The sequence below is a fragment of the Bos grunniens genome, chromosome 16, assembly GCF_055505025.1.
Source record: "Bos grunniens cultivar Pamir isolate PY7600 chromosome 16, Bosgru_T2T1.0, whole genome shotgun sequence".
Taxonomy (NCBI): domain Eukaryota; kingdom Metazoa; phylum Chordata; class Mammalia; order Artiodactyla; family Bovidae; genus Bos; species Bos grunniens.
The window spans coordinates 27039093-27095233 of NC_141180.1; the positions used below are offsets into that span (position 1 = coordinate 27039093).

At 43.6% G+C, this 56141-nt stretch overlaps 1 protein-coding gene across 1 annotated transcript; it reads left to right on the plus strand.

Moving 5' to 3' along the window:
• The first annotated feature begins 1921 nt into the window (after positions 1-1921).
• On the plus strand, positions 1922-36970 carry PDPN (podoplanin). Its single transcript, XM_086343787.1, has 6 exons — positions 1922-2193; positions 25630-25748; positions 27374-27542; positions 33684-33722; positions 34266-34374; positions 35150-36970. Exons 1-6 carry the CDS (start codon positions 2127-2129, stop codon positions 35154-35156), a joined length of 510 nt encoding a protein of 169 aa, XP_086199913.1. The 5' UTR covers positions 1922-2126; the 3' UTR covers positions 35157-36970.
• The last annotated feature ends 19171 nt before the right edge of the window (positions 36971-56141 follow it).

Below are 56141 nucleotides of genomic sequence, written 5' to 3' on the forward strand. Positions count from 1 at the left end.
TAGACAGCATATTAAAAAGCAGAGATATTACTTTGCTGACAAAGGTCTATCCAGTCAAAGCTATGGTTTTTCCAGTAGTCATGTATGGATGTGAGAGTTGGACTATAAAGAAAGCTGAGCACTGAAGAATTGATGCTTTTGAACTGTAGTGTTGGAGAAGACGCTTGAGTCCCTTGACTGTAAGGAGATCAAATCAGTCAATCCTAAAGGAAATCAGTCCTGAATATGAATATTAATTGGAAGGACTGATGCTGAAGCTGAAACTCCAATACTTTGGCCACCTGATTCAAAGAGCCAACTCACTGGAAAAGACCCTGATGCTGGGAAAGAGTGAGGGCAGAAGGGGAGGACAGAGGATGAGATGGTTGGATGGCATCACCGACTCGATGGCCATAAGTTTGAGCAAGCTCCGAGAGGTGGTGATGGACAGGGAAGCCTGGAGTGCTGCAGTCCATGGGGTCACAGGGTTGGACACGACTGAGTGACTGAACTGAAATGAATGCAATGACACCAATAAAATGCATGAACGTGATGGGGAAGTAAGTTCAGATTACCCTATCTACAGTTTTCTCTTTATGTTTCCAACCCCTGCACTCTCCAGGGTCTCTTCCTCTCCTTATTTCAGGTGTCAGTGCCTATCTGAGAGCCCCAGGACAAGACTTCACCTGGGAGATTGTTAGAAATTCAGAATTTCCCCAGGAAGCTTTACAACATTCTAAAAGTGATTGACTGGGTCACGGGTGTTTGAGAAGGGCTGCCCGGGGCTCTGTTTACTAAATATTCTTGGGGTTTCTGCCTTAGGAATTCCCTGAGGGTCTGATTACAATCTCCCCATATGATTCTTACGACAAAGTAAATTTGGAATCTAGGGGTTCACCTTCTCCTTAGGATCCGAAAAAAAAAAACCAATTTTCACCCCAGGATGGAGCTTTGGGGCATTCATCTTCTGGCTCTTTTTGTTGAATGGAACTTATGGCATTTGGGAGTGGACCACCTTTCCAACGCCTACCCTTAAGAGAAAAATATTTAATTCCAAGAGTTCGAAAGGAAATAAAACAAATTCTCTTCTTGTTGCTAACATCCAGTACCTGAGATCAGAACCAGTAAAATGGGGATTAGGGGGTCAAGGTCCGGGATTAGAAGGGACGAGCCCCAGCTGAAAGTGCCCACAGGTTGGTGACCTGGTGGGTCCTTTTGACACCCTTGGGCTGTGGCGCCCCACCGACTGAATGCGCGGGTGGGCCCGCGCCCCGCAGCGCTGAAACCGAAGTAGGGAGAGGTTGGATTGAGCGCTCAGCATTTTCCCCCGCAACTGCCGAATCCCACGAGCCTGCCAAGCTCCCAGCCAGCTCTCTAGGGATGCACCCCCGACCCCCTACGCCAGCCAGAGCCCGCCCGCTCCCAGCCCCCAGACAAGGGCGCAATTTACCAGTGGGAACCGCCTCTGGCCCACCGACAGCAGGAGGACGGCCGCATTTTTTTTTTAATGCCATCAAATTCAATATTTACAAGAACAATCCCATGTTTGGTGCTAAAATGACTGGCCACACAGGAAACAGTTTACTTCTTATAAGAAGAAAAACCCAAGCTTGTGCCTTACTCTTAAAAAGAGAGAGAGAGAATAATAAATACAGTTTAAAAATTACCCCCCAAAATCGCTTATTGCATGCGCCCCCTTTCCCTCTTGTCGAGGAACAAATAGAAGCCAACTTTGCCGGGACCCATCGGCGGGTCCTAGCAGCCCCCGCAGCTGTGGCCTTGTAACTTTAAACCTGGCCTGAGGTCATCGTTTTCGCGCTGGCCAAACACAGGCAGGGGGCGGTCCTAGCGAACCCGAGACTGGGACCACCTTAGCGCGCGGACTCACCCCGCCCTCGCCCTCGTCTGAGAGATAAATGCTGACTCCGATCCGAAAGTTCCCAACTGCAAAGTTTGCTTCTCCGGCAGCTGTTGCGAGCTAAGTAACTTGGGGATTCCCTCCCTCGCTGGGACTCCGTTTTCCAGGCCCCACGTCTCGCGCGCTCCATCAAGGGAAGGCCCCTGGCTACGGAGCTTTTTCATCTTTCCCCAGCCCAGAAACTAGCTGCTCGACCCCCCCACCCCAAAGAACAAGTCAGCTAAGAAAAATGTGGAAGGTGCCAGTTCTGTTCTTCATTTTGGGAAGTGCATCGTTCTGGGTCTTGGCAGAAGGAGGTAAGGCCAGCGGGCGGAGCTCCCCGAGCAGCTAACTGGTGGGGACGAGCGAGCCGGGACTTGCGGGTTGCCGGGGCCTGGAATGTGAGGTTGCCCGGGGGAGCAGTGTGCGCGCCGGGGTCTGGAGGCCCCGGGAGAAGGAGAGACGGCGGCTTAGCCGGTGCCAGGTCCCAGGCAAAGAGCTGAGCGGGGTGCCAGGGAAAGACCCCGAGTCCACAGGTAGCAGGTGGGGAGCAGAGGGTCCCTCGGGGGCGACCCACCTCCTGCCAACCCTTCCTGGCTCCCGAGAGACAGAAGGCTAGCAGCCAGGCGCCTTCCACTGGCGGTGATGGGATTTTCTCAGGGCTGTGTATTGGAGACATGCTCATGGCCTCAGAAGTACTGGCCCCTTAAAACTGTGAGGGTTGGGGATGAGGGTGGGATATCCCTGTGCAGCGACGGCCTCCCTCTGGGGGCTGCCAGTCTTTAAGACAGCACTTTGGACACACTCAGGGCCCGGTCAGGGGGGATTCGTTATCCTCTGTGGAGAGGGTAGTGTGTGGGCGTAAGAACTGAACTGGAGGGTCCTGAGTGCATGAGGGAGTGGCCCATTATTAACGCTGATGTTTAAGTTCCTTTGGGGCCACGTGTGGAACTTGGCCAACAGTGTCAATGACCGCGTGTTGGTGACTCCTTAGACCTTCACTTCTCTAGAGCTGAGAATGAGGACACTGCTTGCCCATCACTCTCATTATCTTCTCCTTCTTCCCTCTTCTTACGTCTCCTCCTCTTGCCCCTTGCTGCTGTGTTGGTAGCCTCCAGTCACATTGGTCAGTGTTTTCTTTTTCTTGGGTTTTTATTTTGATCTGTTTCCACTGTAGAATATAAGCTCCTGTGGACACAGCTGTGTCTTCACCTTATCTCCAGGGCCAAACAATATCCGGCCCTTAGTAGTTGCTCACTGAATGTTGGTTGAAGGCATTGTAAGCTAACTAGGGATCTTTGCAGTTGAAGCTTGAGGAAATGAAACTCTTTTACATTTTGCAAATTGAGGATGGAGGTAGCCCCGGAGCCAGAGGAATCCTGCTTGAAGGGAGGGGCTCGAAGGAGGCCTCCACACAAAGACAATAATACCAGCTCCAGCCAGTGAGTGATTCAGGGTGTGTTTCCCTGTGTGCGCTGCTTGGAGACTGAGGTGCTCTCTGTGCTGTGCATGTGTGCTCAGTTGTGTCCAACTGTTCTGTCAGCCCATGGACTGTAGCCCAGCAGGCTCCTCTGTCCGTGGGATTTCCCAGGCAAGAATACTGGAGCAGGTTGCCATTTCCTCCTCAGGGGATCTTCCGGACCCAGGGATTGAACCCGAGTCTCCTGTATCTCCTGCAATGGCAGGCGGGTTCTTTACCCCTGTGCCATCTGGGTGGGAAGCCCTCTTTTTGCTGGGTGGTGAGCTATTCATGGTGGTCCTGTCTTTGGAACTTCTCTCTCCAGAGCAACATACATGGCTCTGCATTTCAGTTACATTTCATTTTTGGCCAGACTGCAAATGACACCATTTTGTGCTCAGCAGGGCAAGATGTGGGAGGCCCCCAAATTGAGCCTCGTCCCAGCTCTGCTCAGGAAAGAGGGCCACTGGGTGGCATCCTCTCCCCTCCCCTAGCCTCCCCACCCCCCGCCGACTCCCCTGCAACCCCCTTGCCCCAGGGAAGAGTTTAGCTGTAATTATCTTTAAGCCAATTCTGAATATCAAAGGTACTCCTAAAAAGAAGTAATAATTTAAAAAAAAATAGTTGTGGCTGAAAAACCAGCCACTTCTGGTAATAGCAACTCAATTGGGAAAGACTGAAGCACCCTGGCCCTGTCCCCGGGGGCTGTGTGTCAATGCAGAGTTACTGGGCTGCTGGCTAAGAGTTGAGGCCCAGGAGGGGTTTTGTCTGAGGATAATGAGCGAGGCAACTTGAATATGGATGAATAACTTCTTTGAGCTGAGCCATTGTGGGCTCTTGTCGGGGAGTTGAGCTAGGGGTAATTATGGTGATGAATTTTATTATCCTTCTCTTAGGAGTCTACTCCCTACTGGGCTTCCCTCTTCTAAAATTATAATCTGGTTCAGTAGTACAATCTGGTCCTCTGGGTTGAGATGTCCTCTGGGTCTCATGAGATATTAGTGGATTTAAAGGAGCTCAGTGGTCCACACATCTGGCATTTTCCTCCACTGTCAGGCCCCACCTTCACTCTGAACTTTCATCCAAGACACGTACACAGGTCGCTCCGTAAGATCGTTTATTTTGTGAAATTCTGCAGGCTGCTGCTTGCTGAAAACTCACATGTGCTTTTTCCCGGACCAGTCCACCCAGGATTAATCATGCGATGAACACATTTCCCTGTGCTTTCCCCAAAACTCTTGCCAGTTTCGGAGGCTTGGAAATCTTCACGAGTTGCTAAGAGTTTTGTTGCACTTAAGGTATCTCAGGTCTGTTAGAGCCTTCTCGAGGGAGGCTCTGATGACACTGGCATGTGAGATCCAAGATAGCATTTAATATATGAAAGCACGTTTCTAAAAAGTATCCTCGCTTGAGAAGGCTAAACTGGGACATGGCAAGAGGGAGGAACCCAGGCTGATCAGAGGTACACAGCGGCCTGCCCCCGCTTCCTCTGGCCTTTGAAGTGAGTAACCAGTGAGTAAGTCTATACTGAGAATTACAAGGACCCCCAACCTTGGCATGAAGGTGGATGGTGTGACCGAGCAGGAGGGACACCACCTCTCTCCAATGCCCATCCCCCACCACATGCCAGGAATGTCATGGTTCCCTCATTAAATCATCATGCATCCTTAAATTATACATTATTATCTTCAGAATATGCCAGATTCCAAAAACAGGCCTAACTCCAAACCTCAAGCTTTTTTTTTTTTAACCTGCATTACACATTGAGGGGGGAAAAAAAGGTTGAACTTGAAATTAAAGGTTAACCTTGCTTTAAACTCCTTAAACATGAAAACAAAAAATTTTCAAGGTATATAAAGTTCTTTACATTTGATACTTACCGTAATATTCCTTCTAGAATGAAAATGTCACGGTACATTAAAATAGGATTTGTTCATGCTTTCCCCAAATAGAAACTCAGCATCTCCTGATATGCTGGATATGAAATTCTAAGCACTTTTGAGGAAGGCACACCTAACGTAAAGCATTGCACTTGAGTCCTTACCAGCAAAACGATGAACGTGTGCTTTAAATTCCACTGGCTTATCTGAATATTTGTCATATTTCTGGCTTCCAAGAACAGGCGTGCCAGGTTACAGCTTGTGGAAATATTATGGGGGAGGATGTTGAGAGAGGAGAGGCTCATATAGCTGGCAGTACCTTTGTGAGACTTGAAGAAGTTAAATCAACTCCTGTAAGGCTCTCTAAGGACCCTCCCACTCCTTGGGTATTCCAAAGAAATACTCAGTGAGAGTGTTTTGTTGGAAGAGAATCAAATGAGTGGGGTCATCGGGTGGGCTACAGAGATAAATCTTGGGATTCCCACAGGGGTGAGCAAAAGAGATAAAACACCTTTAAAAAAAATTAAGTATTTCTTTTTGGCTGCGCTGGGTCCATTGCTGGACCCTAATTGCTGGACTATGCTTTTCTCTAGTTGAGGCAAGCCAAGGGCTACCCTCTAGTCACGGTGCACAGGCTCCTCACTGCAGTGGCTTCTCTTGTTGCGGACACGGGCTGTAAGGTGAGCAGGCTCAGTGTTGCAGTCCCCGTGCTCAACAGTTGTGGTGCACGGGCTTAGTTGCTCTGCGGCATGTGGGACCTTCCCAGATCAGGGATTGAACCCATGTCTTCTGCATTAGCAAGCTGATTCATTACCACTGAGCCACCAGGAAAGCCCTAAAAGCACCTTTTGATTGGAGTTCTGAATCCTTTCCCTACTGATTTCCTAAAACCTTGGGGGAAAGGGAAGTGATGGGGCATTTTATCTGAGGGTTATGAGATGGAGCCAGGTTAGGGAGCAACTGGAATTCTGCCACCTTCATCCAAGGCAGGAAACTGAGGTGACTGTTTTCCTTCCCTCGAGACTCACCCCAGTGCCCACCAGCCCGCCTGCTCCTGGCGGCCAGTCCAGGGCAAGCGTTCCCTGGAGCTTCAATGGGTGGGGACGGATGGGTTTTCCCGATTTTTCACCTGGCCCAGTGCCTTTGCCTCAGGAACTGCTCGGAGGAGATGGGTTTACTCCTCTGAGGGAAATTTGTAGATCTGGCCACTTCATATACCTACTTGTCTGAGGAGCTGCACACTGAAATTGTCAGGGCAACACTAAATTTTATATGGGGGCGGGGAACCCCACAAAACACAAAAACAACAAATTTAGCAATAGGATAATCACCCTTCCGGAAGGTGACCTCTGTCCAGAGGGTCAGTGTTCCAGATAGTAAAGAGAATGTCACTGAGCCCTGGGGGAATGGAAATGATTGTCACTGTTACATTTGTAGCAGATAGGGAAGGGCCTCTAGAAGATGCGTCAACATTACTAATGAGAGTATTTCCGTAATTTATCACGCTGTCTTCATCTGGGTGTTGAAACACGACTTACTTAAGCAAAATTGTGATCCAGTGAATGGTATCCTGCCTGGAGGAGTTTGTCTGCCTAGAATCTAGACAGGGAGGGGAAAGGAGTAAGGACTAGATGATGTGAAACTTGTCCTGCCTGAGGAATGCGTTTAGTTAAATATTGACTGAGTAACTTCTTTGTGAGTCAGGCAAGGTAAACGGTATCCTTGCTAACGGCTACTGTAAGGTGTCCTGTCTGGTGGCTGAAGGGTTCTGGTCTCAGTCCAAGTGCCCCTAGAACTGTTCTGTCACAGTCTGGAGATGTATTCCCCCTACGTGCCCTTAGTCTGTGTGCAACAGACAGCATTTCAGGTATTTCACTCTTGAGAAGGGCATGCCTGGGATAACAAATGTGGGCAGAGACCACTGAAGAACTATTTCCCTTTGTCAATAAGCTATTTGAATTCCTGGACTCATAAGAGCGTGGCTAGGGAGATCAGTCCTGGGTGTTCATTGGAAGGACTGATGCTGAAGTTGAAACTCCAATACTTTGGCCACCTCACGCGAAGAGTTGACTCATTGGAAAAAACCCTGATGCTGGGAGGGATTGGGGGCAGGAGAAGAAGGGGACAACAGAGGATGAGATGGCTGGATGGCATCGCTGACTCAATGGGCATGAGTTTGAGTAAACTTTGGGAGTTGGTGATGGACAGGGAGGCCTGGTGTGCTGTGATTCATGGGGTCGCAAAGAGTCAGACACGACTGAGCAACTGAACTGAACTGAGGGAGAAAGGATTTCATGTGATCTAGATCACCCTATAATAAGATTAAATTTCTGAATCTGTGTAACTAAAGGAACTAGATTCTGGATGTGCAGTGTTCACAGCATTAACTGTATATTAGCATTGGAATGTGAAACTGTTAGTTGCTCAGTCACGTCTGGCTCTTTGTGACCCCATGGACTGGAGCCCACTAAGCTCCTCTGTCCATGGGATATCCCAGGCAAAACTACTGGAATGGGTAGCCATTCCCTTCTCCAGGGGAATCTTTCCAACCCAGAGATCAAACTCAAGAGATCAAACCCTGCATTGCAGGCAGATTCTTTACCATCTGAGCCATCAGGGAAGCCCAGTAAATGGATGTTATTGTTGTTCAGTTGCCCAGTTGTGTCTGACTCTTTGCGACCCCATGGACTGTAGCACACCAGGCCTCCCTGTCCCTCAACATCTCAGGAGTTTGCCCAAGTCCGTATTCATTGCATTGGTGATACTGTCCAGCCATCTCATCCCCTGATAGCCTTTCCTCCTTCTACCCTCGATCTTTCCCAGCATCCAGGGACTTTTCCAATGAGTCAGCTGTTTGCATCAGATGAACAAAATACTGGAGCTTCAGCTTCAGCATCAGTCCTTCCAGTGAGTACTCAGGGTTGATATTCCTTAAGATTGACTGGTTTGATGTCCTTGCTGTCCAAGGGACTATCAGGAGTCTTCTCCAGCACACAGTTCGAAGACATCAGTTCCTTGGTGTTCTGCCTTCTTTACTGACCAGTTCTCAACCCTATGTGACCACTGGGAAGACTATAGCCTGACTATACAGATCTTTGTTGGCAGAGTAGCATCTCTGCTTTTCAACACACCATCTAGGTTGGTCATCGCTTTCCTGCCCAAAAGTAACCGTCTTCTGATTTCATGGCTGCAGTCACCGTCTGCAGTGATTTTGGAGCCCAAGAAGAGGAATCTGTCACTACTTCCCTGCTTCTATTTCGTATGCAATAATGGGGCCAGATGCCATGATCTTAGTTTTGTTTTGTTTTATAATATATTTAGTCTTAAGCCTGCTCTTTCATTCTCCTCCTTCACCCTCATCAAGAAGCTCTTTAGTTCCTCCTCACTTTGTGCCATTAGAGTGGTATTATCTGCATATCTGAGGTTGTTGATGTTCCTCCCTCCTCTCTTAATTCCAGCTTGTAACTCATCCAGCCCAGCATTTCTCATGATGTGTTCAGCGTATAGGTTAAACAAACAGGGTGACAGCAGACAGCCCTACTTCTTTCTCAATCTTGAACCAATCAGTTGTTCCATACAGGGTTCTAACTGTATGGAACTATATAATATATAATATAATGTTATTATAATATAATAACATTGTGTGTGTGTGTGTGTGTGTGTGTGTGTGTGTGTGTGTGTGTGTGTCCTGTGCTCAGTTGTGTCCCACTCTTTGGGACTCCATGGACTATAGTCTGCCAGGCTTCTCTGTTCATGGAATTTTCCAGGCAAGAATATTGGTGTGGGTTGCCATTTCCTCCTCCAGGGGTTCTTCCTGACCCAGGGATCACACCCGCTTCTTTTGAGTCTCATGCTTGCCAGTCAGATTCTTTATCACTGCCTCACCTAGGAAGTGAGTGCTTAGTGTCAAGCACTTTGCAAGCCCTACTTGATTAATCCATCCAACATAACTTGAAGATAGGAACTATTTGTATTTTATAGATAGGTAAAGAGGCTCAGAAAGATTCAGTAACTTACACACAGAGCCAGAGCTAGTAAATGACAGTGGTGAGACTTGACTCCAGGCAGTCCAACCCCAGAACCCATATCACTAAACATTCAGCACAACAGCCAGCTATTCTTAGATTGAGGCTGCCAAGGACTCTCAGAGTTGTCAGCCAGTTGATTTCTTCAAGCAACTTTGACAGCATAACATCACAGTTATTTGCTAGACACATAATTCAGATTGAAGAACTAGACCTATATTGGGGTACCTAGTTAAAGGACATAATCCCTGTCCCCGTAAGAGTTTATAGAGCACATATCTTAATAAGAACTTTAAGAGTTAGAAAGGAGTCATACATGGGATTACGGTTCACACAGGGAAGCAAGGCAGATGTCTGTGGCATATACAGATAAGAACAGAAAAAGTGGTGTAAAATGGCATGTCCTGTGTGACACACAGCATTACCAGATGCAGGTTTGGAGATGAGATTCTTGTGGGCCTTGGGAACTGGAAAAACCCTTCGGGGGAGGATGGGACTTGATCTTGGTGGTGAAAAATGGTGGGGTTGGTTGGACAGGGTGGTAGGGAAGGGCATTCTAGGCAGGAAGGAATGCTCAAGCAAATGCACAGAAATTAGAACAATCTGGAGTTTGTGTGGGAAAAGGTATGGGCGTCCAGGGCAGGGAAAAGCCATGGAGGCTGGCTGGAGTCAAGGGTGTCGAGTTGGGGAATTGCAGGAAATCTGTTGAGAGAAGGCTGAATCCAAGGTGAGTGTGAGCTAAACCTTTTCCTGTAATATAGTCAAATGGGAGCAGAGTGGGCCATGAATAGTGGCTGTCGGGGGGAAATGTAATGATAAGGGCACCACATGGGATTGAATCTAGTTTATGGGGGACTAGTCTGGGGGGAAGGGGAGAATCAGGAGGTAGAGAGACTAAGTGTAATGACAACACACGGGAGAATGAGATCAGATTTGGGGGAATGAGAGCCAGCAAGACTTACAGCACAGTATTTCCAGGCTTCTTTTTTCGTTTGTTTTTTGGGCTTTGCTGGGGCTCCCTTGCTGCACACAGGCTTTCTCTAATTGTGTCGAGCGGGGGCGACTCCTTGTCGCAGTGCACAGGCTTCTCATTGCGGGATCTTCCCGGACCAGGGATCAAACCTATGTCTCCCGCACTGGTAGGCGGATTCTTATTCTCTGCCACCAAGGATCCTCCAGGTTTCTTATTATTCTTTCCTCATTTCCCGATTTCTTATTCACATCTTATAACATTCATCACTATATTAAAATTTTTATTGATATGTAATTCTCATGTTGTAAAATTAACCCCTTTAGAATAGACAGTCCAGTGGGTTTTAGTATATTCAGAGTTGTGCAGCCATCACCACTGTCAGTTTTAGAATATTTTTATCACCCCTTCCTCCAAAACCCCAAACCATTAGCAGTTGTCCCCATATCCCCCCATCTCCCCCAGCAACCACTAATCTGCTTTCTGTCTTTATGAGTTTGCTTATTTTAGATATTTCATATAAATGTCATCATATAGTACACGGTGCTTTGTGTCTGGTTTCTTTTACTTAGCATGGTGTTTTCAAGGTTCATGCATTTGTAGCATGAGTCTGAATTTCATTCCTTTTTGTAGCTGAATAATACTCCATGGTGTGGCTAATACTGCATTTTTCTTATCTGTTCATCCATGGATGGACATTTGGGTTGTTTCCACTTTGGGGTTATTATGAATAATGCTGCTATAAACATTCATGTACAAGTCTTTGTGTGGACATGTGTTTTCATTTCTCTCAAGGATACATCTAGGAATAGAATTGCTGGGTCATATGGTAGCTCAGGGACTTCCCTGGTAGTTCAGATGGCTGATAGCTCAACTGGTAAAGAATCCACCTGCAATGCCGGAGACCCCGGTTTGATTCCTGGGTCAGAAAGATTCCCTGGAGAACAGATAGGCTACCCACTCCAGTATTCTTGGCTGGAGAATTCCATGGACAGAGCAGCCTGACTGGCTACAGTCCATGGGGACACAAAGAGTAGGACATGACTGAGCGACTTTCACTTTTACATGGTAGCTCTAGGCTTTCCAGGTGGCTCAGTGGTAAAAGAATCCTGCAATTCGGGAAACATGGGTTCGGTCCCTGGATCTGGAAGATCCCCTGGAGGAGGAAATGGCAGCTCTAGTATTCTTGCCTGGAAAATCCCATGGACAGAGGAGCCTGACAGGCTACAGTCCAAATGGTTGCAAAGAGCCAGACACGACTGAGTGACTATGCACACACACACACGCTCTGTAGCTCTTTGTTTAACTTTTTGTTGTTGTTCAGTCGCTCAATCACGTCCGACTCTTTGCAACCCCATGAACTGCAGCACCCCAGGCTTCTCTGTCCTACACCGTCTCCCGGAACTTGCTCAAACTCGTGTCCATTGAATCGGTGATGCCATCCAACCATCTCATCCTCTGTTGTCCTCTTCTGCCTTCAATCTTTCCCAGCGTCATCTCTTCTAATGAGTCGGCTCTTCACATCAGGTGGCCAAAATATTGGAGCTTCAGCTTCAGTTTCAGTCCTTCCAATGAATATTCAGACCTGATTTCCTTTAGAATTGACTGGTTTGATCTCCTTGCTGCCAAGGGACTCCCAAGAGTCTTCTTCAGCACCACAGTTCTAAGGCATCAATTCTTCACTTATCAATTAACTTTTTGAGGAACTGCCAAACTGTTTTCTAAAGTGGTTCCATTTTACATTCCTACCAACAGTGCAAAAGTTCCAATTTCTCTATATCCTTGCCAAATCTTGTTATTTCCCATTTGGTTGAGTGGTTGGTTTGTTTTTTTAAAATTGTAGATATCCTAATGGGTATGAAGTGGTATCTAATTATAATTTTGATTTGCATGGCCCTAATGTCCAGTGACATTGTACAGCTTTTCATGTGCTTAAAGACCATTTATATATCTTCTTTGAAGAAGTATCTAATCTTGTTTTCTCATTTTAAAATTGAATAGTTATTTTTTATTGTTTAATTCTGTATGTATTAATATTTTGGGTACTAGACCTTTATCAGACTTAGGAATTGTCAGCATTCCTCCCACTCTGTGAGTTGGCTTTTCAATCTCTTGATAGCATTCACTGAAGCACAAATTTTAAAAACTGATGAAGTCCAATTTATCTATTTTTTCTTTTGTTGCCTCTACTGTTGGTGTTTTATCTAGGAAGCCATTGCCTAATCCAAGGTCACAAAGATTTACTCTTATATATTCTTCCAACAGTTGTATGGTTTTAGCTCTTACATTGAGGTCTATGATTCATTTGAAATTAATTTTAATGAAGTAATCGTGGTGTGAAATAGAGGTCCAACTCCATTCTTTTGCATGAAGAAGACTAGTTGTCCCAATACCATTTGGTTGAAAAGATGATTCTTTCCACTGAATTATCCTGATACCTTTGTCAGAATGATTGCCCATGACACATGTACCCCAATGTTCATTGCAGAACTATTTACAATAGCCAGGACATGGAAGCAACCTAGATGTCCATCGACAGATGAATGGATAAAGAAGTTGTAGTGTATATATATATATATGATGGAATATTACTCAGACAAAAAAGGAATGAATTTGAGTCAGTTCTGGTGAGGTGGATAACCCTAAATCATATTATTCAGAGTGAAATAAGTCAGAGAAAAACAAATATCATGTATTAATGCATATGCATGAGATCTAGAAAAATGATACTGATGAACCTATTTGCAGGGCAGGGATGGAGACGCAGACATAGAGAATAGACTTGTAGACACAATAGGAGAAAGAGAGGATGGGACAGATTGAGAGAGTAGCAGTGAAACGTGTAATTGCTGTATGTAAAATAGGTAGCTAGTGGGAAGTAGCTGTATAACATGGGGGCTTAACCCAATGCTCTTTGACAACCCAGAGGGTTGGGATGGGGGGTTGGTGGGGGGGAAGATCAAGAAGGTTGGGACGTAATCTATACTTATGACTGATTCACATTGTCCTATGGCAGAGGCCAACACAACATTATAAAGCAATTATCCTCCAATTAAAAATAAATTTAAACAGTCACTTTCCCAGAAATGTGTGGGTTTATTTCTGGACTCTCAATTCTATTCTATTGGCTTATACATCTATCTTTATGCCAGTACCACATGGTCCTGACTACTGTAGTAGTACTTACTCTTTGTAGTAAGTTTTGAAATTGAGAAGTGTTAGTCCTCCTCTTTATTCTTTTTCAAATCGCTCTGGCTGTTCTTATCACTGTACTTTAACTGTCTGATATATATCTCTCACTCCTTAGAGATGAGAGGAGGACCCATCTTATTCAGCACTTAAAAGAACATATGGTTGGTAAAAACATTTGGCACGAGGAAGAGGGGAAGAAACCCAGCCTTTTGGCAGGAATGACAAGAAGGCAGGTGATAGAAATCAGATTGGAGGGATGAGAGATAAGGAACCAATTTGATGAGAAAGAACAGTAAGTTATGCACTCTCTTATAGACACAGTGAGTTTGGGGTAATAGTAAGACATCTAGTCTGATGTAACTGATGGGTTCCTGGGGAGAAACTCAGCTAAAACAGCACAGAAATAATAAGCCCTACTTTGCTGCCTGAATTCCCCATTCATCGGAACAAGGGGAGAAAGATGGCAAAGAGGGTCAGAAGAGTATTGTTTTTAAAAAATTTTACCGAAGCACACTTCAAACTCCCAAACCAGGCTTCAGACCAAGGCCAAGAGCAGTCAGTGGAAACACAGCTACATCCTGTACATTCCTGGAGGGCCTCATCCTCCTGGGCTCACAGCTGAGCTGTGTGCAAGCTGTATGCGTGGATGGTGAGGTCAGAGCCAAAGGGGCTTCTCTTTTCACTCTTGCGAAATCAGGGCCTGCTCAGCTGACAGCCCTGCATGAATCAGAAGCTCGGTTTCCGAGCAGATGGTGAGGGTTTCCCAACACAGTTGAGATGCTGTGTTCCAGGCCAGCACTTCTAAAGCCTGCCTTAGTCATTTGATTATTCAAGTATTAATAACTAAATAGTTCTCCCTAAGAGGTGGCCTCCTGGCCAGGTTCCGGAAAAGTTATACAAGAGCGTTCATTCCAGTCTTCAGCACTATGGACTCATTTCCTCCTTTACTGAGAACATTCTGCTTTTGGTTAAGAGAGAGACCTTCCCTCAGGTTGAGTAATCTTGATTGAGGTTGTAACCAACAACCTCTAGTTTTAACATTTGAAGAGGGGTCCTGAGCCCTGTTTGCAGTTGGAGTGGGTGGATAAGCTGATTCATTCTCCTCAGTCCTATAAAGTGTAAATACTCATCCATTCATTCAGCTATCAGAGACTGCTAGCAGGAAGAAAGTCTTGAATGCAGAGTTATCAAGACCCTGGTGCTAAGAAAGACTGAAGGCAAAAGGAGAAGAGGGCAGCAGAGGATGAGATGGTTGGATGGCATCACCAACTCAATGGACGTGTTTGAGCAAACTCCGGGAGATGGTGAAGGACAAAGGAGCCTGGCGTGCTGCAGTCTGGATAAAATAAAAATAGCTAGTGGGAAGTTGCTGTATAACACAGGGCGCTAGTGAATTGAGTGTACATGAATTAAGCTTGCAGAGTTAGACATGACTTTTAGCGACTGAGCAATAGCAACACCAGTTTAGAGGAGGGTACTTCCTCCTGACACCTTGGTGGGGGGTGTTGGGGAGGAACGAGCGGTCTCTGAAGAAAGAGATGTTTTACCTGGAGCATAGGTAGGGTCTGGATGGGCAGTGATGGAGTTGAGTTGGGGAGGAAAATGAGTGGGAGCTGTGGAAAAGTGACCAATACGCATGAGGGCTGTGTTGCACAGTGGTTAGAGCCGGGGATTTCTCTGGAGTCTGACAGATCCTGATGTGTAACCCCTGCATCACCCCTTGCTGACTACGTGGGCAGCTTACTCTCAGCCCCACCATCCTCATTTACAAAATAGGGATGATGTTAGTTTTCAAGGCTTTTTTGAAGATCAAAAGAGAGTGCTTGGCATAAATGTTTGGTCACCATTATTAAAATATGTGGGGCTTCCCTGGTGGCTCAGTGGTAAAGGATCCACCTGCCCAGGCAGGTGAATGGAATGGCAACCCACTCCAGTATTCTTGCCTGGGAAACCCCGTGGACAGAGGAGCCTGGTGGTCTACAAAGAGTCGGACACAACTGAGCAACTAAACAACAAAAATTAAACTAATTTCCTCATGGGAATTAACTGGGAAGATCGGTAAAGTTTACGCAGTAGGTCTCAATTCCTTTCCCTCCATCGAAGGGGAAAGAATGGATGTAGTTGGAGACATATCTTATGGGCTGTGAGCCTGCACCTTCCACCTGCCAATGACTTGGCGTGAGTCCTTCCTTCTGAAATGAAACAGGAGTCCCCAGCCATCGGCAGCCCCTCCCCTTTCTTTATTGCTGTGCTCAGCTGCAGAGACTTTCAGAACACTGCCTTCAACTTTGGGAGGTGACCCAGAGGGGTGACCCCACCCACAGCCCAAAGAAAACTGCTCCCCCCTGAAAGGCATCCTTGGGGCATTGAGCACAACAGCCCCTTCTCTGAAGTCAGGGGATGGTCGCTACTCCAAATATTAATGTGTAGCGTTTCTTCTGATTTCTCTAGAGGAACTAGTGACACTTGTCTGATCTCTGCAGCCTTGACATGTTTCTCTTGATTTTTATGGGAGAGGAACACATTGCCGATGCCAGCAGTGAGCAGTCTCAGCCCTGTGTTGGAGGGACTGACAGGACCGGACACAGTTAGTGGGCAGGCTGCTGCTCATTAAAAATCAAAGAGCAGAGCAGCAGAGTTCATCCTTATAGGAAAAGTATCCTATTTTCAGCCCTGCTGTCTCTTTCATCAGGAGAAGGCGTTTGACAACTCATGGGTGAAGCACAGGGGACAATGGCAGGAATGTTATAAGGGATAACTCAAAGGAAATCTCCTGTTTGGTTAGAAGTGTACTCGTTCAGTCAGTCACTCAACAAACCCCTACTAAATACTTAACCTATGGTGCCAGGCATGGGGAAAAGGGGATGGTATGTGCTGTGAGTAGTACTGTACTGCCTGGAGGAAAATTAAGAGTGCGTTCATCCCTGTGGAATGCTGAGTGGTGGGGCCAAGCCCTCTTGGAGTTGCCTAGATTTTCCTTGTCCAAACTTTGATCCACTAAGCAATTTACCAGGATCCTTGGAAGGGGTGGAGGTGGGTGGGAAACCCATTGACCATATCAGTGATTGTACTGACCACAACCCTGGGTCTGCCAGGAGTTGACGATCAGATGTAGGGCCCTGGATTAGCAAATGGCTTTCAATATTCCCAAGAAAGGCTGGCTGTACAAGGTCTGGATGTGGGCCAGCCTGTGAGACCAGAGGGGTCACTCAAGATGTGATAAATAAAAGCGAAGTCCAAATACCTTTTATTCCGGTTGCAGAAACCCAATTCATGGTAATTTAAGGGAGCACTATCAAACAGCTATTTGGGACGCTCTGAATGAAGATGACAGATAGTATAAAGATCTGAGTTATCTTGGAGATCACGGTGGGTGGTCTGCAGAAAGTTGGAAAACATTGGAGATTGGCACCTCCCTGCAGTTTGGGGTGTGTTTGTTTTCAGGCTTCTGAGCACAGTTTCGAAACATGATAGAAAAATAATACGTAAAAGCCTGTGCCTGGGCAAAAGATGAGAAGCAGACTTTTTGGTTTTGTTTTCTGCATAGATGTTTTGACCTCCCTCTAAAAACATTACGTTCTCCCAAACTTCATTGGAATTATTTGTTTGTAAGCTATCTTACAGTTTTTCCTACAGGGAAAATCCAGAACTTCCTAGGATGTTGCAAGAAAAGAAAAAGAGCATTCTACTTCTCTATGGCCACAAAAGTCATTCCAAGGCCATGCCATCATCCATCTTCAAAGGGTTGTTTGTGCATTTACATGCTGGAGCAGCTCAAGATGCTAGAAAATCTAGACAGCATGAAAGATGTCTTAATCTACCAGTTTTCTTTGAAAGCCTGAGGGTAACTCAGCTTGACTTCTTTTAAAATCAACTTTCCCACTTTATTCTCCAGCTGCTCAATTCTGAAGCTTCAGGTCAACAGAAAGGACCACAGGGAACTTCTCCCTCACATGGAGATGGAAAGTGGGCAGACGCTCTTTGCCAAAACTTAAGGAAGGAGACTTGGGAGGCTGTCCTCATAAGACACAGTGGAATCCCAGACTTAGAGAATGAGCTTGTGGTTGCCGGAGGGAAAGATGGCAGGAAGGGATAATTAGGGAATTGGGGATGGACAGGTACACACTGCTCTATTTAAAATGGATAATCAACATGGACCTACTGGGTAGCACAAGGAAATTTGCTCAAAGTTACATGGCAGCCTGGATAGGAAGGAAGTTTGGAGGAGAGTGAAGACACATTTATGTATAGCTGAATTGCTTTGGTGTTCACCCAAAACTATCACAACATTGTTAATTGGTTATTGTTGTTCAGTTGCTGAGTCATGCCCAACTCTTTGCGACCCCATGGGCTGCAGCATGCTAGGTTTCCTTGTCCTTCGCCATCTCCCAGCGTTTGCTCGAATTCACATCCATTGAGTCGGTGATACTATCCAACCATCTTATCCTCTGTCATCCCCTTCTCACTCTGCCTTCAATCTTTCCCAGCATCAGGGTCTTTTTCAATGAGTCAGCTCCTTGCATTGTGGCCAAAGTATTGGAGTTTCAGCTTCAGCATTAGTCCTGATGAATACTTAGGGTTGATTTCCTTTAGGATTGAGTTCTTACCGCCCTCCAAAAAAAGCACGAGGTAAAATCTAGTAAAGGACTCAGCACCGTATGGGAACAGCCTGCTTTACTCAGTTCATCCATTCATATTCTAAATGTTGTTATCCACAGAATGGCAACAGACGGTAAAAGTCTCGCCTCTGAGGTTTCATGCTTATTTCCGTTTGTTGGGATAGTGACTTTAGATGCTTTCCAGTTAATACCTGTCCAGTTCTTTCCCTTCCTGCTGCTCTGCCCTGGTGTAAGCACTGCCCACTTCTGCCTGGACAACAGTCTAAGTGATGCTCAGCTTCAGTCTGACGCTGGCACCTTCCCCAACACCTGCATCTATTCTGTGGCACTAGAGTGGCTCCTGGGGCTGGAGTTAGGTCCTTCCCACACTCAGAGCATCTTCTGGCTATAAAATTAAGTTCAAATCAAAAGCCCTTCATACAGAATTCCACCAGTCTGGCCCTCTACCCCTCCCCGGTCTTGTCTCTCACTGTCCAGCCACATTGATCAGCCTGCTTCTCAAGTGTGTGGTGCTGCATTCTGGGCTTCAGGGTTAGTGAGACCAGCTTTTCACTTAACTGGAGATCACTCAGTCATTCGACAAATACTCACTGAGTGCCTACTCTGTGCCAGTATCGTAGACAATGGGGACATCAAGATGAAACAGCGTTTACTGAGCTTGTGTTCTAGAGGGATAGTCAGTTAGTGAATATACTAATTCACTAAATAGTATGTTATGATTTCAGTGGGTGGTCAAGAAGCCTCCTGAGAAAATGCCCTTTAAGCAGAGATCTGAAGTGGGTGCAGGAGCACCAGCTTGAAATTTTCCTTGTCTGCCTGTTGAGAGTCCCTCCTCCTATCCCACCCCAACAGTACCCAAATGCATGAGAATGGAGACCTCACCTGGTTCACTTTTCTGTTTCCAGTGCCGAGAATGGGGCCCAACATGCAGGTATCATTGTTTAGTCACTCAGTCAAGTCCAACTCTTTTTGCAACGCTGTGGACTATAGCCCACCAGGCTCCTCCATCCATGGGATTTCCCAGAAAAGAATATTGGAGTAGGTTGTCATTTCCTCCTCCAGATTCCAGGGGATCTTTCTGACCCAGTGATTGAACTCACCTCTCCTACACTGGCAGGCAGATTCTTTACCACTGAGCTATCAGGGAAGCCCCCAGCATGTAGTAGGTGTACAATAAGTATTCTGGGAAATAGAGGTGAACTCAGAAAGGCTCCAATCTCCACCCCATCATTGCTGCTGCCTTTTTTTGTAGAACCAAGAGTACCTCGGCTCTGAGAAGTACAGCCTTTGTAAGGCAGACCACGCCTGTCTTCTAATCTGCCACTTCTGAAACCTCAGTCCTAGCAAGGGAACTCATTTGAGGAAATAGAAATTGTGGTCACTACATAATTAGACTGAGGGATTCTAACAGATGGTGTCTCATAAGGGGAGGTGAGATGCTCAAGAAAGCAACTGCTTTCTATAACCAGGATTATAATTTAAGGGAGAGTGAGGATGGGGGTGAAAAGGAAGGATGTCAGAACCCAGGGAAGGGCATTTTCCAGGCAACAGCTACCCCAGAGGCACAAAAAAGGGTTTGAGGGGCCAATGAGCAGTCTAAAACACTTGGCTTTGCATCTGCTTACTGACCAGGCCAACTCAGAAAATCGTTAAACTTCTGACCTTGTAAAGAAAGTTATTCTGGCACTTGTTCAAACAGTTGGGAGATTTTATTCAAGACTATTGCCTCAGGGAAGAGAGATGGGGTTCAACTCTGAGTACAACGGGGACAGCTGAGGATTCATAGCCAAGAAGCAGAGAGAGGGGCAGTGGATGGAAAATTGTGAAGAAGAGACCTCAAAGGTAGGGGGATTCTTGCTAAACTAGCCTAACAGGATTCTTGCTAAAGGCAGGCCAGGGATTTAGAAATCAAAGGTGGGAGATGGAGAACTTGATTAGAGAGAATCAAGTGATTCTCTATAAACTGACTTAGCAGGGTTCTTGCTGAAACTAGACTCTGTAATGATGAACACTGAAGCCTGAGGACATGGCCTCACTGAGAAGAGGGCTCAGGAGTTTCAACAAAGGTTGGTCAAGGAAGGTCTCTGTCAGCCTCACTTTGCTCATCTGGTAAGTGGGGACAAACACACCAGCTTAATTTTTGGATGAAAATCTAATTTATATTCCCATTTTACATCATGCTTCAAGATAAACACAGGACAAATAGATTCAGTGTAAAAACAAAAACTTACAGAAAATGTAGATGAATATTTACATAATCTTGAGAAAGAGTTTGTAAGTATGATATTCAGAGAGACAAAACAAGCTTAATCAGTTTGACTAATGGCAGACCTTGCCACTTATAAGGTATATGCAAATGCCAGTTAATTAAAAAAATTATTGCAGCATCTATTCCAAAGAATATATATTTTTCTCAATTTTATCACTCTATTCTACCCCAGAAAACTTAAAGAAATAAGCTTTATTTCCTGATTTTGTTAAATAAAATGGGACTTGAGCTTATGTTGCATTTGTTCATTTCCTTCTTCCTATTGATATTTCAGTTCTCTGGATTAATTAATTTATTTTTATGTACTTTGGACTGGACTGAGTCTTCACTGGTATGTGAAGGCTTTCTCTAGCTGCGGCAAGTAGGGGCTACTCTACTCTCACCTTGCAGTGTGTGTGCTTCTTACTGCGGTGGCTTCTCTTGTTTTGGAGCACAGGCTGTAGAGCGCAGGCTCAGTAGTCGTGGCACACAGGCTTAGTTGCTCTGCGGCGTGTGGAATCTTCCCAGACCGGGGATCAAAAGTCCTCTGTGTTGGCAGGTAGATTCTTAACCACTAGACCACACCCTCTGGATTAATTTAATGGTGCCAGACGAGTGCTATGAACCAGTTAGCCATGTAATATATTGACTGGATGCCATAAAAGGTTATATATTAGTTCCCTGTCATACAGAGTGAAGTAAGTCAGAAAGAGAAAACATACGTATTAACATGTACATGTGAAATCTAGAAAATGGTACAGGTGAACCTATTTGCAAAGCAGAAATAGAGACACAGATGAATAGAACAAATGTATGGACACCAGGTGGAAAGAGGCTGCTGCTGCTGCTGCTGCTAAGTCGCTTCAGTCGTGTCCGCCTCTGTGTGACCCATAGACGGCGGCCCACCAGGCTCCCCCGTCCCTGGATTCTCCACTACTATGTATAAAATAGATAACTAATGAGAACCTAAAGTATAGCACAGGGAACCCTAGTCAATGCTCTGTGGTGACCTAAATGGGAAGGAAATCCAAGAATATATTCTTAAGGCATAAAGAAGACTTAAAAATTATTTAAAGATGAATACCATAAAAGAAAAATGATCATAAGAGAAGACACTCCCATCAACCAGCAAACATAAGGAACAACTCAGTACTGCAAATCAGAGAAATGTAAACAAAACCAAAAAATTAAAAACACTTACCCAAAGGCTTAATCAAGAATTTGGGACTGTTGTAAGACAATCACAGTGACAGTGTAACTAATGTTCCATCAAATTCTAAATATTGTAAATGAAATGCCATCCCATAAATATATGGAAACTAGAATGATTTCTTTGGGCTATTAGATTTTGATGCAAAGATAAAAATGATTCACTTGTGTTAATATTTAGTTATATCCAGCAGCTTCAGCTGCATGCAGCAAATTCTGATAAATTCTCATTTCATTTTTATTCTGATACAAATATTCTCTAATTTTCCTTATTATGGTTTCTTAGATATACCTATCATTTAAAAGTGGACATTTCATTTCCAAATACATGAAGTTTTTAAAGTATCTTTGGTGTTAATTTCTAAGTTTGATAGTTATCATTTAATGGTTCCTTCTCTGTAATCACCCTGTGTGTTTTCAGTGTTTTAACTTTATTGAGGCTTTCAATGGCTAAATCAAAGATCTCTCTTGGTAAATGACACATTGCATTTGAAAATATCTGGGCTATTTTCAAATATCTTTTGATACTGATTTCTAAAATAATTCCACAGTGATAAGAGAACAGACTCTGAATGATTCCAATACCTTTAAGCCATGACATTTTTGCATCTTGTTTTATGCACCTGGATATTTTCCAGTGTCTCCTGGTTTATAGTCTATGGGAACTTGAATTTGTATCCTGCTATTGTGTGAAAATTGTATAACTCTTAATTATGTTGAATTGGTTCATAGTGGTTTTCAGGTCTACTATATCCTTCTGCTTTTCTGTCTATTCATTCTATTAAGTTTTGAGAGTTTGATATTGAAGCTCCAACTAAAAATCTTAATTTATCTACTTAAAAAATAATTGTAATATGTAATTTTAATACATATGAAAATGCAGAACAATGTAGCTTTGTTATGTATTTTCCATATCTCCTGTAAATGTGTTGTCATACTTTCATAATTTAAAAAAAAAAACAACCAAAAAAATGATTCATAACTAGCACCTTCATCCCTGATAAACATCTCTTCAGTGCTTATTGGCTCTCAAACTTAAACACCTTAGGATCAACTCAATTTATCACATCATCTTCTTAGAAGTAGTAGTTTTTAAAAGAATAACATGTACACACCAACTCCAAAGCACGTGGATGGCTTACAGACAGAGTTGAAAATTTCCACGGGTTCTGACCCACAGGCTGGGGGAGGCTGGGAGTGGCAGGGAGGTGTTCCGTGTGAGCACAAGGGGACGTCGCTCTAGAACAGACTCTGTTATTGCAGGTCCGTCACTGCATTTACATAAGCAGTTGTGTGTGTCGACTATGTGCACACGTGTCTTAGGAAGAAGAAAATGATTGGAGAGGAAAGACAGCAACACATGATTTGAATTTCACCATTCAAGAGAAAAGGATGTCAAATGCTGGCTGGACACTCAGCAGTTCATCCGCAAAGCCTTCAGCCAAAGTAATGAGAGGGACAAGTGAACATCCCTTGTTAAAGATCAACTTTCCCAGGGAGCAAAAAGAATGCCAGGGCGGTGAGACAAAAGACATGCCTCTTCATCATGAGTGTCGTTCATAAAATGCCCTTTTGTCTATTCAGAGCGATTTTAGTCCTTGGCTCTGTGGGCCAAGGGTAGAAAAGAGCAAGAAGGAATTTTTTTCATTAGGCTTTCAATGAACTGAACTTTCTACAAAAGAATTCAACTTTGACTAACTTAGTCCTGTACTTATTTTTTTTTAAGCAAGGGTGGTTTGGTTTTGCTTTTTAAAGCTAGAGGATGCCATATGGTAAGTGATTTTGCTGAACACTGCAGAAAATGTTTTTAAATGGATGGTTTGTTAAGTGTATTTGAACCTGGAGTGGAAGAAAAGAAAATAGAATGCTAAGTTTTTTAATAAAGACTGCTTGCCTGGCAAAGGGATATTTCCCCTTGAAGTTGATAAATACTTTCAACATTTGCTGAGATCATAATCTTAAATCCTTAATGAGAGCTGATCACTACCCCTATTCCCACCCCAGCAGCCAGCCAGAAAGGGAGCAATCTATTTGCTGGCACTGAGGTATCAGTTAGTTGCTAACTAATGAAAGCCTTTCCCCACCCCAGATGAGAAAAAAATGCACACACTTGGGAAGCACTGATTGGCAGCACCAGGTCTGTAGTACTCAATGCAAAGAGAAGGCTCATGAAACAAGAGAATTTACTCTAGAGGCTTCCTTCCTCTGTGCATCAGCAAAGAAGCTGTGATCAAATATTTATTAGCTGTGCCTTTGGCTGAGCTATCTAAGCACAAGAGAAAGAGGGAGTTTTAAGGCAAGGGCCAGACATCTGCTCTTTAATTAAGCACAGAAGTCTCCAACCACCCCCTCCCTCTTGCTCCTGAGCTGTGTGTGCTTACTTATTTTGCAGCTGTATTTAGTCACGAAATTTCTTCCAGAGCCACTCTGAGTCTGGGGAGGGAACCCATGACCAATGAGTCAGATTTGTTTTAACTTGTGAAAAGGGTTATTGATGAATTGAGATGGAATTCCTACTCGGTCAGGATAAACTCCGATCATTGTGGTAGAGGGTGAAGAAAAGCCCACTTCAAGTTGTCCTCCCTGCGTCCTGGAATTCAACTTGCGGTCCCACCCCCACCTACTCCCTGCTCCTCTGGAAACCTTTCTCATTGGCACAACAGGGTCATTCGTCCAGTGGTAATACAGAAAAGCCAGGGCCAGGGGCCATCAGGTCTCTCTTTAGATTAGCTCTGGGTGCACTAAAAGTTCTGTTAGTTATCTCAGCACTCTCATCTTACTGATCCTCCCTTGTAGATGATGATCCCAACTGTAAAAGAAGAGGTTGAACTCTATGTCAATCTCTGTGTCTGTGTGTATGAGATCTGTAGTTAGAGCCAGGGAGTTTAATCATTCAAGCAGACAGCAGTCTCAAAATTCAATGGAGTACGAGGTTGATGTTAACAAGAAGGAACCCCCGCCTTTGGACATTCTGATTTAGTAGGTTTGGGATAGAGTCTACTAATCACCTTTTTTTTTTAAGTTTACTATCTAGCTTTATTTTACTTCATTTAAGTTTTTTTTTTTAATGTATTTATTTTTAATTGGAGGATAATTGCTTTACAATGTTGTGTTGATTTCTGCCATACATCAAAATCAATCAGCCATAGGTATACGTATGTCCCATTGCTCTTGAACCTTCCTTTCAACTCCCACCCCATCCTACCCTCTGGGTTATCACAGCGCACTGGGTTGAGCTCCCTGAGGCATACAGAAAATTTCCACTGGGTATCTATTTTATTAATACATGTGGTAATGGATGGGGCTTCCCAGGTGATTCAGACAGTAAATGCCTGCAATGCAGGAGACCTGGGTTTGATCCCTGGGTTGGGAAGATCCCCTGGAGAAGGGAATGGCAACCCACTCCAGTATTGCTTGGAGAATTCCACGGACAGGGGAGCCTGACAGGCTAGTTGATGGCGTGTCAGAGTTGGACACGGAGTGACTAACAGTTTGACACTTTCATGGTAATGTATATATGTTAATGCTACTCTCTCAATTCACCCCATCCTCTCCTTCCCTCACCACGTCCACAAGTTTGTTTTCTATGCCTGTGTCTCTACTGTTGCCTACAAATAGGTTCATTAGTACCGTTTTCCTGGATTCCATATATATGCGTTAATATATGATATTTATTTTCCTCTTTCCAACTTACTTAACTCTTTATAACAGAGAGCCTACTAATCAATATGTTCAGAAATCTTTCCAGACTCTAATTGAGAATTTTTCTGGGTCTATATGAAATTCTATTAACCTAAATGCATTAATTCTTTATATGAAATGGCACCAGAAAGAATCAGGTTCATTATTGAAAGAAAAGTCAAGGTGTAAACACACACACACGCACACACACCGCACTGTCCAGCACGCCTCAGTGGGAACCAGTGAGGGTCTGACTGCTTCACCTTTTTGGAGTCCCATCTTCCTTTCTTTTACAATGGAGATGACCAGGCTGTTCTGTATATGTAGAATGATTTGTTAAGCCAGAATGAAAACTCCCTAAAAAGGAAAAAATACCCAACAGAAATGAAAAAAAAACCTGATTGTAGCTGACCAGTTAGGTCTGCCCATATGATTTCACCTTGAGGTCTGACTCAATCTCCCCTTTTCAGCCAGCACGGTCCGGCCAGAAGACGATGTGACTACAGGTGTGACAAGTGAGAAGACAACCCTGGGTGTGGAAGATTACACGACAACCCCAGCTGCCAGTAAAGAATCCTTGGCAACTCCGGTGAGTGTAGCAGGAAGAGAGGAAGTTGCTTCATAGGCATGTGATCACATGCAGGGATATTTTGAGACTGGCTTATTTCAGTATGCTTGAGCATAATGCCCCCAGTGTTCATCCATGTTGTAGCGTGTGTAAGAATATTTTCCCTTTGGAGGTTGAATAATATTCCACTGTATGTAAGTATATATTACATTTTCTTCATGCATTTGGATTGCTTCCAACTCTTGCCTATTGTGAATAATGCTGCTATGAACATGGACGTGCAAATAGCTTCCAAACCCTGCTTTTAATTCTTTTGGGCTTATACTCAGAAGTAGCATTGCTGGATCATATGCTAGTTCTATTTTCAATTTTTCTAAGGACCTCCATTCTGTTTTCCCTAACGTTGCAACCATTCTACGACCCCATCAACAGTGCACAATGGCTCCAATTTATTTTCTGTTCTTTTGATAGTAGCCATCCTAACTGGTATGAGGTGATAATCTCATTGTGCTTTTGATTTGTTTTTCTCTGATAATTAGTGTGATTGAGTATCTTTTGTATGTTTTTTGGCCATTGTGTACTATATTTGGAGATTGATTTACTCAAGTCCTTTTTCCATTTTTAAAATCAAGTTATTAGATTTTTTTGTTATTCCTTTATAGGAGTTCTATATACTTTTATCAGATAAGATGATTGTGAGTATTTTCTTCCATTCCGTAGGTCGCCTTTTCATTCTGCTGATTGTGTCCTTTGATGCACTAAGTTTTTAAGCTTGATGTAATTCCACTGATCTGTTTTTGTTTTTGTTTTTGCCTGTACTCATTAGCTTGTTGAATGCTATATTAACATGAACTTTAGAGTCAACAGAACCATTTCCAAGTCTTGTTCTGTTGCTTGTTGGCTATGTGAGCTTGGGCATATTATCTTATCTCTCTAAGCCTTGTTCATATAATAGGACTAATAATAGAATTTACTTCTTGAAACTTCCCTGGTGGTCCAATGGTTAAGAATCCGCTTTCCAATGCAGGGGATGTGGGTTCAGTCTCTGGTTGGGGAACTAAGATCCCACATGCTGTGGGGCAACTGAGCCCATGTGCCGCAACTACTGAACCTGCGCATTCTGGAGCCCTCGAGTCACAACTAGAGAAGCCTACACCCAGCAAGGAAGACCCAAAGCAGCCAAAAATAACTTATAAACAAAAAAAATAGAACTTACTTCTTAGGGTTTTTTTGTGGTGTTAATGAGGATGTATTTAGAGGGCATGGCAAATGGTAAGCTCTGGGCGAAAAAGAGCATTAAAAATAATACAACATAATATGTGCTGAGTAAACGTTACAGGAAAAAAAGTACCATTCACGTTCAAGGGAGGAAAAGAATTAATGCCTAGTGACCCAGTATTTTCTAAAAAGTTACACCTCAGGAAGTCAGCATGCTCAACATTTGGGATTTATTTCTGGAGTAGACATGATTTTATTCCTGTCTCCACTCTTGTTTCTTGTGTGTGTTATCTTGTTTCCACTTTAAATTTATGTCATCATATAGCATATACATTTATGCTCCTTTAAGTCCATTTCTGACATAAGATAGAATATATATTTTACAATATTAAGTTTTATTTCTGTTTTTCCTTTTACATCTCCAATAGATGCCAGCAGGAACAGAGAATGTATCACATGATCACAGAGAAGATCTGCCAACTGCCGAAGGCACAACAGCCGAAGGCACAACAGCCAAGAGCACGCCTGCCAGGAGCACACCTGCCAGGAGCACAACCACAGTCCTTACCCGTGTACCAGCGACTAGTCACTCCCAGGGTAAGAAAAGCAGTCACCCCAGTATGGGTTGATCTTCTTTACAACCATCAGTGCATTCCCAAAAATCCAGGGACAAATATAATCATCAATATGGCACACGCTGGAATGTAAGCACTAATTTTGAACCAAGCTTTGTGAAGTAGGTTCAGAGTTCATATTTACTGGGTTGTTGAATTCTGCTCTCTACTTCGAATGACAGGTAGTGATAATGCCCCCACAAAAGTAGATGAGATAGCTACCAGTGTCATATTGCTGACCCTAAGCTGATATAATGCTACACAAAAAAGCTTTGTGTTGACGCCCAAGAGGGTAAAAGTTAGCCTATGTATATCTTAGTAGATTCTGTCCTAACATTGAAACTCAACATTCAAAAAACTGATCCAGTCCCATCAGTTCCTGGCAAATAGAAGGGGGAAAAGTGGAAGCAATAACAGATTTTGTTTTCTTAGGCTCCAAAATCACTATGAATGGTGACTACAGTGAAATTAAAAGACACTTGCTCCTTGGAAAGAAAGTTATGCCAAACCTGGATAGCATATTAAACAAAAGTCTGTATAGTCAAAGCTATGGTTTTTCCAGTAGTCATGTAAGGATATGAGAGTTAGACCATAAAGAAGGCTGAATGCCAAAGAATTGATGCTTTTGAATTGTGGTCCTTGAGAAGACTCCCTCGGACTGCGAGGAGATCATACCAGTCAACACTAAATAAATCCTGAGTATTCATTGGAAAGATTGATGCTGAAGCTGAAGCTCCCAATACCTGATGCAGGGAGCTAACTCATTGGAAGAGACCCTGATGCTGGGAAAGATTGAAGGCAAAAGGAGAAGGGAGCAGGAGAGGATGATATGGTTCGATAGGATCACCAACTCAACGGACGTGAATTTGAGCAAACTCCAGGAGATAGTGGAGGACCAAGGAGCCTGGTGTGCTGGAGTCCATGGGATCACAAAGAGCTGGACACAACTTAGCGACTGAACAGCAATAACATTGCTAACATTTACTATCTTACTGTACATTGAGTTCATATCTGTACACATGATGCAAGAATCTATTCTAAGCCTGTCTTACCAGGCTTTGGGGTTATACTTTGCAGCTGGTATATACAGCAATGTGGATGGAGGCGCACCTTGGGGAGAAATTCTGAAGGACAACTTTGAGTCTGCATCACTATTATGAGGTTTAGACCATCACTAATGATTGTGAGGAAAGATGATTGCCATTACAACCTAGTAAGAGGAAGAGCTTCCTATTTCCAGAGCTTTCTTGAAAGAAATTCAGTTATTTGGGATATTTTTTAAATATGCCTTTTTTTGTAGTAGATAGGGGTGGAAGAGAAAAGGAACTAATCTAGTAACTGCAATGAATGCTTGCTAACTTGAGCAATTTCCTATCATATGTACCTAGTTAGGTGTTTTCATCTTTAAATTAAAGTAAACATAAGGACCTCCCCTGAACCCAAGATTCCTAAAACCAGTTGCACAGCTGAACACCTAGAAAGTTATTCCTTATTGTTTGATATACAATTCCCAATCACCAATCTGGTTTTTAAAACTCTAAAGCACTTCTGCAGATTTTTTAAATGCTTTGTATTTGTACACCTATGGTCACAGCAGCATTATACACCATAGCTGAAACATGGAAGCAACCCAAGTGTCCACGAATAGATGACTGGGTAAACAAAATGTGTCATATACATGCAATGGAATATTAGTTAGCCTTTAATAAGAAGAAAATTCTCACACATGCTATAACATGGATGAACCTTGAGGACTAAATGGAATAAACCAGTCACCAAAAGACAAATACTCTGTGATTCCACTTAGATGAGGTAAATAGAGTAGTCAAAATTACAGAAAGCAGAATGGTGGTTGCCAGAGGTTGGTGCGGGGAGGGAATGGAGATGGGTAGAGAGTATCAGTTTTGCAAGGTGAAAAAGAGTTGTGGAGATGGATGGGGCTGATGGTTGCACACCAGGTAAATGTACATAATACCATCAAAGAGTATACTTAAAAATGGTGAAGATAGTAATGTTTATATTATGCGTACGTTACTACAAAGATAGAAAAGTTTCATAATATGCTTAGAAAATGATCCCTAAAGGTTACTCTAAGATATTAAAGAAATGCTTGACATTAAACACCAGAGCGAACTAAATAGGGTTAAACAAGGAAAGAATCAATATAATTAGTCATTGGAAACATTTCAAAATTTTGGAGAAGCATTGATCGTTTGTAACAAGAGCTGACAGCTTATTCATGGCAAGCCGCAAATGGAGCATTCCAAGTTGAGTATTTTTTTTATATCATACCAGAATATTTCTCCTATTCCTTAAAAAGAAAATGTCTCAATTTCCTGGAAAATACTCATGATTACTTTCTTGTCTGTCTTCTTCCCCACCCTTTCACAAACACTGTGACTTACGGCACATTCCTACTTCATGCATCAGTGTTCCAAGAAATTTTCACATGTGAGTTAAAATGTAATTACAAACACTTGGCTTTTTAAGAGGTAATTTTATTAGGACTGCAAATGCCTTTACCATCAAACGCCCAAGTTTAATGATGTTCATGTGCATGATACATTCGAGTGATCACAGTCAGTGTAATTGGGAAGAGGCTTAGGGAGTATAAGTCTAGTAAACTTTAATTTAGTGATGAATCATCCACAAACTTTATTTTGGTAATATATTTTGTGGAAAATGGTGTCATTGATGGTGATAATGTTGTGTTATGAGCCCAGTATGTTGTGTCATGAGCTACCATGTTAAGACATGAAAAACAAATGTTGGACCTGCCTCTACTGGTAGTTGTCAGCCAGGTATAACATTCAGGGAGTTGATAGGATGACACCTTTGTTCTGGGCAGGCCTCAAACCCAGAAGTCTCCCAACTGCTTTTTTGAGTTGGTGTGATCAGCTTGAGCTTCATGTAAATGTTCTAGAGCCATGGGTTCAGCTCATGCAGGAAGAGATGGGTTCAAGGACCTGTACTCTGGGGCCATGAAGTTAAAAGACACTTGCTACTTGGAAGGAAAACTATAACAAACCTAGACAGTACATTAAAAAGCAGAGATATCACTTTGCCAAAAAACATCCATGTAGTCCAGTGTTCTTGCCTGGAGAATCCCAGGGACGGGGGAGCCTGGTAGGCTGCCGTCTATGAGGTCGCACAGAGTCGGACACGACTGAAGTGACTTAGCAGCAGCAGTCAAAGTTATGGTCTTTCCAGTAGTCATGTATGGATGTGAGAGTTGGACCACAAAGAGGGCTGAGAACTGAAGAATTGATGCTTTCAAACTGTGGTGTTAGAGAAGACTTTGAGAGTCCCTTGGACTGCACAGAGATTAAACTAGTCAATCCTAAAGGATATCAACCCTGAATATTCATTGGAAGGACTATTGCTGAAGCTTCAGTATTTTGACCATCTGATGCAAACAGCTGACTCTTTGGTACAGACCCTGATGCTAGGAAAGATTGAGGGCAGGAGGAGAAGGGGATGACAGAGGATGAGATGGTTGGATGGCATCACTTGACTCAGTGGACATTAGTTTGAGCAAATTCCTAGAGATAGTGGAGGACAGGGGAGACTGGCACGCTGCAGTCCATGGGGTCTTAAAGAATCAGACACAACTTAGCTATTGAACAATGACAACTCTGGGGCCATCTTGAAAGGATGTCTTTTTTTTTTGGAAGATGGACCTGATACAGAGTGGATAACTTCTTTTCTTTCCAAATCAACCATTAGAAAAAGTAACCATCTTAGAGTTGATGGTTGGCTGGTTTCACTTTTGATTAGGAGAGTATTGGATATCTGATATTTTGCAAATCATGAGCTAAGATTCTAGGGGTGAGCCTGATTAAATCACATCTCTCTGTTGTCTCATTAAATTAATGCCTCTCGACTTTTTCTTTATAAACAACTACCACCCAGAGGAGTGAAGGGCTCAGTATACCAACAAGTTGATGGGAGAAACAAAAGGCCTTTATTTTTTAATAGAATTGTGTAAAAATTATCTGAAGAAAACAATGTTATTTCTTACTTCCAGAGAGGTATTCATAGTTAAGCAACTTATATCCACATGCTAGGTAAATAAGAATATTCACATTTGAACCACTAAATTAGAGTTAGCTGCAGATAGAAATCCTATAATAATAGTGCCATAAATACAAAGGGAGTTCCAGAAAAACAGCTACTTCTGCTGTATTGACTATGCCAAAGCCTTTGACTGTGTGGATCACAATAAACTGTGGAAAATTCTTCAAGAGATGGGAATACCAGACCACCTTACCTACCTCCTGAGAAATCTGTATGCAGGTCAAGAAGAAACAGTTAGAACGAGACATGAAACAACAGACTGGTTCCAAATACGGAAAGGAGTACATCAAGGCTGTATATTGTCACCCTGCTTATTAAACTTATATGCAAAGTACATCATGAGAAATGCCAGCCTGGATGAAGCACAAGCTGGAATCAAGACTGCCGGGAGAAATATCAATAACCTCAGATATGCAGATGATGCCAACCTTATGGCAGAAAGCAAAAAAGAATTAAAGAGCCTCTTGATGAAAGTGAAAGAAGAGGGTGAAAAAGTTGGCTTAAAACTCAACATTCAGAACACTAAGATCATGGCATCTGGTTCCATCATTTCATGGCAAATAGATGGGGAAACAAATGGAAATAGTGAGAGACTCTATTTTTGCTGTGGCTGCTGCTAAGACACTTCAGTGACTGACTCTGTGCGACCCCAGAGATGGCAGCCCACCAGGCTCCCCCTTCCCTGGGATTTTCCAGGCAAGAACACTGGAGTGGGTTGCCATTTCCTTCTCCAATGCATGAAAGTGAAAAGTGAAAGTGAAGTCCCTTAGTCGTATCTGACTCTTTGCGACCCCATGGACTGCAGCCCACCAGGCTCCTCCATCCATGGGATTTTCCAGGCAAGAGTACTGGAGTGGGGTGCCATCACCTTCTCTAACTATTTTGGGGGGGCTCCAAAATCACTGCAAATGAAATTAAAAGACTGCAGCCATGAAATTAAAAGACACTTGCTCCTTGGAAGAAAAGCTATGACCAACCTAAATAGCATATTAAAAAGCAGAGATATTACCTTGTCAACAAAAGTCTGTCTAGTCATAGGTATGGTTTTTCCAGTAGTCATGTATGGTTGTGAGAATTGGAGTATAAAGAACGGCGAGCACTGAAGAATTGATGCTTTTGAGCTATGGTGTCAGAGAAGACTCTTGAGAGTCCCTCGGACTGAAAGGAGATCAAACCTGTCAATCCTAAAGTAAATCAGTCCTGAATATTCATTTCAGCTGAAGCTGAAACCCCAATACTTTGACCACCTGATGCGAAGAACTGACTCATTGGAAAAGACCCTGATGCTGGGAAAGATTGAAGGTGGGAGGAGAAGGGAACAGAGGATGAGATGGTTGGATGGTATCACCAACTCAATGGACATGAGTTTGTGCAAGCTCCAGGAGTTGGTGATGGACAGGGAAGTCTGGTGTGCTGCAGTCCATGGGGTCACAGAGAGTCAGACATGACTGAGCAACTGAACTGAATGAACTGAAAACACAAAGGATGTAGTCTCATTAAGCTTAAGTGCCCTGTAAGATCTGGATTTTCTATGAAAGAAAAGGAAATTGATATCATAAGATGGGTGATATCGCAGTCTTAACCACAACTTTCAAAACATTTTGCTCTCAAAATGATGTTTCTTCAAAATAAACCTCCTCCCAACGGGCGAGTTTTTCATGATCTTGACTTTGGACCAAAGATCAACAGCCTTGGATTCTTTTGTTACCCTAACTTCTGAAATCTTTGACCATTTATTTAAGATCTCCCTGGGCGAGTTACCTTGACTCTGCTCTCTACAGTGGGTGGTGAAAAAAGTAATGTTTACCAAAAAACTATGGACTCATAGGTGTGAAGAAGCATTCATAAATTCAATAAATAATAGTTTTAAAGACAGGATCACATCAAAGCCTGCTTAAAAGTCCCCTGATCCGATTTACTTAAGAAAGTATCCTCTTTGCTTATGTTTTGCTACCTTCCACTTAGAGTAAATCCATCTTGTGCCGATTGTTAAATTATAGTTATTAACTCCTAATAATTCTATATCATTGCAACTCTCTCTTTATAGGGAAAACAGATGGAGAAAAACCAAAAAGCACTCAGAAAGGTGGGTTAGATTTTGTTATCAAAACATTCTTACGGGAGTTTTTAAGAAGGTTTCTTTGAACTTTAATCTTTGTGATGAATTAACATTCTTTCCTGGATTGTAATCAACTGGGAGCAGAAAACCTTTTGAAAATGTTTCAAATCTCTTAAGAGAGAAAAGGGAATTGCCTGTATTTGAAAATAAGCAAACCACAAGTGAGTCTTCACAACAGCTGTGGAGAATGGTGTCATATCACAATTTATGGTTCCTAAGAATGGAAATAGGAGCTGATTTATTAGCTGTGTGTACACAAAAGCTACCCAGTAATTAACAGTGAAGCCACTTAGTCAGAGTGGTATGCTTCTTGATATATCTTGAGGTCCAGAAATCTTTCCGTGATTAGATTAACCCCAGCTTTTCTCCCCTTCTAAGTCACCTACTAGATAGATAGAGGACAAACAATGTAGAGCATCCTTTGTTATCTACGGTGGGCCTATGGCGTGGCTTATTGGTGCTGTATTGTTAATCTGGGGACTCTGCTTTTTTTTTTTCTGTCTCATTCAGGTGGCTTGTCAGTGGGGACCCTGGTTGGAATCATTGTTGGGGTCTTAGTAGGCATCGCAGTCATTGGTGGAATCATCTCTGTGATTGTTCGGAAAATGGGAAGATACTCGTAAGTATAAACCTTAGGCTCTTGTGATAGGTAAATGAAGGGAGTGGTTTCCAACCTTTGAACTAATAGACACTCTAAATAAAGATCATGTGCAGAAGCCACCAACCTCCCTAAGCAAAGAGAGCACCCCAGATGGCTCTTCAGTTGATTTCCATTGCAATCTGACACAATTTGACCTCTTAATTTTCCAACTCAGTGAACTTGAAGGAAAACCCAACCAAGTTTTAACGATACCCAATCACCCTACTACCAGTCATCAGAGGTAGGTGGTTCTCAGAAGAACATTAGTGCCAGAGCAAGGACCCTATGCTGATGAGGAATTCCGCTGGTGCTGGGGCCCCTCCCTCCACTCCTGACCTGCATGCACCCATGCACCCAAGGAAAGGAATTATTTCTCCATTAAAATTTCCTAGGAATTCAGAACATTTCAAATTCATAGCCAGAGGAAAACATTTTCTTAGTTCTGTTGGGGAGATATGACTGAATGGGGAGAGGATAAATGTTATACAACTCGGGGAGGGGGTGGTCAAGGGACATAAGCAGCAATACAGTTGCAGATTTATGTGTCTGGAAACGCTCGGGAACCTGACCCTAGGTCAGGCCTGAATTTGATCCTGAGAATCAGGCCTAGAGGAGGGATGAGCAGGGAGAGAAGAGCCCCAGGACCCAGAACTGGAAGATGTAGACGAAGGACCATCAGAACAATGACTCACCAGGTTAGTAGGCACAGTGCCAGTAAAAGAAGTGGCAGTCACCTTTCTCTTTGTCTTCACAGGCCCTAAAGTGCTAAAGAATTGTGCTGTTCTGCCAGTACATTTAAAAAAAGAGTTTCCGACATCCCCCCCTGCGACGTCCCTGAGCACATGGAGAAGATGACCCGTGGAATTGCTTCACCACCACACTCAAAATCCACGGTGATCCCTCCACTCGTTAAAACTAACCGAAGGAAAGAGTATTCATAAGACGTGCTCCTCTAAGCCTTTGTCTTTTGAAAAAAAAACTATTGTTTTAATATAAATTTTGTGTGTGATTTAAAAGGCAAAATGCATAGAAAATGGAGCAAAGCTGTGTTAAACCTGATTTGTAACTAAACAGGCAATAGATTGGGTTGGCCAAAAAGTTTGTTAAGGTTTTTACCGTAAGATCTTACAGAAAAATCTGAACAAACTTTATGGCCAACACAATCAGTGAATGTCAGAAGCTGTAATTGTCTTTGTTTTTGTCTTTGTAATTAGTCTTTGTTTTGACTCTCCTCTGTTATTGTTAAAATGCAAAGGAATCTGAAAATATTTATACCAATGGCGTCCTTGGGGATAGAGCTATGTCAGTTAGTGGCATAAGTGCTTTGCAGTTTCTAATCTGTTAAAACATACACATTCCAGTCCAATGGCGTCCATTTTTAGAGCCTGATTTGGTATGGATAATGAAGTAGAAAATTTATACTTGTATAATATGTAATTAGCAACTGGCTTTCACTGGTCCAGGTAAAGCATTTCAAAGACATCTATTTTAGATCATAAATAGAAGTCTTACTTTGGGGAAAGCATTTTGTTTCTCACACCAAGGGTCTCGGTGTACTCTACTGTCTTCTCCATCGATGACTTGATGAGTCAAAGGTTTGTTTGTACACAAGTATACTTGTACACAAGTATAAATTTTTTACTTCCATTTTCCTCAGATGATAGAGATCCAGACCTGATGGGGTGGCCTTCTCACTTCCCGATCACCCAAGTCCTCCCTATTGGCTTCTTTGTTCTGGAGTATGAGGACCTCAGCCCCGGAGGCCCAGTGATGCCAGGGGCTCAGGTGTTCCAGGGACTGAGCCGCAGTGGTCCCCAAACCCTGCGTGTGCTTGTGACAAACAAAACCTGTCGGCTTCCTAGCATTTACTTTCTGCTTCAGAGGAAGGAAATGGGACTGCTAATTTTTAAAAGGCAACTGGATTTTGAGACTTTATCTTAAAATGGAAGCTGTTTCTGATTTTCACGAGATCCCACATATTTCAGTGGGGTCATGATTGACAATTCTGTATGGGCACCATCCAGCCAGGACATTTCTTCCCGTAGGCCAACTGAATTCTTTCCCCTACACAAAAAGGTTTTACGCTGAGCAGATGCTGTGTCACAGTTGCGGTTATACATTTCTGATAGCCTCTGAATTCATCAGGTCCATAAAACAGGAAAAAGTAGACTATCAGTCAGAAAGCCTGGCCTGTTCCCCTACCTTTTGCAGTAATGGGTGGATGTAATTTGAAACAGTATGCCCTTGTGTCACTCAAGTCCAGCTAGTCCAATATCCCAGGTTCAATATTTGAACATCAGCTGATGGAGAAAATGGGCTTTGGAAATGCTTTATGAATCTCTTAAATACCCTTCCATTTCATCACTCAGATTTCTGAACAGGAGTTGGAAATAATGCTAATTTCCTCTTTCTTATTCTCTTTTTTTTTTCTTACTGTGAAAAATAATAGTCAACCCCAAGTCATACACTGGACCTATCACCTGCTGGGACAGGGCTATGGGTTTCCTGGTCACATCTGTGTTGTGCTCAATGCAGTGTAGACATGTTTTAAAATAAAACAGATGATTGAGTATAACAGTGAGTCAGATCTGTGATTGGGAATCTCCATCAAGGTTGGATCACCCCTGAGTACATCTCCAGATAAGATTACACGTTATATAAACATCTGCCTCTTGGCTTGATTGGGAGTGAATTATAAATGGTCATAGGAGGTACATCCATGGGGAAGAAATATAACTGGACCTTTTGCCCAGGGCTCTGGCAAAGTAGGAAAGTTAAGGTCAAGTGGAGGAATGGGAGGAAAAGTGGCACTTTGGGATTAGTTTTGCTCACTCTGGTCACAAATTGTTAACAAGGTTTTGCCTGGCTCCTGATGTCTCTGCCCTGGAGACTGGAGCCAGGAAAGGGAAGCAGTTATACCTTGCTCCTGCCAGCCTACCTGGGAACCTGACCTCAGGTGGGTAGGGCTTGACCACCTAAGAAAAGGTGGTAATAACCCTTGTGAAGTTTTTCTAACTGCCTATGGCCTGGGATGCAATCGCTGCAGAATTCCTGTTCCTGGGACATCTCACTGCTTCTTGACCCATAGTGCAAGCACTCTGCAGAGTCTAGAGACTGGAGCAGCCAGGCCCTCTGTCCCTCTGTCAGTCTACCTACTCCGCACCCCCAAGCACAACGCCTCATATGGAACTAATGCCACACCTGTGTCTCTCCCCTCCAACCCTGTCTCTATTCATAAAGGCTGGATTTAGCATCATACCTTCCTCATAATACTCAGTTTTTGTTAAGGCAGAGTTGTTGAATTTGCCAGATGTCTGGAATCCTGAGTGCCTGTTTCTAAGTGGCGAAACTAACAGGAGAGGACTTGAAACTATGCATTTTCTAGCAGAAAACTAACCACATCCACCGAAGTCCCACAGACTCCCAGGCCATCCGCTATGTCAAGTGTCAATTTATACACGCCACCCGCAGGAGACTACTGGGACCAAACAGACTGCCAAGAGCACTGGGACTTTAAGGAAGCAACTCCATCCTCTCTTCTCTTAGAGATGCCTGGGGACCAAGCAGTGCTGAAGTTAACTGTGAGGTAGCAAAGCATCGTTTGGGCTTCCCTGTTGGCTCGGATTGTAAAGAATCTGCCTGCAATGCAGGATACCTGGGTTCGATCCCTGGGTCAGGAAGATCCCCTGGAGAAGGGAATGGCTACCCACTCCAGTATTCTTGCCTGGAGAATTCCACAGACAGAAGAGCCTGGCAGGCTATAGTCTATGGGGTTGCAAAGAGTCGGACATGACTTAGCAACTAACACACACACAAAGCATCGTCTTAACCCTTTTTTTTTTCTTTCAACCTGGGAGAACCAGGTTGAAACCAAAAACAAGACTTAGTTCTGCTTTAGTGAACAAAGAATGAGTAACTTAACCCTCTTACTCTTTCCATCTTTAATTTATATTGATTTAGTATCCAGGGTTGCCCCTGACAAGTGCTTTGATGGGGCATAATGCATATTCTGACATAAAAGCTTTGCTGATCTGAAGTCCAGTGGAAGTAGAATTTCTCTGAAACAGAGCTGGATCTTAGCACATACAGTTGGAGCACACAGTTATCTACCTGTGAGCATCAGTGAACTTGGCGTTCCCTGAAAGCAAGCATTTCTCTTTGCTCTTCCTCAAAGCTTGAAGCTAGGTTAGATGTAAATAGACCTTGTAACATGATTACCACAATCAAGCTATCTTAACGTCTATCACCTCACATGTTACTTTTTCGTGTGCGTGGCGAGAACACTCACTGTCTTAGTAAGTTCAAGAATACAGTGCAGTATTAACTATGGCTTTCCAAATGGCACAGTGGTAAAGAGTCCACCTGCCGATGCAGGAGACCCGAGAGACATGGATTCCATCCCTGAGTTAGGAAGATCTTCTGAAGTAGGAAATGGCAACCCACTCCAGTATTGCCTGGAGAATTTCATAGACAGGAAGGAGCCTGGCAAGCTACAGTCCATGATGTTAACTATAGTCACCATAATGCACATTTGATCTTGAGAATTTATTCATCTTGCATAACTGAAAGTTTGTATCCTTTGACCAGCATCTTCAATCAAAACATGTTGTACACCTTAAATTTATACAATTTTTACTTCTCAATTATACTTCAATAACATTGAGGGGAAAAGCCAGGTTAGGATGTATAGTGGATCCATGGGCTTTTAATTTAATAAACGCACAGGATGTAACCACAGTTCATGGGCAATATGCAGGATAAATGTAAAATCTCTTGGAGGAGAAGAATAAGGCTGCTGTAAGGAATGTGAGATTTTGGCCCATTGGCCCAGCACACATGATTCAGGCAAAATGCAAGCCTGGATTCACCAATGATTAATCCTCAGCACTTTTCACCCTGGGGGTCATATTATCAGACACAGGTGCAAAGCACCCAATGCTTTTTCTGCACCTAAGTGCTGCAGGCCACCACACAGAGTCCCATGCATCTTCCTGAAACCTTGTTCCTCCCATGTTCTTTCCTACCCCTTTCCCTCCTACCGCCTTTAATTTTCCACAGATGGCAGGGGATTGAGAAAACAGTCCGGGTTCGATGCACGGTACTGGATGCTTGGGGCTGGTGCACTGGGACGACCCAGAGGGAGGGTAGGGGAGGGAGGAGGGAGGAGGGTTCAGGATGGGGAACGCAGGTATACCTGTGGTGGATTCATTTCGATATTTGGCAAAACTAATACAATATTGTAAAGTTTAAAAAAAAAAAAAAAAAATCTCCTGCCAGTCAAAAGGGGAATGTTCCTGAAGGGATGGTGACCCTCCGGATGCTACCTGAGAGGTTGTCTCAAATAAGTGCTTGAATACAACCTAAACCACAACAGCGCCCTGTGGGTAAACTCAGGAAGGCAAAAGATGTTCCAAGTGAACGGAAAGCTTGAGCCTTCCTTTTCCTTCCCTTCCCAGCCTTCCACAGAGCATCTGGGCATGAGACTGAGGCTGTGGATTGTACAGGGCTGGTTGGCAGGGGTTGTGGGGTGTGGATGTTTGCCCAGCAAGACCCAGGGACAAAGGACACTGACGGGTTAACAGGGTGTTTGGGACTGCTGGAGAGATACACCCTCTTGGGACAGAAATAATCTGCTCATTCCTTCATTCAATAAACATATATTGTCAGACCCTGCTCTGGGTCCTGGGGATACATAGCGAGTAAAATCAACAAAATTCCCAACCTGCTGGACCTTTCGCTCTAGCATGGGAGACTGACAGTTCTCAAAATAAACAGATAAACCATAGTGTGTGTAGAAAATTAGGGGGAGGAAGAGGCGATGGAGAAAAGCAGCAGGGGAAGGGAAGAGGAAGAGCAGGGCAGAGGGACCACAGCGTTGCTTTGGTTACACAAGGAAGACCCCACTGGGGTTTGAGCAAAGCCCTAGAAGAGGCAAGAGAGGGGTGCCAAGTGGGCATCCAAAGGAAAGCATTCCAGGCAAAAAGGAAACATCAATGGCCCAAGGTAGGAGCATGTTAGGGGGGTGGTGGGGAAGCAGAGAAGCTCAGAATGATAGAGCAGAATGACAGAGGAGAATGGTAGGTGATGAGCCCAGAGAGGTGGTGGGGCCCATCCTAAACAGAAGCCATTGGAAGGTCCCAAGCAAAGGAGTGGCATAATCTGAATTATATTTCAAGACATTCTTATTTCTGGTTGGGAACTGGCCAGATAAAAAGCCAGTGTGATCATCTAAGCAAGAGCTGATACTGTCTTACCAGCTTCCCTGGTGGTTCACTGGTTAAGAATCTGCCTTGCAGTGTGGGGGATGTGGGTTCTATCCTTGGTCAGGGAACTAAGATCCTACGTGCTGCAGAGAAACTAAGCCCACGTGCCTTAACTAGAGAGCCCTGCACCACAAGGAAAGATAGCACATGACCCAGTGAAGTTCCCTCATGTCACAACTGAGACTTGAAACCAAATAAAAATTTTTTTTTTTAATGATGGTGGCTCAGACCCAGATGATAGCAGTGGCGGCATCTTGAGATGGTCTGATCTGGTTGTATTTTGAAGAAAGTCCGCAGGATTATCTGATGCACCAGACATGGGATATGAGAAAAACAGAGAACTCAAGACAACTCCAATGATTTTGACCTGAGCAATTGGAAAATGGAGCTGCCATCACTCACCAGGGAAGGCTGTGGATGCAGAAGGTTTGGGAGAGGCGAGCAGTTCTGTGTTGAACATGCAGAATTTGAGATATCTGTTAGAGATCCAAGTAAGGGTATCTCAAGCAGCCACCTGGCTGTATGAGTCTGGAGCTTAAGCCAGAGATCTGGCTGGGGACATAATTTGGGAGTCGTTAATACATGATGTCAGTGATACTGATGAGACCACCAATAGCATCAGTGGAAAAAGACAAGTCGAAGATCAGAGCATTCATGGACTCCAAGATTTAGAGGTCAGGGGTAGGCAGACGGGTTACCAGAGGAGCCTTCCATCATTGCCTGGATGACATACACCTCACGCGTGCCTATGTGTGTGCTAAGTCACTTGAGTTGTGTCTGACTCTTTATGACCCTGTGGACTGTAGCCTGCTAGGCTCCTCTGTCCATAGGATTCTCCAGGCAAGAATACTGGAGTGGGTTGTCATGCCCTCCTCCAGGGGGATCTTCCCAACCCAGGGATCAAACCCATATCTCTTACATCTCCTTGCATTGGCAAGCGGGTTCTTTACCACTAGTGCCACCTGGGAAGCCCCGACATACACCTCAGGATTAGCTATTTCCCTTTGTTCTCATTTATACCATTGAACAGCCTCTGATGAGTATATTCAGTTTTCCAAGCAGCTTAATGCTGGGATGGGGTGCTCTCGATAATGGACACAAATACACCCAACACTGAAAAAGAATTTCACTCATTGAAAATTACCAACCTGGCACGTGGGGTTATAAATCAGTTTTAATGAATCTGATTGGCATGACTTAAGCCCTAGGATCAGCTCCATTCTTATGCAATTAAGATTTCAGGATCATAAATCTGAGGACCAGATTGTTTGAGAATGATATCCACATGAAGTTACCAGTGCTATGAAGGCATCTAATTCTCTTTTTTTTTAAATTAATTTTTATTGCCATGGAGTTGCTTTACACTGCTATGACAGTGTCTGCTGTACAGAGAAGTGAATCAGCTATACCTATACATCTATCTCCTCTATTTTGGATCTCCTTTCCTTTAGGTCACGCAGAGCACTGAGTAGAGTTCCCTGAGCTAATACAGTAAGTTCTCATTGTTGTCTGTTTTAAACATGCATGTGTGCTTAGTCGTGTCCAACTCTTCGCAACTCCATGGACTGTAGCCCACCAGGCTCCTCTCTCCATGGGATTTCCCAGGCAAGAATCCTGGAGTGGGTTGCCATTTCCTACTCCAGGGGATATTCCCAACCCAGGGATCAAACTCGTGTCTCCTGCATTGGCAGGCAGATTCTTGTATACATCCAATCCCAATCTCCCAATTCGTTCCACCCAGGCATCCAACTCTCCTCCTTGCACAGCACTTCTGTTGTAAGTCTTAACCATAATGATGCCTCCATAACCTCCCACAATCTAGCTTCCACCCACCCCACTGACTTGCTCTGACCCAGCTTCCCCCATTTGTCAATGCCAGCAGCCTCTACTTGGTCTTGTCCTAGGCAACAAGCCCCAGCAGTCAGCCCTGTGCACCTCCTTCTTGCTTTTGGTTGGCCCACCATGTTACCAAGCCAGTTGCCCCTCTGGCCCTCTGCTTGCTGCTCCACTGGTTCTTTTCTTGTCTTTCTTTCATCCTCTTCCTCACAGGCATATCTAAGGCTCACTATTCGCTCCTCCCTTGGAAAGCTTATCTACTCTCACAGCTTCAGTGACCAGAAGCTCCAGGAGGGCAGGAGTCTGTTAGGTTCTCTGCTACGTCCTTGGCCCCTGGAGCAGTGCCTCACACGTAGCAAGTGAACAATTCTGTCACCCTTTACGTACACACCGCCACCCTTCTCAAGATCCTTGAGTAGAACCTTATCATTATCGCAAAGTTAAACATCTGCTTTCCATCTCTCCCTGCTCTTACCTGATCTGTATTCCATGAGTGGGACCTTCCCAAGGCATCTTTTTGCACATTTAACCACCACATTCTAAGATCTGTCCCAGTGGCTTCCCACAAAATAACCTGAGATTCAGAGCTTCTACACTTTTTCAGGGGGCCACTATCACATTTGTACAGCCACTTTTGTGGAGTAGAAAGAGCTTGAATTTAGACAGATTCTGGTGGCTTTGGTTTCAGGCTCTCCCATTTCCACCGTGGAGGAAATGCATTAACACTTGTATGTGTCTAGGCTCTTTTGATTACAAGGACCAGAGACTCACCCAGGTGTCTTCATGCATGGCTTCGTATTCTATGGCTACTTGTGGAAACAAGGGTGAAAAACCCAATGGGAACCCCCAAGCAGTAGCAAAGCTCAACCACAAGGAAGTGAGAGTGTTCTCAACAGTGCTGGGTTCTGAATTATCTGGACACTTCCATCACTGCACTGGACAGTTTTCATTTGTCGCTCTGAGTCTGTTCTCCTTCTTTCCTCACCTGGCTCTGTGACCAGGCAGGCAGTCCTGAATGGACCAATTCTCTTGCTTTCCAGGTTCTGGTTGGGTTTGGCTAGCAGGAGGCACTGACAGGTGATTTGGGAAGAAAATCACCCCCCAAAAAGACCCAGGTTGGTGTATTTATTCCTCCAGCCCCTTCCTTGTCAGGTCAACATGTTACTGTTAGTTGTGTTTCTTTACCAAAAGCCACAGCGCCTGGGACTTGCCTGGTGGTCCGCTGGTTAAGACTCCATGCTCTTCAATGCAGGGGACACAGGTTCAATCCCTGGTTGGAGAACCAAGATCCCATATGCCACATGGCATGGCCAAAAATTAAATAAATGAATAAAATTTAAAGCCACAGTTCCTATTGAATAAAGCTATAGGTCTGGCCAGGTTCCAGTAACAAATTCCTCCTCTTGCCTAATTAGGACTGTGGGACCCCCATGGTTGTTAATCCTAGGAGCCTCATTGTTCCTTGTTGGTTTCCTTAACTCTGTGTCACCGTTGGTAAATTGTCCCTTTATCCAGCTCTTCTCCATCCTTCTTTTGAGGGTACCATATGTTTCCAGCTGGGACCTTGACTGGTCCAACCAGATGAGAGTTTGTCAATGTACAAATATGAGGGTGATTTAACCCCTCATTTTCCCTGTCACTACCAACCAACAAACCAATTCTGTCTTCTGGGCATCTATTCTATGCTTCCTGGCTTCTGCTTGTTTACAACTTGCACTGACTCACAACTCACGTAACACATGGTCCAGTGGTGTCCCCTTAAACACACCTGCCTCCCCCCACTTTGGCATCCTGTCTCCGTGTGTTCTCTCAGCTTTGATTCCTGCCACTAATGGTCTGATTCACTCTCTGTTTCCAAGACCTATAATGTCCAAAGAAATCTGCACAGCCTGGTTATTCACCATTATCTTGGTTGGTCAGAACTTCCCGTGCCAGGTCACAGGTGGGTTACAGACCACTGTAGGTCCTCCATCTCCTAGTCATTGCCTCTTCCTTGTTGGCAGAAGTTGGTTCTGGAAGAAAGAGCATGAGAAAACCGTGTGTTTCAGAGCTTTACTGTTTTTTTTGTTGTTGTTGTTAATGTGGTGTATTACATTGATTGATTTGCGGATATTGAAGAATCCTTGCATCCCTGGGATAAAGCCCACTTGATCATGGTGTATGATCTTTTTAATATGTTGTTGGATTCTGATTGCTAGAATTTTGTTTAGGATTTTTGCATCTATGTTCATCAGTGATATTGGCCTGTAGTTTTCTTTTTTTGTGGGATCTTTGTCAGGTTTTGGTATTAGGGTGATGGTGGCCTCATAGATTATGTAAAAATAATACTTATATCCTAGAGTTGTTATCAGCCTTAAAGGAAATAATAAATGTTTAGTGCCTGTCTGAAAACACAGCTACTGCTCAATCATGAGCAGCAATTATTCCAAAGATCACTTCTTACTTCTATTACCATAGCCTCATTTACTCTCACAACATCCCTGTGAAGTAGGCAAGACAGAGATTATCCCCATTTTACAGATGACAAAACTGAGGCTCAAACAGTTGCCTAAAATTATAGAGTTACAAAATGCCTGAATCATCAGCAGTGAGCAGGTGTCTCTGGCCCTCCACTGTTTAAAGTAAAAGTGAAAGTCACTCCATCATGTCTAACTCTTTGCAACCCCATGGACTATACAGTTCGTGGAATTCTTCAGGCCGAGATACTGGAGTGGGTAGCCTTTCTCTTCTCCAGGGGATCTTCCCAATCCAGGAATCAAACCAGGGTGTCCTGTATTGCAGGCAGATTCTGAGCTATCAAGGACCACATTTTAAAATCAATGCCTCTGTATCAGCTCAACAGTAGTATATTTTGAAAACACAGTTTCTTCAGCCAGTGGAAAATACAGAACTTATTTTGTTTTAATTTGGAAATATTTTAAACATACAGAAAAATACAGAGATATACACATTTCCCATTGAAATGCACCCAGTTCAGGAGAATGGTCCTTCTGGGAAGAGAAGAAGGAAGAAACTGATGTCATGAGGATACTTGACAAATTTTTATTTCTAAAAAAAATTATGTAATAAATATGAGAAAATGCTAGGGTTTGCTGAAGCTGAGTGGTAGGTATATGGGACTTTGTTATTACTCTCTGTATTTTTAGCAAACCTTAGCATTTTCTCAATGAATTAATTTGGGGGATATTTAAATATACAGACTTGACTAAGAATTACTTGGCATCTTTCTTATGAATGTGATACTCATAGAAAGAAGGTCTAAATTAATTGGATTTAGTGGCCAATAACTTTACAATAATTCTTTGTCTCTACCCATCCATTTTCCTTCAAATGACTGTCTGATTTTTTTCCTATATGAAAATATTGGAAGGAAATACATTTATTATTTTCAAAATGATAGAAATATTTCACCTACATTTCATGAAAACATTTTTAGAGCTAGTTAATTACTTCTAATAAAAATACAACAGTGAGATTCAGAGTCAGCATTTTTTCTAAGTACAAAGTGATATATCAGATGTTGGAAGATATTTTCTAACTTGCAGAAGAAAAATAATTTAAAAACATGAAGTTGGCTCCTGAGAAAAATCCTTCTGGTGATCCACAGTCCGAAATATTTATGAAGCAAATGTTAAAAATGAAAAGATTCCATAATAGACATTTTCTCTGAAATGAAAAAGAACTGCTATGCACACAAAAATTAAATCCAACATTTCCCTCTTTTAAAGAAAAAGTAAGGAGTTGTTGATGTTGATTGAGAATTTCTCCACATATCATTTTATCAGTACCATTTTCAGAAAGTTGAGGCTTTCTTGGCTGTCCAACGGTTACGACTTTGCCTTTCAGTGCAGGGGATGCAGCTTTAGCCCCACATGCCTCAGGGCCAGAAAATCAAAACATGAACAGAAGCAATATTGTAACAAATTCAATAAAAACTTTTAAAATGGTCCACATTACAAAAAAAAAATCTTAAAAAAAGAAGGTAAGGCTCCAGCCTCACCTGTAGTGGTTCAACTGTGGCCCCAAAAGATATGCCCAAGCCCTGGGCTTCAGTCCCTGTGCAGGGGACCTCACTTCAAAAAAGGGTCTTTGCAGACATAATTAACTTAAAGCTCTATCTCAAGATGAGATCTTCCTGATTAACTGGATGGGCCTTAAATCCAGTAACAAGTGTTCTTAGAAGAAGAGGAAAACCCAGACAGAAGCGGTAAAGCATAAGGGAGGCCATAGGAAGATGGAGGCAGAGGTCAGAGTGATGCAGCCACCAGCCTGGCAACACCAGGGACCCGTAGAAGTAGGAGGAGGCTGGAAATCTCCCCTCGAGCCTCCAGAGTGAGATTCACCTGCAGACTCCTTCATTTGAGACTTGTGGCCTCTGAAACTGTGAGGAAAAAAATATCTGTTGTTTTAAGCCACCCAGTTTGTGGTCATTTGTTACAGCTGCCCTAGGAAATATAAAACATCCCCCTACCATCCCCGCCGAGTAACCCATCTGCAAGGGCAGCTCCCCTCTGCCCATCCAGCCCATCCCAGATGGAAAGTGACACACACCTCTTCCACTCTGACCTTGAGCCATTCCCTTGATTCTAACAAACAATGGTTTGGCAGCCACTACACTTCCTCTGGGACAGACAGATGTTACTAAACCTCCCCATACTGTCATTCCAACTTTGCACTCAGATTGGAAGAATCCATGGTGAAAGAAATGTGACCTAAAACAATAGGCAAAGTCAACCCCTGCAGGATGAGTGGAACACAAAGGCGAGTCCAGCCATACTCACCTCACCACCCTTTGTGGTGACTAACCCAGAAAGGCTTCAATGACAATAAAACCCCAAAGTCTACTGAGTGAGCATTCAACAGATATTCACCCAGCACCTTTTATGAGTCAGGCACTGCCATCGGTGCTAACAAGGAGATGGAATTATTCTAATGACTCATCAAATGTGCCAATAATAATAATCCTTTGGGTCTGGTGGCTAAAGGAGAAACTGTTTGGGGTCTGAGAGGCTCTCTGCAGTCATAGACCTCCAACTTAAAATGGCAATGGTTTTCTCAGGTTGTTGTCAAACAGTGGTCACATGGCTACACAACACCAGACAGAGATGGTTGTGACAAAATTAAGAACTTCTCTGTGCCACTTACCTCCCTCCTCTTTACCTACTCATCCCCCCACCCCAGGCTCCTAGTCTTGCCTCCATTTCCATAGGTCTGCCGGCACCCCACTCCAGTACTCTTGCCTGGAAAATCCCATGGACAGAGGAGCCTGGTAGGCTGCATGCAGTCCATGGGGTCACTAAGTCGAAGACTGAGTGACTTCACTTTCAATTTTCACTTTCATACATTGGAGAAGGAAATGGCAACCCACTCCAATATTCTTGCCTGGAGAATCCCAGGGAAGGTAGAGCCTGATGGGCTGTTGTCTTTGGGGTTGCACAGAGTCGGACATGACTGAAGTGACTTAGCAGCAGTAGCAGCAGCAGTCCTCAGTCGACTACTAACAGATCCACCTAAAAGGAAAAAAATAGAGTAGAAAGAACCATCTTCAAGGTCAAGGATGGGAAAATCTGGGACTTCCCCGGCTGTCCAAAGGTTAAGACTTTGCCTTCCAATGCATGGGATTCGGGTTTGATCCCTGGTCAGGGAGCTGAGATCCCACATCCCTAGTGGCCAAAAAAACAACAAACATAAAACAGAAACAATATTGTAACAAATTCATAAAGACTTTAAAGGTGGTCCACATAAAAAAAAAAAATCTTAAAAAAAAGAAAGGATGGAAAAATCAGATTTGCAGTTTACTCTGTAAAAATTAAAATAACACAGTCCACCCCAGCTTATAACACTGCATCTGAGGAAAATAGTATGTGTGGAAGTGTTTTATAAATTATAAAGCAATATAAAACAGCCAAAGGTGTTGTTATTTATTAGGCAACCCTCGCAACCAAGCACATGATAGAGACATGTATCACTGTTGCCCTTTCTTAGGGCTTCTCTGGTGGCTCAGACAGTAAAGAATCGGCCTGCAATGCGGAAGACCTGGCTTCAGTCCCTGGGTCAGGAAGATCCCCTGGAGAAGGGAATGGCTACCTACTCCAGTATTCTTGCCTGGAGAATTCCATAGACAGAGGAGCCTCAGGGCTGCAGTCCATGATGTCGCAGAGTTGGACATGATTGAGCAACTAACACTTTATTTTAGGTGGGGAAGCCAAAAGTTGGAATGATTGAAATTACCCAAGGCCATGCCATAGCAGTGAAGAAGCTGCAGCCCCACATCCATGGCTTTTTCACTATAGGGCTCCAGTATAAGGTATTATATCTATAGAAGCTCACTCAGATGAATATTTATGTCTCATCTAGACAAATAAATTGTTTTCAAAATCTAGGAATATCGAAGGAGTAACATTGATGGTGGAAACTTAGGCACTGGGACAGGGAGTAAGATGTGGAGCCCCATACCAAGGTCATAGTGTGGAGCCTTGTACCAAGGTCACAGGACAAAATTTCTGAAATTAACGCAGCCCCATAGCAACTGTTGCCATGAGCCTCCTGATCTAAACTGGCCAGTTCCCTGACCCCATGTTAGGTAAAATACCGACCCTATTCACTACCCTATAGCATCCTAACCAATCACCTAATGCCACTCTTCTGGTAGGAATTTTCTCTCTTGTGAGGCTATAAATTGGCTACTAGCCTGTGAAAGGGGTCTACTCTCCCTCGAGCCAGCCCACTCTTCTAATAGAGTCTTACGCGCTAATAAACTCTATTCTCTTCTCATTCCACTTCATGTCTGGAAAATTTTTTCTAACCCACACAGGGACCACGACATGAAAGATCTTCTGAATGGAGACCCTGCTAGGGTACCTGAAGTCATGCCATGGAAGCCACCACCTGCTTCCTGCACACTCCTCCATGTTTATGTCACAGACCTGGGATCTGGCTTCATAAAATCTTACTCTTTGGTGTAACCCAACTCATGGGACACCTTTCCTGCTGAGGGAGGTCAAATCATTGCTACTGTGAGTTCTGCAGCCATGAAGCCATGGCAGGAGCACATTCTCCACTCACACCCCACCCAGAGGGCCACCCAGAACTCAGGTGTGAGGCAAGTGGAGCTCTGGATGCCTTTGACATGACCCCATCCTCCAAGTAGTTTAGATGGTGAAGAATCCACCTGCAATGCTGGAGACCTGGGCTCAATCCCTGTGTCAGGAAGATACCCAGCAGAAGGGAACGCCAACCCACCCCAGTATTCTTACCTGAAGAATTCCATGGACAGAGGAGCCTCAGTTCAGTTCAGTTCATTCGCTCAGTCATGTCCAACTCTTTGCGACCCCATGAATCGCAGCACACCAGGCCTCCCTGTCCATCATGAACTCCCGGAGTTCACCCAGACTCACGTCCATCGAGTCAGTGATGCCATCCAGCTATCTCATTCTCTGTCGTCCCCTTCTCCTCCTGCCCCTAATCCCTCCCAGCATCAGACTCTTTTCCAATGAGTCAACTCTTCGCATGAGGTGGCCAAAGTACTGGAGTTTCAGCTTTAGCATCATTCCTTCCAAAGAAATCCCAGGGCTGATCTCCTTCTGAATGGACTGGTTGGATCTCCTTGCAGTCCAAGGGACTCTCAAGAGTCTTCTCCAACACCACAGTTCAAAATCATCAATTCTTCGGCGCTCAGCCTTCTTCACAGTCCAACTCTCACATCCATACATGACCACAGGGAAAACCATAGCCTTGACTAGACGAACTTTTGTTGGCAAGGTAATGTCTCTGCTTTTGAATATGCTATCTAGGTTGGTCATAACTTTTCTTCCAAGGAGTAAGCGTCTTTTAATTTCATGGCTGCAGTCACCATCTGCAGTGATCTTGGAGCCCAAAAAAATAAAGTCTGACACTGTTTCCACTGTTTCCCCATCTACCTGCCATGAAGTGATGGGACCGGATGCCATGATCTTCGTTTTCTGAATGTTGAGCTTTAAGCCAACTTTTTCACTCTCCACTTTCACTTTCATCAAGAGGCTTTTGAGTTCCTCTTCACTTTCTGCCATAAGGGTGGTGTTATCTGCATATCTGAAGTTACTGATATTTCTCCCGGCAATGTTGATTCCAGCTTGTGTTTCTTCCAGCCCAGCGCTTCTTATGATATACTCTGCGTAGAAGTTAAATAAACTTACAGTTAAATAAACTTACAGTTAAATAAATATACAGCCTTGACGAATCCTTTTCCTATTTGGAACCAGTCTGTTGTTCCATGTCCAGTTCTAACTGTTGCTTCCTGACCTGCATATAGGTTTCTCAAGAGGCAGGTCAGGTGGTCTGGTATTCCCATCTCTTTCAGAATTTTCCACAGTTTATTGTGATCCACACAGTCAAAGGCTTTGGCATAGTCAAGAAAGCAGAAATAGATGTTTTTCTGGAACTCTCTTGCTTTTTCCATGATCCAGCGGATGTTGGCAATTTGATCTCTGGTTCCTCTGCCTTTTCTAAAACCAGCTGGAACATCAGGAAGTTCACGGTTCACATATTGCTGAAGCCTGGCTTGGAGAATTTTAAGCATTACTTTACTAGCGTGTGAGATGAGTGCAATTGTGTGTTAGTTTGAGCATTCTTTGGCATTGCCTTTCTTTGGGATTGGAATGAAAACTGACCTTTTCCAGTCCTGTGGCCACTGCTGAGTTTTCCAAATTTGCTGGCATATTGAGTGCAGCACTTTCACAGCATCATCTTTCAGGATTTTAAAAAGCTCAACTGGAATTCCATCACCTCCACTAGCTTTGTTAGTAGTGATGCTTTCTAAGGCCCACTTGACTTCACATTCCAGGATGTCTGGCTCTAGGTCAGTGATCACACCATGGTGATTATCTGGGTCATGAAGATCTTTTTTGTACAGTTCTTCTGTGTATTCTTGCCACCTCTTCTTAATATCTTCTGCTTCTGTTAGGTCCATATCATTTCTGTCCTTTATCAAGCCCATCTTTGCATGAAATGTCCCCTTGGTATCTCTAATTTCCTTGAAGAGATCTCTAGTCTTTCCCATTCTGTTGTTTTCCTCTATTTATTTGCATTGATCGCTGAAGAAGGCTTTCTTATCTCTTCTTGCTATTCTTTGGAACTCTGCATTCAGATGCTTATATCCTTCCTTTTCTCCTTTGCTTTTCACTTCTCTTCTTTACACAGCTATTTGTAAGGCCTCCTCAGACAGCCATTTTGCTTTTTTGCATTTCTTTTCCACGGGGATGGTCTTGATCCCTGTCTCCTGTACAATGTCACGAACCTCATTCCATAGTTCGTCAGGCACTCTATCTATCAGATCTAGGCCCTTAAATCTATTTCTCACTTCCACCGTATAATCATAAGGGATTTGATTTAGGTCGTATCTGAATGGTCTAGTGGTTTGCCCTACTTTCTTCAATTTCAGTCTGAATTTGGCAATAAGGAGTTCATGGTCTGAGCCACAGTCAGCTTCTCCATCTTTGGCTGCAAAGAATATAATCAATCTGATTTCAGTGTTGACCATCTGGTGATGTCCATGTATAAAGTCTTCTCTTGTGTTGTTGAAAGAGGGTGTTTGTTATGACCAGTGCATTTTCTTGGCAAAACTCTATTAGTCTTTGCCCTGCTTCATTCCGTATTCCAAGGCCAAATTTTCCTGTTACTCCAGGTGTTTCTTGACTTCCTACTTTTGCATTCCAGTCCCCTATAATGAAAAGGACATCTTTTTTGGGTGTTGGTTCTAAAAGGTCTTGTGGGTCTTAATAGAACCATTCAACTTCAGCTTCTTCAGTGTTACTGGTTGGGGCATAGACTTGGATTACTGTGATATTGAATGGTTTGCCTTGGAAACGAACAGAGATCATTCTGTCGTTTTTGAGATTGCATCCAAGTACTGCATTTCAGACTCTTTTGTTGACCATGATGGCTACTCCATTTCTTCTGAGGGATTCCTGCCCACAGTAGTAGATATAATGGTCACCTGAGTTAAATTCACCCATTCCAGTCCATTTCAGTTTGCTGATTCCTAGAATGTCGATGTTCACTCTTGCCATCTCTTGTTTGACCACTTCCAGTTTTCCTTGATTCATGGACCTGACATTCCAGGTTCCTATGCAATATTACTCTTCACAGCATCGGACCTTGCTTCTGTCACCAGTCACATCCACAGCTGGGTATTCTTTTTGCTTTGACTCCATCCCTTCATTCTTTCTGGAGTTGTTTCTCCACTGATCTCCAGTAGCATATTGGGCACCTACTGACCTGGGGAGTTCCTCTTTCAGTATCTTATGATTTTGCCTTTTCATACTGTTCATGGGGTTCTCAAGGCAAGAATACTGAAGTGGTTTGCCATTCTCTTCTCCAGTGGACCACATTCTGTTAGATCTCTCGACCATGACCCGCCCGTCTTGGGTTGCCCCACGGGCATGGCTTAGTTTCATTGAGTTAGACAAGACTGTGGTCCTAGTGTGATTAGACTGACTAGTTTTCTGTGAGTGTGGTTTCAGTGTGTCTGCCCCTGATGCCCTCTTGCAACACAACCGTCTTACTAGGTTTCTCTTACCTTGGGCGTGGGGTATCTCTTCACGGCTGCTCCAGCAAAGCGCAGCCGCTGCTCCTCACCTTGGAAGAGGGGTATCTCCTCACCGCTGCCCTTCCTGACCTTCACTGTGGGATAGCTCCTCTAGGCCCTCCTGTGCCCATGCAGCCACGGCTCCTTGGACGCCTGGCTGGCTATAATCCATGGGGTTGCAAAGAGTCAGACACAACAGAGAGACTAATAACATCCTCCAGGGAAGGACCTGATCGAGGAGGTGGGGGATAGGAGTGGGAGAGGGGAAAGGTAGAGAAGAAGGTTCTGGGAAGGAAATCTCACTTTCCTAGGTTTGGGCTCAAATTCCACACTGCAAAGCCCCATGTCCCAAATTACAATTCTCATACTTCCCACTCCAAGAGGCATGCCTGGAGCAAAATGCAAACTAATCAAGCTTCTCCATTGCCCCTGGCTGTACTAACACGGGGTCAAGGCTAGGTGTTCCAGAGAGACTAGAGCCATTGAAAGTTTCATGTCCCAACTCCAGGGCTTAAGATCTGATTTGGAGAAGCAATTAAAGGGTAAAGCAGTACTGGTTTGATAGTGTGGTCAAAACTTTTTGATCCGTAGTAGTAAAAAATGTGAGTGCTCACTCCCAGTGTAGTATTAGATTCATTCACATGAAAACTGTCATTTTTGTAGGATAAAAAAAAAAGTTCAATACCTTTGTGTAACCCAATATATGTTTATAAATTCCATACACTGGGTTGGCCAAAAAAGTTCGTTCTGGTTTTTTTATAAAATGTTAAAAATCTGAATAAAACCTTTTGGCCAACCATGGACCTCCACCAGATTTCATAACGAACATTAGAAAGGATTCACTTCTTTCTTTTTTTGAAGAGACAGATTGAATAAAAAGAAGAGTTCTCAAACCTTCCTTTTGTATCCCAAACGATCTTGGTATGCCCTTAACCTTCCACCCCTGACTCACTAGATCACTGCTGCAGACAGAGAAGTCTCACCCCAATCCCCAGAGGGGCCTCCAAATGTGATCATTTTAGCATGACATGCAAACTTTTAACCATCCTGCTGTCCCTCTCCCCTGGGGCCCCATGTGCAAACCGTCTACAGGGAGAAAGTTCTAGGCCCTCAGGTCAGACCACCTCAGTGACCCAAGGCCTGAAAATAGTTACCAGCTAATCCCAGCCTAGCCTGGGTCACCATCTCAGGGGGGTGGTGGGGGGTATGAAAGGCAGCCACGGTGAGCAACTGGGTGGAGGACACGAAACCCAGGGGGTCACCAGAAGAGCAACACAGGCCTGAGTTACAGCTTGTTCAGCCCTCCAGCCGTGGTCTGAGTCCACTCAGTAAACAAGCCAGCATCGCACCAGCTCTGGGCCTCTTTGTCTGCATCTGTAGATTTAGGCATCAGACCAAACCCACAGGCTCCTGCTAGTAACAAACAGTTGGGTGAACATACAAATATCTCCATTCAACTCGTTTCTTGTTAATTTCTCTGAGTTGAGGAGCACAACACTTAAAACCCCTGTGCAAATCAATTCTGAGCCCATTTTAACAGGCTAGGCCCTTTGTATTTTCACATAGTTTCAGGTATAATATCTAGCATCCAGGGGGTTCATACCCATCACTTCTGGTCTGGAGGATCTTGGACCTGGTAACTGAATGTCCTGGACATGAAATAGGAAGGAGCATGGGGGAGAGGAGCTGGTGATTGTTATTTAATCTGGGAGGGGGCTGGTCAGCGGTGTTCAGCAAAAAGGTAACACATTTAGAATCAACCCCTGTGATTCTTAAATTCAGAGAATCTTATCCTCTTCAATGGCTCCATCAGACATCTTGAGAGAGGCCATGGTAATCAAAGATCTTCTGGAAAGAAGGCCCCAACATCCTTTGAGACTTCCAGGATCTCTTTACGGTAATCAGAGGGAAGCCCTGCAGCCACTGCACGGGCCTAGGCTTCAAATTAGAAATAACATGTGAATATCACTTCAGGCAGAAGTCCCCATACAAACAGCTTGTTTCATATTCATGATGAATCCTAAAAGGAGAGGCTTCCCTGGTGGCTCAGATGGTAAAAACAAAAAGATACACACAGTCCAGTGTTGACTTATATATAGAAGAAATTCAGTAAAAGCCAATGATTACAGGAAAGAATAGACTCTTTGATGGCTTCAAGAAAGACTCAAAATTATGTTCAAAACATTATACACATATGGCAGAATCTGTTTTAAATAGAAATAGGAGAAAACACAAATTTGCATCCAAATACCATAGTCCAGGGAAGCATCTCAAAATCTCTTTTGATGGCACCTAATATATTCTGACACATCATTGAAGCTTAAAATTTATTCTCTGGGGTCTCTGGCTAATAGTTTTACACCAGAATTATAGTGCCTCCTTATTTAAGCAGAAGACCAAAGTCTTGACCTGAACCCTGAAAGTCAGGACATGCATTGCAGATCCCTCCAGAGGATGCAATTTTGTGTGAAGAGACAAGCTCAGGGTACCTATTTTATTTAAAATAAAACAAATGATGCTCAATTTTCAGAGACTATATTCAATCCATCATCAATCACCATTTATCCTGAAAAGCCACAATTGCACTTAAGTAATTTTTCAATGGAAGAAATGGAATCTGAATTTTATAAGTACTTGGATCATAGCTGACAAACTAACTTTGAAATACCCTTCATTTTAAGAAAAGGGAACCCTCCTATACTGTTGGTAAGAAGGTAAAAGGGTGTAGCCACTGTGGAACATAGTATGGAAGTTCCTCAAAAAACTAAAAATAGAGTCTCCATATAATCCAGCAATCCCACTCCTAAGTATATATCTGGGCAAAATTCCAGTTCAAAAAGATACATGCACCCTGGTGTTCATAGAAGCACTATTCACAATAGTCACGACATGGATACAACCTGAACGTTCGTCAACAGATGACTGGATAAAGAAGATGCAGTATATGTACACAGTGAAATGTTAGCCATAAAAAATAATGAAATAATGCCATTTGTAGCAACACGGATGGACCTAGAGATTATCACACTAAGTGAAGTAAGTCAGAAAGAGAAAGGCAAATACTATATGAAACCACTTGCATA

What these genes read in the sequence shown, in the direction of transcription:
- PDPN (XM_086343787.1), top strand. Translation starts at nt 2,127, where the DNA reads ATGTGGAAGGTGCCAGTTCTGTTCTTCATTTTGGGAAGTGCATCGTTC. An exon ending in AGCGACTAGTCACTCCCAGG is followed by an intron (nt 27,543 to 33,683) that starts GTAAGAAAAGCA and finishes CTCTCTTTATAG; the next exon opens with GGAAAACAGATGGAGAAAAA. An exon ending in ACCAAAAAGCACTCAGAAAG is followed by an intron (nt 33,723 to 34,265) that starts GTGGGTTAGATT and finishes TGTCTCATTCAG; the next exon opens with GTGGCTTGTCAGTGGGGACC.